General features: G+C 41.4%; 2 protein-coding genes across 3 annotated transcripts; both read right to left on the bottom strand.

Annotated features, from left to right (window-relative positions):
* Nucleotides 1–875: 875 nt before the first annotated feature.
* On the bottom strand, nucleotides 876–23,867 carry SCG5 (secretogranin V). Its single transcript, XM_028721939.2, has 6 exons — nucleotides 23,587–23,867; nucleotides 20,152–20,391; nucleotides 11,230–11,379; nucleotides 8,265–8,377; nucleotides 3,590–3,643; nucleotides 876–1,419 (listed from the first exon to the last, which is right to left on the bottom strand). The coding sequence occupies exons 2-6, from the start codon at nucleotides 20,363–20,365 to the stop codon at nucleotides 1,315–1,317; spliced, it is 636 nt and encodes a 211-aa protein (XP_028577772.1). The 5' UTR covers nucleotides 20,366–20,391; nucleotides 23,587–23,867; the 3' UTR covers nucleotides 876–1,314.
* A 2,162-nt stretch (nucleotides 23,868–26,029) lies between these two features.
* On the bottom strand, nucleotides 26,030–46,485 carry ARHGAP11A (Rho GTPase activating protein 11A). Of its 2 annotated transcripts, XM_028721916.2 has the most exons (12): nucleotides 46,118–46,485; nucleotides 43,664–43,734; nucleotides 42,488–42,584; nucleotides 41,971–42,224; nucleotides 40,332–40,492; nucleotides 39,946–40,095; nucleotides 34,200–34,274; nucleotides 33,366–33,533; nucleotides 32,752–32,887; nucleotides 32,016–32,121; nucleotides 30,512–30,659; nucleotides 26,030–28,572 (listed from the first exon to the last, which is right to left on the bottom strand). In XM_028721916.2, exons 1-12 carry the CDS (start codon nucleotides 46,253–46,255, stop codon nucleotides 27,068–27,070), a joined length of 3,009 nt encoding a protein of 1,002 aa, XP_028577749.2. In that variant the 5' UTR covers nucleotides 46,256–46,485; the 3' UTR covers nucleotides 26,030–27,067. The 2 variants fall into 2 exon arrangements, with proteins under 2 accessions (XP_028577749.2, XP_028577759.2); XM_028721926.2 differs by lacking the exon at nucleotides 34,200–34,274 and having other exon boundaries at nucleotides 46,118–46,456.
* Nucleotides 46,486–60,948: the final 14,463 nt, after the last annotated feature.

Raw genomic sequence — 60,948 nt, 5'->3', positions numbered from 1 at the left:
AATAATAATAATAATAATAATAATAATAATAATAATAATAATAATATCATTTGTAAACCCTGTTCTCATCTGACTGGGTTGCCCCAACCACTCTGGGCAGCTTCCAGCATATATAAAAACATAGTAAAACATTAAACCTTTAAAAGCTTCCCTATAAATCATTATTCCTGGATTTTTATGTTGCGATGATGGCAGAGAAATTAAATCATATTGTGGATAGGCAGGTAGGTATATTTGATTCAGGCCTAACATTAGTTAACCATTTGAGATTTGTAATCTCAAGGCAATGTTACTGTATGGGGCTTCCCTTGAAATTCAGCATGCGCAGAAAGGCAATACAGTGGTACCTCGGGTTACATACGCTTCAGGTTCCATACGCTTCAGGTTACAGACTCTGCTAACCCAGAAATATTACCTCGGGTTAAGAACTTTGCTTCAGGATGAGAACAGAAATCGTGTTCCGGCGGCGAGGCGGCAGCAGGAGGCCCCGTTAGCTAAAGTGGTGCTTCAGGTTAAGAACAGTTTCAGGTTAAGAACGGACCCTCAGGAACAAATTAAGTACTTAACCCGAGGTACCACTGAGTCTGAACCTCTAGTGTGGGATAAACCATCAGGATCACAGACTATTGCTCCATTATTAGCTGTGGCATCTCCTGGTTAAAAATGCACACTGTATAATGCACAGCTGTATAAAGAAAATAAATATTTCACCTTATCATTTGCGGTACCTAAGTTTCACCAGCAAGCAAGTGAAAATGCTTTACTGTGTAGATTCCATTCATAGCAAAGTTTATTTGTCTTCCAGTAAAATAAGGCAAGCCATTTCCTCAAAAATCATCCGAAACACGTTTATATATCCATGCAAATACTGAAGACTGCTTTCAGTGTTTATTAAAACAAACAGCAAGTATCTGACATTTATTGTGAATTAGGCGGTTATTTACAAACAAAACTTAATGAAATAATTGTTCCCAGAGAACAAACATCACATCATAAGTACAATAATAGGAAAATTTTGGGGAAATGGTCCTCTTCTTTACAAGCTGCTTCATAAAGCTGTTTAATTCACACCAGTTATTAAAATGATAATTTTTTTCAAAGCTTGCTCCAGGTCTAAAGTAAATCAAGAGCTTCCTAATACCGTAACTTAACAAAAAACACAACTGTGTTCATGTATCTAGGATAACAAATGCTACAAATCCAGCTGCTTTTCAGCAACAAATATATTAGTAATAAACATGCAACCACTATGAGGATTTGAATCACTGATTATGCAGTGATTATATAAGCCGTATTAGGGCTTTCCACAAAGCTTCATTCATTTTCTGCAGTCTCTTTCTCTTCATCTGAAAAATGTGGAACAGACTTCTTTGCCACAACATTGTCCAGCCTTTGTCCTTGAAGATATGGATTTACACTCTGGGGGAAAAAATATTTTTAATGCAATTAGAAATGGAAAAGAATTCAGGGAGATTTTAAGTGTGTTCAGTGGGGCTTACTCTTTAGTAAGTGTGTTTAGGACTGTAGCTGAATTTTTCTCCCTCAATCTCAATTCTGTAAAATGGGGGTAATGATGACAACTAAAATAAGTGTGATTAAACACTCTGTAAGCAAAAGCATCATTCAACCAATAGCGCTATAATTTAGTTTCCCAAGTATCTGATTGGTAAGAATGAGCAAATCTTTATACAACACAGTTTTTTTTCTAAGGCCTTAACCAAGTCACTTGGCTGAAGGAATTGAGCGTGTTTAGCCTGGAGAAGACTGTTGGCAGGAGGGACATAACAGCACTCTTCAAATAACTGAAGCTGCCACACAGAAGACAGCAGAACTAGATCTAATGGACTTAAATGACTGGAGGGTAGCTTTCAGTTGAACATCAGGTAGAAACTTGATGCAAGAGTAGTTCAACAATGAATCGCCCTGTGACCTTCAGATTACAGGTGGTAAGGTAAAGGTAAAGGGACCCCTGACCATTAGATCCAGTCGTGACCGACTCTGGGGTTGCAGTGCTCATCTCGCTTTACTGGCCGAGGGAGCCGGCGTACAGCTTCCGGGTCATGTGGCCAGCATGACTAAGCCGCTTCTGGCGAACCAGAGCAGCACACGGAAACGCTGTTTACCTTCCCGCCGGAGCGGTACCTATTTATCTACTTGCACTTTGACGTGCTTTTGAATTGCTAGGTTGGCAGGAGCAGGGACCGAGCAATGGGAGCTCACCCCGTCGCAGGGATTTGAACAGCCGACCTTCTGATTGGCAAGTCCTAGGCTCTGTGGTTTAACCCACAGCGCCACCCGTGTCCCTGGTGGTATACACATTTTATTATTATTAATAAATTGTAATCAATATGCAGATGACACACTACTCTGTTCCATCTGAATCCGGGAGATGCAGTTCAGGTGTGGCAGTGATGGTCTGGGTGTGGGCCAATAAACAGGCTGAATCCTGAAGACAGAGATGTGCCCCAAGTTCTCATGACTAGAAGGTGAGAAGATGGCTTGTTCTGAACAGGGTGGCACTCCCTTGGCAGGAGGACATCTGCAGCTTGGAGGTGCTCCTGGATTCAACAGGTGACCTCGGCGGCTAGGCATGTTTTTCCCCAGACCCAGCTGGTCTGCCAGTGATGGCCCCTTTTTGACAGAAGTGACTTGGCCACTGTACTCCATGCTCTGGTAACTTCCAGATTGTATTATTGCAGTGCGATCTTCATGGGGCCACCCATAAAGATGACTCAGAAACTTCAACTGGTCCAAAATGCAGCAGCCAGATTATTGGCTGGAGTTCTATTCAGATCTCACATATCCGCTATTTCAAAACACCTGCATTGTTTGCCAGTTCATTTCTGGGCCCAGTTTAAGGTGCTCATATTACTGCTTAAGACACTAAATGATACCTGAAAGGCTGTCTCCTTGCCTACAGACCTTCTCAGGTGTTGATATTAGCAAATTGGCCCTTCTGGTAATTCAGCCACCCTCAGTTCCTGCAGTTCCTGCAGCCACTCTGTACTACTCCCTCTTGACAGATGTGTGTCTGGCAACCTCACCATACAGTTTCGGTGAATGCTGAAGTGCACATCTTTACCCTGGACTTTGACACCTGAGATTTTTAGGGCCCACCCTATTTTTGTGGTTGTAAGTTGTTAAAATCTGTTTTTAATGTTGTATTTTAAATTGCCATGAGACCCTAGGGTAAGAAATAAATTTTATATTAATAATAATATGAAGCACACACAAAACACTGATAAGTTTAAAAAGACAGAGGGAGTTTTCAGCTGAGGGTGGTTCTTACTCTTCTTCACTTGGAAGCGCATCTCTGGGAGGAGGTGCAAGGTGAAGTATACTTCCAGTTTTAATTCAAAATCAAGGGTCTTGGTTAACAAAATATTGGGACGTGCTGGCTTAGACGGAAGAATTTTTTTGCAAAAGTTGTATTGCTTATCACAGATATTTACTGGAAGAAAGGACAAAGTCCAAGTTTTAATATAGATGTACTAATCATAGTATTTCAACAATCTTTTTTTACTTTGCATTTTTGCCTTTTTCTACACTAAGGCACTAAAATGAAAACAAGTTGCATTCTGAAAATTACCCTTTTCTTTCTTTTTGGTCCACCCTTCATTTTCTCAAAGAGTAAATTCTTATTCTGAAAGAAGAAGAAGAAGAGGGGGAAAACACAAAAGTATGGATCAAATTTTGTAGCTCTTCAAGCAAGACTTTGTGCCATCTAAATATTAGCATATGAATATTTTGGAAAGCAGTTCAGGAGAGAATGCCATGTTGTTGGAAAGATAAACCACAAGAAAACATTTGAATTACTGTAGCTATTAATAAAATATTTTGGTATTCTTCTGGGACACTTAGTGTCATCAACCATTATATGAATAGGAATATATGATGATTCTAAGCTGCATGATGGTTTTAATCTGAACTGTCTCGGAGAGTGGAAAAATCGCTGAGTAGTAGACCACATGCTTTGCATGTACAACATCCCAAGTTCAGTATCTGCATAAAAAAATACAAGGCACCAGTTAGGAAGGACCTCTGTGGGAAACCTGCCATCAGAGTACGAAATACTACACTAGATGCACCAATAGTCTTTTACTTGGTATAACAGGGATGGGGAACTTGGACTCCAACTCCCAACAGTCCCATCTAGTAAGGCCGGTGGTCAGGGATGATGGCAGCTGTAGGTCACCACCATCTGCAGGACCACAGGCTCCTAGTCCCTATAGTATACAAACTGCAAGGAAGAGCAGAGCCATCAGGTTATGGGCAGAACAGTATTGGTTTTTTATACAGCACTTGCTCCTGGTGGCTTCTGTGTGTAACACAATTTAATTCTTTTAAAGAATTCTTATCTCAACTGCTTCCCCCGCAGACTGTTAAGCACCCTCTGGGTAAAGAAATCCTAGTCACAATTCCTTCCTTCATTTAGGTAGCATCCTAATAAACTTCCTTCAAAAAAATAAAACCTGTTTGGTCTAGAACGTTTTTAATAGAGTGAACCTTTTAAAAACTGCCAGAGTTGTCTTGGCAGACAGAAAACTATTTAAAAAAATAAAAATTAAAAAGGCGATGACTATGACCACAGCCTGTACAAGTGTTTCCACATATTGCTATATTTCATAGATGTAGTGAGCTCAAATAAGGTCTGGAATGTCAGACACATGCTCAACAGATTTTTGTTTCAATTGGAATTATTCAGTGGTGCTGCACTAAAAAAAGGTTTAAGAGAAATTAAGAGAAAACCTCTGTGTGTGTGTGTGTCTGTCTCATATATATATATATATATATATATATAAAAAATCAGATTACTGCGTAATTGCTATGTAAGCAATTGACCCAACAGTCACAATAACAACAGATGTGGTGAGAGTTTCATAAAACCATCACTTCTGAAATTAAACCTTGATTTCTGAGAAACAAATGCTTTAGGACACGTCCTGTTCTTGAGAAAGCCCCTGCCTCCCCTGGGGTTCTAGGGTGTATCCGGAGCCTTGCAGTGCTGGTAGAATTCAAGATATTCTGCCCACCATGTGATGTATGCAGCAGCTGATTCATCGGCTGAGGTGGTTGAAATGGGATTGGAGACACAGGAACACAGCACCTAAAGAGCAACCTTATACAGTGGTGCCTTGGTTCTCAAACTTAATCAATTTCGGGAGTCTGTTCGACTCCCAAAAGCATTCGAAAACCAAGGCACAGCTTCCAATTGGCCGCAGGAAGCCGCATTGGACGTTTGGCTTCTGAAAAACGTTCGCAAACCGGAACACTTCTGGGTTTGCAGCATTCGGGAGCTGATTTGTTTGACAACTAAGCCATTAGGGAACCAAGGTACCACTATACTGTGTCAGGCCACTGGTTCCCCTAGCTCAGTAGTGCATACGTGGGTGGGATATATGAACCCCACACATATCTCCACCTGTTCCATCCATGTTGCCATGAAAGAGCACACCACCAGCAGTACAAAACCCAGGCACAGGAAGAATGCAAGTCAGACAATGGGTACCTCTTTCATACCACATGACGGGCAGGCAAAACATAAACATTTTCCTAGCATGGAGCTGAGGCTGTAAGGAACACATTACCTGCTACCATGCTGTGTGTCCAAAGTGCAGAAGCCCTACTGGAGTTAATGGCTGATAAACCCACACATGTTGCTATTTCTTAGGAGCTCCTTCGTTCTGGACACTGTTCGGTAAAGGCTCTGATTTTGCTACGTGTGTCTCTTCCTTTGTGGCTAGAGCACAGTGATCTGGATCCCAGTTCCCAAGCCTAGTCCCGGGTGCGGAGAACTTGATGGGCTCAAGAGGCAGCGGCTAACTATGGTCCCCTCATGGTTAGGTTACCAGATTTCTTTCAATGAAGTGGGGGACACTTTTCAACTTCCTACTAAATAGATGGATTTTGTCAGGGGACTGATTTGTAAATCCGGGGACTGTCCCTGGGAAATGGGGATGTCTGGTAACCTTACCTCATGGGCACAAGGGAAATGAGTGCTCCTGTGGGGGGGGGGGAATGAAGCAGTCAGGTGGGAGGAGGAGGAGGGGATGCTTCCCAAACCGGAAGTGGGAATGCACTGGATGCAGAGTAAACAGGAATGTGTACACAGCCTAAGTCACTGGGGCTGCCCGAGGGAGGTAGTGGGCCCAAAGGGTGGACTGGCCCAAGCAAAGCAGACTCTTGGTTGATGCAGCGCTCTTGCTGAATGGCTCAGATGTGTCTGGGTTGGCAGGTGAGTCTTCTTCACTTTCCAACTGAGGTTGTCCCCTGGATTCAAAGCAGGGACCCCCATAGTGTAGAATGAGAGACAGAATCATGGCTTGTCTTGCAGCCCCTTGGCTCCCGGCATCTGTGTGACTGGGTGTTGGAGCTAGGGGAGGAGGGGGCGATAAAGGCCCTGTGGAGCATCTGGCGCCATTCTGCGGCTGCGACTGAGTGGTTAGAGAGTGGCTGTGTGTGATTGCTTGTGGTGTTTGTTTCAGTCCCAGGAGCTCACTCGGCTTTGCTCTCAACGTGACATTTGTTTCTAGGGATGCCGGAGGTGCGTCTGCTGTTCTTATGCCATTTCTGTACTTCTTGCGTGTGTTTCCCCTTCTAGGTTAAGCATGCATTGGATTTGGTGGTCATTCTGGCATTACAGCAGCCTATCTTCAGATCTGGCACAATGTAAGTATAAGGTTACTTGGCCCAAGGGCTGGCGTCTTTTGTGCCAAACATTATCTGTTTAGTATTTCTCATGTTAATTTAAAACCCAAGTTCACAAGACATTGCTTTTTGCCTGGCCTCAACTATTTCATCAGAGCTGTGCCAAAGAGACAAGGAAACAGAGATGGAATTGGCCAAGAAGAGACATTCTTGGCTACAGTTAATTTCTGCAAACTCACTTGGGGGGAAAAATCAATTTAACATGTAAAACAACAACAACAGAACTGTACATTATTTCCTCATGGTATCAAGTGTACTTTCCCTTAACTTATTGTTCTACCTGAATCTTCTATAAATGTTTTCCTACAATTTCTTTTTTTTAAAAAAGCTGGACTGTAATTAAGGCAAAAAGTTGCACTGTGAAAGAAAAGACAGACTCGGCTCAACAAATATCATATTTTGTTTTGTCTGCCTGAGAATATTTTGAAACCATAACTAATGCTTAAATATAATAAGCAGCAGAGTGCAGATAAGGTTATGAAATCTGATATATAAGAACGACATTATCCCTGCAATAATGGTAAATTTGAAAATACAGTGCAAGTTTCCCCTAGTGGAGAGTTCAGACTTTTGATGAGACACTGAACATCTCTTGCTCCTCTTGGAACTGAACAAGAATTAAGAATATTTTACATCAGAGGATGTATGAAGCAGAAACTGTCATGCTTTATCTGCATCTCATTTGGATCTCAATTTTCTTATTTTGTTTTCAAAATCATATTATCATCATCATCATTATTATTTAAATTTATCTCCAACTTTTCATTATTATTATTTATATTTATCTCCAACCTGCTTTATAAGAGACATGGTAATGTATTTTGCAAAACATTTTAAGTGTGTAGTATATTTTTAAAAACATATTATTTGCATGAGATGGCCAAAATTAGGCAAGTTTAACCCACCAATGGGATAATTTATGGCTAGATCATGACTTATGTTTTAGGAATGCACCTTTCAACACAAAGTAGAGGTACAAAAATAAATAACTTACCAAAAAACCCTAAGTAGAACAGGTATAAATAGTTGAATTAACTATTGAACTTGAATTAACATCTGGTTTGTTTAATGTTACAATCTTTGGTAATCAAGCACAATGAAATAAGAATATCCAGCATGTGGTAATTTTCACATGACTGACTAAAAGTTTAGGAATCCTAAAGGTGATCAATGCTATAAATCTAAAATTGAGTCAGCTGTAATGGAGTAATAATTTTCTTCTGAACAAGCATTGCTAAACCAATGTATTTATCAACTGAGCATTGACAGCTTTTAGGCTGCGATGAACTAAACTGAAAGCTTTATAGCAACCTTGTAATGCAGGTTCCTTCATTCTAAAGTTCTAAATGTTTTGTTAGATTCTTCATACACAAAATATATAGATAGTGAACATAACAGGGTATAGCAGATTAATGTCCTTTTGTGACAATTGCAATCTAGCTCTAAAGGTGTGTTTGACAGTCTATAGTTTTCTTTTATAAAGCTTGTTACAAAAACCTTTTCTTAACTAATTCAGCATTATTTGGAGATTTCCAAAGTAAACAAGATTTACGCACCCATTTTCCCATGCTTGGATAGTCATGTTCTGGATCAAAAAGATGCTGGTGAAGTTGGTATTCTTTGCTGAACTGAGCTGTATCTGGTGTGTTTTCAAGGCATCCATCATCAACTGAAGAAGAAAAAATGGGGGGGGGGGGACCTGAGCTGCTTGACATCTTGTAAAATATATCAGCAAAACCACATCATGAACATGTGCAATGAATTTTATAATAAAAGGATAGAGGATTAGGAAACAGTACTTTTCCTCTTTGGAGGCAACACTCATTTCCACCATTCCTTGGAAGAGACACAAATTCATTTCTTTACTGATTTCTTGCCGGGTCATATGTTTAATGTGTAAGTCAAACGAATTGCTGTTCAAATATTAAATAAAAAAGGGCAGTACCAAAAATCAAAAGAAGAACCTCAAAACCTAGCTAAGAAATAGATCTTTATCAAATACAGTAAAATGCTAAGAACATAGATCAGGCCAGAAGTCCAACAAGCCAAGAACTCTGTTCTTACAGTGGCCAACCAGACGCCCATGCGAAGCCCACAAAGCTGAATCTGAGCATCACGCCACTGTCCTCACCTGAGATTCCCAGGAACTGGTACCCAGAAGCATACTGCCTCTGGCAGGGGAGACAGGGCATAGCAATCATAGCTAGAAGCCACTGCTAGCTTTATCCTCCATGAATTTGTCCAATTCTCTTTTAAAGCCATCCAAGATGGTAGCCAGTACTTGTAGCTTAACTATGCATTGTGTGAAGAAATGCTTTCTATTTGTTCTGCATCTTCCAACATTCAGCTTTATCAAATACCCCGAGTTTTTGAAATACAGTGGTACCTCGGGTTACATATGCTTGAGGTTACATACGCTTCAGGTTACAGACTCCGCTAACCCAGAAATAGTACCTCGGGTTAAGAACTTTGCTTCAGGATGAGAATAGAAATTGTGCGGCGGCGGCACGGCAGCAGCAGGAGGCCCCATTAGTTAAAGTGGTGCTTCAGGTTAAGAACAGACCTCTGGAATGAATTATGTACGTAACCAGAGGTACCACTGTATAAGAATTGTGGGCAGAGGGGAGGCCAAATAGTATATCTGTTGGAAGATGAGCTTCTTCCAGGGCATTTATTAGCAGAAAGATGCTTGGCCTGCTCAGTAAGTGCCCAATCTGGTGATAACAGAATAAATGATGCAAGGAGGAAACTGCAGCCCAAGATAGGAAAAGTGGTGGTAAGGGAAAACCTAGCCACTTTAAATGAATTCAAATCTCCAGGGCCTGATGAGCTACACCAAAGGGTACTACTAAAGGAGCTTGCAGGTGTAATTTCAGAGCAACCCTACAGAACAAAAAAGGCAATTGGCCAGTCCTGGAAATGGAAGCAAGCCATAATTTACCATCTCTTATGTTTACTACTTCAGGAAAGGGATGAGGCCACAGCAGAGCAGTAGGGGCCCTAATAGTGAAAGGTTTGGGTGCCAAGATGTTTAAATCTGGACAGAACATCTTACTGTGGAAACCACTAAGAGGGGCCCATCTTTCAATATGCCAGTCCACAAACCTCACTGAGGAAATTCTCTAATAAGTTTAACATGTAATATGTTTTTACAATCTTTACTTGGGCACAGACTGGAGTTTATATTTAAATCTCTGAAAACCGCTTTGCTTAAATGCAAGTAACATATGATTCACTAGCCAGAAAGTGTCCAAAAGAACAGTTTTACAATGACAGCAAGAGTTTCCAAGGAATGCTATCCATTTTCATATCTGGATGCATCTTAGTCAAACCAACAACATTTTGGCTGTAGTTTTAAAATTAAGGGGGGGGAAGGCCAGAAATCTATTTTTGATAGACATACTACGGAAGTTATTATTTCAATCTTGACATTTTAACCACTAACAGAGTCTATTGGGCTAAACAAGATAGGAAAAAAGGAGAAGAAGAAAGGAAAAATCTAGAGAGATAAACAGAAAAATAAGAATTGAGATGTTATTTCTGGAAAAAGAAATTACACAATAGTTTTCTATTCTCAAGCATGCCACAAGAGGTTTCTGAATGTGTTTCATCCCACATAAGTACTTAAGTCACCTGGAAGTATTCACTGAAAATGTCAATAACGTTGTTTCCTGTTTTCCTAGCTCTGCCTTAGACTCCGTTAGAAAGGGGAAGGAGACCAAGGCTACCATTCTATACACACAATACCTAGAAATAAGTCACATGGAACTCAGTGAGATGTACTTCTGAGTAGACATGCACAGGATTGTGCTACTGGACCACAACCCTTTGGATGCTTATCTCAGAACTGAATAAGCCTACATAGGATCAGGCAGCTTTGTTATAATGAACAATGGACACTGTTTTGTGGAAGGGTCGCTGTCCTAATCTTAAGCATTCCTTACTTTAGGCACCTTTATGGTGCTTAGGATTTTTTAAAGCATCCTGGAAAATGATTACGTGAATAACCCAAAATCCTGTATGACATATTTACATTATGGGGTTGCTACAATGGAATATATAATCTCATGGACTTTCCACCTTTCTGTGTGGTGTATCTGAAGAAAACACTGGCCAGTTATGCAAAAGCAGACCATGGTCAAGGCGTCAATCACCTGCATCATTCCTTTTCACTTCCCCCATTCCGGTTCCCATTACTAATTAGTCCCCAGTTGTTCATCCTACCTGTTGCCTCCATTGGCAAAAATGGCCAATATTTTCTAAATCTGCACCTTGGAAGCAGAACCAGTCGTGTAAATTAAATAGAATCTAAATCCCACAATTATGTTCATAATTCACTCTTAGTAGAAAAATGTGGATTAATGTAAAACAGGGATGGGGAATGTCAGCTCAGGGGCTGAATGCAGCCCTCCACATCTCTCTGCTTCACATCCTCCTTTGAGTCTTTTTGCTGGCTGCAATGCCTCTCACTTCTCTTGCAGAATTTAACACAAAACTCTGTAGTAAGTCCATGCAACTTACCTGTCTTTCCAATTGGGCAAGGATTTGGAGGATCTGGGTATCCCTGATCTTCACTGAAATCTTTAGGTATGTTGTCACCTGTCAACTCAGCTACAATATTTGGTATATTTCCATAAGGACCAAGGTGCTGAAGTCCTTCATGGGCACCACCTAATAAAGACAGAACCATACGCAGCATCTTTTTGATAACATGATGATTTCACTACATTAGAATTACTAAGAAACCAAAGTCAAGACCCTGGTTTACTTCTCTAACATCAAGAGGGCTACATTAATGGACTATATGACAGAACATGAAGCCTCCCTCTGTTCCCTTTCAATAACTTTCCACGTCCATTTCTTCTTGGACAACATCTGGATTTGAAACTGGATGTGCACTTGAGGATGTACATTAACACTAGCCTCAAATACTGCATGGATTCAGGAAGAAAGACCCCAAGGGTAGCAAACTCAGAAAAGGAAAAGCAGAACTCTTAAAATATGGGCATCTGAACTCTCAGTCATTGGCCTAAGGAGGCTTCCTGAAGATGGAGAAAGTGTTCATTCATCCTAGTCAAGATCCACAGCCAGCATTTTCCCATCTGTTTTAGGATCACACCCAATCCCAGGAGCCTTAGGTCAAATCCAACCATACATTTAAAACACATGGCTTCCCCCAAAGAATCCTGGGAACTGTAGTTTGTTGAGGGTGCTGGGTATTGTAGCCCTGTGAGAGATAAGCTACAGTTTCCAGAATTCTTTGGGGGAAGCTATGTGCTTTAAATGGATGGGGTGGATGTGACATTAGTGCCTCACAATTGCTTCACCATCACGATGTAGCATTTTGGTGATGTCATAAGCTAGCCAATAAGGAGGACAGGGTAGATCAGGCATGGCCAAACTTGGCCCTCCAGCTGCTTTGGGACTACAATTCCCATCATCCCTGACCACTGGCCCTGTTAGCTAGGGATGATGGGAGTTGTAGTCCCAAAACAGCTGGAGGGCCAAATTTGGCCATGCCTGGTGTAGATTAACCATACTAGGCCAACCATCTCCCCACCACCACTTTAGATCTGAAGCAGGGCCTTACTTGAAGCTATTATACTATGCAGAAAGCAGGTAGGATGGGAACAGCTTTCCCATGAATGGACTTCGGCCGCCATGGAGTGAACTATAATGGGAATAGCCTGCTAAAACCATTATTGTTCAGGCAAGCCTATCCTGACAAGCAGAGGCTGTCATATGTTTTAATCTGGTTCTAACTTATTGTTGCTTTTAAATATTTTTGAAGATTTTAAATACTAAGTTTTAACTGTTCTTTACTGATAATTTTATTGCTCTATTCTTTTTGTATACTGAGGTTTTATCACAATCAAGCAATGTATAAATGTGTGGGGGGGGGGGGTTACAATGAACCATAATGACAAGTTGCAGGCTGTCAGTGACTTGGCAGGAAGTCTTGGCTGTTTTATTTATTTATTAATCATGTAACAAACAGGATCATAAATAAGGATTTATATCTCCACGAGTAAAAACTGCTTTTTTCAAAATAGTTAAGAGATGATTAAGAACATGCAAGAATGAAGATTTTCCCTTGGAACATGGACAACACTTTGTCATGCTATAAATCTTCATGTAAATGACTCTGCAAAGCTGCAATCAAGTGCTGTGGGACAACAGCATAATGCAAGAAGACAAAGTTAAGCATATCATTTAAAATGCTATACAATGTGTAGCTTTGCAGAAATTATATATTTGGTTTAGAAATTACCTAAGTAACCATAGGAAAAGAGTCCAGATGTTTTGAGAAAAATGCTAATCATACGCAAAACATTGTTTCTGTGCATCTTTTATGTCTTTCACATGTGAACTAGTTAATGAAGGGTGTGAATAAGTATAGGCAACTCGCTAAGAAATTCCATACAAAAAAGTGCAAAGCAATATTAGTATCCTTAAAATCACAAATTTGGAATTCAGGATTCTGCACTTCCTTTCTGCACAGCCAATTTTAATTGGAGAATAGTGACTATTTGGAATTGGTTAACAGAAAACAATAGAAATATTTTGAAAATTAACTTTAGGTCTAGTTTTATTTTAATAAAAATTTACACACAAAGTACAGCAGGTTCAAGAATGCCTCAGATTTCTTTTGTCGTGTTTCTTTGACTTGCCTCTTAGCTTAGGTGATGAACAATGAATGGCAGTCCACAAAAAGCCACAAGCTGAATTAATTTGTTGGGTGTCTCATATAGCCTGTGGTCAGCTTACCTTTTTCCTGAGGTAAAGAGCTCACAGGCAGCACACACCTCAGAGTCCCTGATGCTGGGGACAAATAACTTTAGTCCATGTGTTGACATTGAAATCAAAGAAGCATCTGACTGATCACTGTTGAAAGCAGTGGTATACTGCACAGATCCTAATTTGGTCCAGCATGGCAGTTTTTTTCTGTTATGTTCAATTATCCAAAATTCCTACTCGTTGCATCTCTCTCTCCCACGTCAATATAGATTTCGTGAAAAGAACACATCTATTCATCTAAAAATAGTGGAGGTGGCCAGGTTGAAGTAATTCATGTCTTTTTGTCTTTGATGGGATAATGAGAAGCAGCCACTACTGGCACACCAGTAGTTTAATGGATCAAAGAGCAACAACAGATTATTTATTCTGGAATGGACAATCCAGCATTAACTGCCAAAGAGGGTACACTGGAGCACACAATTCAAATTTCTTCTTAGACCTGACTCCTTCTGCATCACATCACTTGCTACCTTGCAAATTCTTAATCTGGAGGGAATGAGCTTTCAAAACAGGCTTGTTAAAAAGTTAAAGTGTTCTCCAACATGTTAGTACCCGCCCGTGAGTCTTCTTTTCACTTCACTGTGAGAGTGGGAAAGCATGTATTCCTCATTTGCTTATCTGTTTCCGATTTGTTCAAATTCTGTCAAAATTACCAAAGCTCCCTTTATAGCTAAAAAGTAAAGACAGCCAAAGACAACCAGCCACACCCAACCTCTCTCACCACCAAGGAAGTACAACAAGTGAATAGTAAGAGAACCCACACAAGTAACGCTGACACAACCCCTCACACACACTCAGTAGAATAACAGAAGCATAACCACCCCACCCCACTCGCCACTCCCGCTCTTCCCTTCTTCTTTTTCTTCCTAATTGTTTAAATCAATTCATAAACTCATACATTGACCACTAAGAATGAAACACATGTTGTAGATATTCTTCCACATTTATTATGATGTTTTTTGTGATATACAAATGACATGAGAAAACTTGGTATACTTATTTGTATAACATTATTCTTGTTTATAAAACCTAATAATAATAATAATAATAATAATAATAATAATAATTTAAAGCTTCCTTCCTGTTCTGTAACTCAAACTGTAAAGGCCTCTCTGTGCCACAGACATAGAAAGGTTTAACAGTCATTACTTCTCACAGGAAACTCCACTTCTTTGAGGAAGGAAGGCTAGGGATCTCTAAGAGAAAACCTCAGAACGTTCCTCACACAACTCCCAATACAGTGGTACCTCAGGTTACATACGCTTCAGGTTACATACGCTTCAGGTTACATACGCTTCAGGTTACAGACTCCGCTAACCCAGAAATAGTGCTTCAGGTTAAGAACTTTGCTTCAGGATGAGAACAGAAATCGTGCTCTGGCGGCGCAGTGGCAGCGGGAGGCCCCACTAGCTAAAGTGGTGCTTCAGGTTAAGAACAGTTTCAGGTTAAGAATGGACCTCCGGAACGAATTAAGTACTTAACCTGAGGTACCACTGTATTCTTCAGGAAAACCCATGACCATTAAAACTGGTACAGTAAATCTAGTACATAGCTTTGCCAAGGGTCCTCTTTCATGCCAAACCTGTCCTCTTTCACTCTTAGTCCAGAATTGCGAGGTAGACTGTGGTTGGTTTTCCTCTTCTTCTCTACAACCTTTTTTTAAAAAGCTTAATTAACTGGCAAGCCAATAGCTTGCAGCTGCAGTGCATAATGAATCAAAGCATCAAGTGCTCTTTGGAAACGGCACAATATCCTTTTTCAGGGATATCGTATGGAGGAAGAAATGGCTGCCCCCATAGGCCCATCTCACTGAAAAAGGAAACGGGGGCATTTGAGGATTCAATCTGCAGTGAATAGCAGCTGTGAGCTGCTGGCTTGCCAATTAATTAAGGTTAATAAACAAGAACAAGACTGCCACCCTGCCTCATAGTAAAAATCACCATAACCCAAAAGAATTGGAATTAATTTCTTTAGTTGTCAATAGAGTGCAATTGTTTTGTATTTTCTATATATTTTCAGTTTCGTGTTCATGGTATATTATTGTGCTTTAGCACTTCCATATAGTATATTAAGGTTGCTAGCTGCCTTGAGCTTCTTTTGCACATCTTATTTATTTCTAATTACTATTTTTTATTTCTACTGTAGTTGTTTCGGTGGGAAATTAATTGGCTTCCCTTCTGTAAAACTAACTAAATTCCCGAAATTATTTCTAAATATGCATCGTGTGTGTGTGCAACTTTGTCTCCTCTTTTCTTGTGGTACATACCCTCTGTTCTAGTGATGGGTACATGGCAACCTCACCAATACAAGTTTTTAGTGTAGATATGTTATCAAGTGGAGCAGCGAGTCTACAGGAAATGATTCCCAGTATTATATCCTTTTGGTCATTGTGCTAACAAACAAGAGTTTTCGGCATCTGCAGCATCTCTACAATGCACAAAAACACAGGCTTTTCAAATGAATGTTAGATGCTTTGAAACCCCAAAGATGGAGATTTAATTGTTTTGTGTTACATTCCTCCAAGTGTTTAGATATTCTTGTTTACCATTTAGTTGCAGAACATCCTTCAGACACCATCAAGTCAACTTCCATACATTGTACAGACCTCTTGCACCAGAGTTCTGCCCACTACGAAAAAAAGCATCTCAGAGCCTCCAGATATAGTCTATTATTTATTGTGTGTACATAGTTAAAATGTCAAGTGCTTGCCAAAATTCGCCTGGACTACATACAAAGCAATTTTTATGCCAATACACATTATTGTTTCCTTCAGTTCCCTTCAGTTCAAAATTTCTCCCTAGCCTAGTTCCTTTGTTTTATCCCACAATTTTAATGCCTTATTTTTGCACTTTTGAGTGATTTTGTAAACCTTCATAAAGTGTTTACCTAGCAAAGGACCAGGGTGGCAGAAACAAAGTACTGACTGCTATATTGCAGACAGTAATTCAAACACGCCATTAATTCTAGCATTGTTCTTTCGATGTTAGGCTTACTAGAAGCACAGCTCAAAAATCAAAATAACACAGTATAAACACGCTGCCTTGTCAACCATGAAAGTTAATAGACCACCCTCTCAATGATGATGATAGCATCAAGGCCGCCCTCTTGATGAGACTGTTGCCTGGACAACAGTGCAAATTTATCACATAATACACACAATAGTCACCTGTGGAGGCAATACTCATACTGAGTAATCTTGCTTTACTCAATATTCTCCAGCCTCATAAGTCATGTTCATGTTATTCCTGAGCAGGTAATTCCAGCACAATAGCGGGGAGTGGGGTGTCACATGCTCCGCCTCATGTCCCTACATGTGCTGGCAGGGTGGGGTGGGAATAAATACTGCATGCTTTCAGTTTTGAATTTTATATTTTATTCAGGTCTATTCTTTATTTATTTGCTGTGCTGGGAAATTTTAAGTTCTTCTAGTGTTATTGTTAATTCTTGGATGTTTTTTGTTGGCAGTGCAGCAGCAGAGATCATTCATTTAATATTGAAGTCAACTAGCCAAGAGAGTTGATGGGTGGAGGTCTTACTGAGCAACCCAGCATAATAGCATGATGTTCACTGAGGCAGCATGTGCTCCGATTGGCTGTGTTGTTCTGCAAGAACTTTCCTCTGTAGGTTTGATTAAATGTCTCCCTGCTACGTACAAAGCCTGAACTAAGAAAGACAAAACTGCTCTGTTCCTTTCTCAACTCCCCCCACCACCACCCATAATTTCCTCAGTAAAGTGTTATCAATACTTTTCTCTCTGGACTCTGTGTTATTTAAGTGCTAGTAGTTTTATTTTATTTTACTGCAAACTGCCTTGTAAGGGTAATATGCCCTCAAAGGTTGGGTAGAAATGCACTAAGTAAATAGATTAGGTATAAGTGGCAAGTCTCATTGGCACTTTCCGAGGAAAGGCTACACAATTGCTCAGCGCCGACAAGCTGTCATGTGAAAGAAAGCCTATGGTGCACTGTCATAATGAGACAGTTCGATTTAGCATTCCTTGCTCATGGTCCTTGGAATACAGATTATAAGATATCTCTAAATCCCCCCTCCCCACCGGTTCACTCAGCCCTCTGAGGAACGTAAGGCTCCACCCACCATGAAATACTTGATGAAGATGAACTCAGGGCAGATTAAATCTTTTGTCTCCAAATTCTGGTTTATGATAGTCTATTAAAAAAGAACTGCTCTTCTGAATACATGCTTTCATACTCCCCCACTCCCTGCTCTTTAAATAATCCGTCTGTAGGTGGTTAAATTACACCAAGCAAGACTGCACAGCAATATGAGTAGAAAATTCAGGAAGGCTGCAGTTACTGCTATACTTAATTATTTTATTGTTCTTATAAGGAATTATAGCAGGTCTTCAAAGGAAACCCAGTCACCAGCAAATAAATTGTTGTTAAGATAAAGCTTTGATTTGTAACACTAACATCTTGGACATTATTCCATTACACACTTCCAAAATGCATTTGGCTGCTGCTTAGCTGTTAACATACAGTGCACCATCCACTGACTAAACTGTATAAATACAGTCTTAACTGGATTTCTAGAAATTACTTCCAGCACTCAACAGCCACCTAATGTCTAAGCAAGGAACAGCAAAGCATTTATCAAGGTAGCCCACTGAAACCTATTTTAATAACAACACGGTCCCTGACTGCATAATCAACAATGCAAGTCTCATGAACACATTTAGACATATTTCAGAGTCTCAGTGATAACTAGAAAGACAGAGTTGTACAGTGGTTGTACTTGTACATTACCTTAAGTAAATGTTTAAAATGTTCTAAAATGATCTTTCTTTTATGCTATGATGTGGCTAAAAAGTGGCATTTTATATGCTGATGAAATCTCAATAGAAAGAACTGCAAAGGTCAGGAAAGTTTTGAGCCTCCCCCCCTCTTTAACAGTTGAAGAGGCCTGTATAATTGAAGGAACGTCTCCACCTCCATGACACTGAGGGCAGTTCCGAGGGCAACTGTGCATGGAGAGGACCACAAGGAATGGGGGAGGAGTTAAACCCTTTCCCACTTCTGCTGTGCCCCTAACTAAAATCACCCTCCACCTGTCAAACTGCTATTTGCATCTGAAGAGAAACCTGTAAACAATTTGAGGAATTGTTGGGGGGGGGGGGAATTAAAGCACTGCAGTGTGTTTTATGCTGCTCACAGTTTAAAATTGGAGCACATCAGGTGTTCTGGAACCACAATGGTCAACATTTGTGCTGGTGCTTATGCATTTGACACAGATGTCATATACTGGCGATACAATGTCATGATCTGTAACATTTCAATGCCTTATTCTATTTCACTAACTTATATTGGTGTAGAATAAGGGCAGGGAACTTCAACTCCCATCGGCCCCAGCCAGAAGGTCAATAGGGATGACTTGCAGTACAACCTATGGAGGACCACAGGTCCCCCACCCCTGGTGCAGAAGTATACAAGCTGTTGGGCTTTCTTCCTTAAGGAGAATGGGATACAATTGTTAAAGCTCACATAGAAGCTGCAGGAAATGCTTCCAACATAGCAGCAGCTCAATATGGTAGTCATAAACAATGCAACCCATGGAGGACTCCAATGGCATGGAGAACTTCTATGCCAGTAGCTATCAGGAAATTTGCTTACTTTTTTTAATATATACTTTGCCTTTCAGCAACAAATCCCCAAATCGGCTTGCAACCATTTATTTATTCAATAGAATGTATATAATGCTTGGTTGTTAGAAAATAAAACCCTCCAAGTGGTTTACAAAAAGAATAAAACAACAAAACTATCAATAAAAGCAGTTAAAAACAGCTATTTAAACCATCCAAAAAATAATTAAAATCAACAATAAGCCAAAAACAAGTTAAAATGCATATAAACATTCTACATATCTGGGTAAGCTTGCCTAAACAAAAATGTTTTTTTCCAGGCACGAAAACAATTATATATAATACATTCACAGTCATAAAATACTGCTACTAACAGAAGTAAAAGAAGCAAAAGAAATATACAAGATTTTTTGGCTTAGTAAGATTTTGGAACACAGAAATAAAGCTGCACTTTAGAGCTACTCACAGAGCCAAACTTGATGGGACATTGTGTGAATGCAAATAGCAACTGTGCGTGGAGAGGACCACAAGGAATGGGGGAGGAGTTAAACAAGCCAAATGCCTGGCAAAATGTAAGGGGCATGCTGGCAAGGAGACTCTCTACACAACTGACAATCCATGTCTTTAGCAGCTTTAACCTGTTATGACAGCCACGTGGAGCTGTTACTGCAAAGAAGAATTTCCAGCTGCCTCCACAAGATGGAAGCAGTGCTTGAACTGGCCCATAGCCTCAACTAGAGAGAGAAAACAATTTTTCAGAGTGTTCCTAAGCATCGTTACTCAGAAGCACGTCCCAGAGTTTAGGGGAACTCATTCTCTAATGAATGTGCTTAGGACTCTACCATTAATCAGCAACACTTGCTTCACAAATTAAATAAACCCTCTAACACTAACCTGTAACTAACCTTATTTTCAGTGATAGGTTTTTTTCATTTGATATGAATCCAGAGCTAAGGAATCACATACAGAATGACAGTTAAGTATTGGTTTAAAAACTGAATGATTATAAAAGTTAACAGCAATAATAATTCAGAATGATGAATATTCACCTTCAATATTCTGTGGGCCTACAAGATTCATTGCTTGGTGCGCTGGGTATTCGACTCTGGGTCTAGCAATGCCCAGCTGCTCCATTACCCCATGCAGAAGTCTTTGGATATCAGCTTCAGAAACTCTGTCTGGGCTCCTGGGATTGTGACTAAAAGTCAAAGCCAGCCTAAAGGTCAGCAGAAGTATCATGCTGCAAAGCACAGTAGTAGCCATGGTGCCGTCAATCTGTATTTTGCAACCTGTGCCAAAGAAATAAATGAATGAAAATATAAAATAACACACCTCCTCCTTTTTCTTCTTTTTTTTTTAAAAGGAACTGGTCAGCTTCTGTAGGCAAAGAAATATACTAGTTTCCCAAAGGCAACGTTCCACAAACCAGCGGTGGGACCTTTTATACAAAGGTAGATTACATGTATATGGTACTGTGAGATCAGGGGTTTGAGCAGGGTAGATGGGGCCAAAATGACTGTAAATGTTCTTTCATAGGCCATGGACAGAGATATCCTTTGTTAGGAAAAATGTAGGTCATAACCAAGAAGGTAAGGAGATAATTATCATGACTGGAATGTAATGTAAATTAGTAAGATTTTGGAACGCAGAAATAAAGCAAATAATCAAGCCATCAATTCTAGCACGTGGGGGGGCCACTTTATCTAAATTATATAATTTGGTATTCGAACGATTGGCGTTAATAATTGTACTATAAATTGGTATTGTTATAATGAGGCTATTATTGGATTATAATTGAAAACTAATAAAAATTATTATTAAAAACAAGAAGGTAAGGAGATGGTTGGAGAAGATGATCCACTCTGATTCCCTCCCCTCTAGCTAGGGGAAGGGGGCAACCTAACTGTGAGTGGACCACAAGAGACTTTTTTTTTAAAAAAAGCAAAACCAAAACTAAGAAGAGAAACCCAAGCTTGAACTCTATAAACCACCCAAGGTAGCCAATGTGGTACCCCACCTTCAGAATCTTGTGGGCTGCAATTCCCATTAGCCTCGGTCAGCATGGCCACAATATCTGGATGGCATCACTTTGACTACAATGCACTGTTAGTGGGCAGTTCCCTAAACTGGATGGATGGGAGGCTGCCTGCTCTTGATGGTACTACTCTCCCTCTGAAGGAGTAGGTATGCAGCTTGGGGGTACTTCTCAATCCATTGCTGTCTCTTGAGGCTCAAATGGCCTCTGCTGCCTATGCTCTGATAACCTCTAGTTTAGATTACTGCAACACATTATTGTTGAATGGTCTCTTTAAATTTGAAGGTTCATTATTGTTCCACAAGATGTGTATTTCTTTAAAGGCCAGAGCAAATAACATGACCTAGTTTTATAGCTGTGAAGCAGTATAGCAGGTGCTATTAAGTTATGTTAATTAAGCCGTTGGGTATGGTATATAAAGAGCAGCATGTAGAAGTACCCTGGTGGATGGGTTATGCTTATTGATATATTGTAAAAGGAGTTTTTGTTATTAAAACCTAGCAAAAGTTACTTTTGCGTTCCTTGTAATGTGTGGTCTCCCCAGCACGCCTTCTACAGCGCAACTAATCTGCAAATAGCCAACAATTATACATGGGGCTGAAGTTTGGAAACTTCAGCTGCTACAGACTTCAAGTCAGGTTGCTTACCAGGCATATAACGCCAATCCTGGCCTGACTGCATTGGCTGCCAATTAGTTTCTGGGCCCAATTCAAAGTGCTGGTTTTGACCTATAAAGCCTTAAATGGCTCCAGACCACAATACCTCAAGGACTGCCTCTCTTACTATGGACCAAACCAGACCCTTTGAACATCTTCGGAGGCCCTTCTTTGTCTGCTTCCTCCACGAGAGGTCCAGAGGACAGCAACATAAGAATGGGCCTTTTCTGTAGCAGCTCCACAAGGAGGCCCACCTGGTGGCTTTGTTACATATCTTTAGGCACCAGGCAAAACCATTATTCTTCTCCCAGCCCTTTAGCTAATTAAACAATCTATGGCCTTTTAAAATGGCAGTGGTAGGGGTATTGTTTTTGTTTGTTAGTATGTTATATATTTTTGTGTTTTCATATTGTAAACCAACCTCTGATCCTTGGATAAAGGGTAGTATAGAAAATTTAATAAATAATAGTAATAATAGTGGTATTAGTAATTCTGCAATAAAGAACTGGAATTTGGCTCCAGAGTCTTTATATTCAACTCTGCACTGCCAATTGAACAATTGCGACTAAATAATGCAAATAACTTACTGTTGAGTATTAAACGATTTTTCAAGCTGTATGTTTCAAGCTGTATTTATCTTTCTATCTTTTTGTTATTATTTCAATTTGGGTCCAGAATCTATTAGCTTTGATTTGAAATCAAGCCTCAGTTCCTTTACAATTAAATTGTACAATGCTGTGCTGCACTGCCTAGTCAAGGATTTCTATTTGGAAAAGGCAAAATGGTCATGGGCTGCCAGCCTTGATTTAGAAATCAGAACATTTTCTGTAACTGATGCATTGTTTATTTTACTCAAGAAACTTGTGACCTGTCATGCTCCTACATGTAAGATGTTCCCCAAATGTCCCCCTCTCCCCTTTCATCCTGTTTATTCGAATTAGATAGGATTCTCCAAAAGGTGGAAGAGATTAAACAGACAGAACACACCAAATCACATCACCTTACCATCTTGTTTACCTTTGTAAAATATCCCAGCCACATCCTAGGCTAGGCATGTTTTGTTTCCTGTTTAATGAAATTTGCGGCATCTGTCTACTCAGAAATAAACCCCATCAAACTCAGTGGGGGGGGTCACTCCCAGATACATGGGAACACAAGAGGATTTTGTAGCTTTACACTGCCAAGTGGACACAAAACTGAAGCCTTTATTTCATTTCTTCACGTTCACGGTGCATGCTGGGAAAGCTTATTTCATACCCGGCTCAGCACATGCGGCATTATTATTACTATTATTATTATTATTATTATGCCAACACGGGAGGCCTACCTAAGCGGGAAAACAAGAGGAGTGGCCCACGAATGCCTTTCAAAGGCTATTCGTTTTGTATGCCCCCCCCCCCTGCGTTTTTAAAAATATCCTAGTTAAGGGATTTCGAGACGGATTTTTCCTCATTTCAATATTCTCTCTCCCCCGTCCCCCGCTACCAGAAAACAAGGGCTGGGTGGCCGCACCCTTTGCGACCCAAATTCTCCCTATTTTAGAGGGAGGAGTAGGAAGCCCGAGCCTCCACCCGAGAGCGACGCTTCCCATTCTTGGCCCCCCACCACCTCAGCAAAGACCTCCCCGCTCCTTGGGGAGAAAGAAAGCGGGAAAACCTCCCTGCCACCCCCCTCGACCCCGTGCCCCATGCAGCCTCAGTTCTCCCGGGTCGCCGCTGCTCAGCGCTCCTGGGTATTCCCGGTCCCCCTCCGCCGCCATTCCGGTTCCCAAGGGAAGGAGGCGACGCACTCACCACTTTGGACCAGGAGATGCCCGAGGGCCGCGCGCTCTCTCTCTCTCTTCCCCTCTCGCTTCTGCGCCTCGCCGGCTGCTTCGAGCGTCACCTGCTCGGCCAGGCGCAGAGCGAGGCTGCCCGCGTAGACGCACAGCGCGATGAACTATGAATCATTCAATGGGGGGGGGGGAGGCTCTGTCCTCCTCCGCCGCCGCATCCTTCTCCTCTCCCCTCGCAGGTGCAGCAGCAGGAACGGTTGCCAGGATTCCCTGAGGGAGACGCGAGCCCCGGCAGATGGCCTTTTTTTTGGGGGGGGGGGGCCTCCCATTTACACACGCTGCAGATAAGAGGCCTGACGCTCAAGGCTGGGAGGGCGCAGATGGTTTTGTTTGCTTTTTGGCCACTGAATCTCTCCCCCTCCCCGCCCTGCAGCGAGTCCTCTCCTGGTGTTTTGATACGGGGATAACTGGGAAACACTGGCCTGCGAGCTCTGCAGTTGGAGAACAGCCTTTACCAAAGGTGCCATGGGCGTTGAAGACACTCGAACTCAGGACTAAAGGGAGAAAGGCGCTAAGAGGAAGGCACGCTTGGCAAATCCACACTGTGATCAACTCCCACCCACTGTATAATAATAATAATAATAATAATAATAATAATAATAATAATAATAATAATAATAATAATAATTTATTATTCATTATTTATACCCCATCCATCTGGCTGGGTTTCCCCAGCCACTCTTGGCGGCTTTCAACAGAACATTAAAATACAATAACCTATTAGACATTAAAAGCTTTCCTAAACAGGGCTGCCTTCAGATGTCTTCTAAAAGTTTGGTAGTTATTTTTCTCTGTGACATCTGGTGGGAGGGCGTTCCACAGGGCAGGTGCCGCTACCGAGAAGGCCCTCCAGAATTGGCCTCCACAGTCACAGACTCACTATTAAAACCATGTTAATGGAAGACAATCTTGCTTGGCTACAGCTTATCACCAAAGAAGAAATAGGAGCTTCCCAATAGTCTGCCGCAGCCTCCCCCAACTCTTCCAGAGTTCTGGGATTAAAACTCACACTAGGCACTTCCAACCCACACCCACAATGCAAGAGCCCTGTGGAATTGAGCCAAAGGCCCATCGAGCCCAGCATCACTGTGCTCATGGTAGCCAAGTTCCCATGGGAAAGCTCATGAGCACAGCAAGCACTCTCCCCATTTTGTGACTCCCAGGAACTGATCATCAGACCTTTATTGCCACCTCTATTAGAGGTCGTACATAGCCAGCACAGCTGGTAGCCACTGACTACCTTATACTCCATGAAAAATTGAGAAAATAACCACAATTTGCAAACCTGGGTCAGGTGAAAACCAATGTTTTGGTTCCAGGAGGAATTGATGGCTGGGAAACCTATTCTGGTTCAGTGATCTTTAGAGGTTACAAGACAGCCACCCAGTCTACCTTGTCTTACAGTTCCTTCCTTGAAAGCTGTTGAATTAATTCACTATAGCTAAGCCTAACCCCGGATTAATTTTACCAGCTAAATGTCATTGTACTAGTTTGGTACAGGGGAAGGGGGAGTCATTGCTTGGATGGAAAAGGCTGTGAGATTTTCTGAAGGTGGGGTTATGCAGCCAGGAAGAAAACTACTGCCATATTTGCTCTTCCAGGCCACAAAGGGATGAGAAGCAACTAGGAGAGAAATCAGGAGTTTCCACAGCCAACCCCTCATCTCAGGATTTTGATTACTTCACCCATCCTATGGTCTGTATAAGACTCACACAACCATGTTTTACTCATCACCATGTAGGGTCACTATATGTCCGGAATTCCCCATACAAAAACCCCACAAAATGTATGGCAGCTCGTGGCAGCAGTGCAGTTTTTTGCCAATTAATTTTTTGTGATTCTGCCAAAAAAACTCAACAACTTTTCTGTCTGGATTTTCACTGTTTGGAATCTTCTTCTTTGGCAATCACTCGTAGCCAAGTAAGATTGTCTTCCTAAACACAGTTTTAACAATGAGTCCGTAAGTGACTGTGGAGGCCTGTAAGTTGCAGGACCTCTCTTCGTAGTTAATAAACTGTAGCAAATCCAGTGCTTTTTTCTGGGGGTACGCATACCCCTAAAGATTTTGTGAATCTTTGTACTTTTGTCCATTTGCTGTATTTATTTTTCCTGATCTGTACTATAAAATGGTGATTTTCTTTAATCAAAATGAGAGTACCCCTAAACTTTTTTAAAGAAAAAAAAGCACTGAACAAACCTAATTGTAGTTGTAAGCAGTACTATATAAGAATGGAGATACTTTATAAAGTGATACTGTATTACTAAATCTAAGTGGTATTATAAAGATGGATATTTTCCTAGTTAACTTGGGTGGCCTGGAAAAGCAGCAGCTAATATTATACATCAAAACGCACAAGCACAGCAAATTAAGAATGGGCCACGAATCAAGAACCACACACACATTAAAGAGAAAAAAATAAGTTTTTTTATTTTGGAAAAAATAAATTTAGCACTATCACAAATCAAATTACATAGAAAAGCTAAATAAAAATCAACTTCAAGTTTAAATAATTTATGTACTATAAACAGAACTGAACAGTTTCAATATTACAGCAGACAGAGCAAAATATCTGTGCAAATGAACAGTATGGCTCTATACAGTTTTATTGTGGTGACATAATAGGCATATTTCATTATTTTTAATCATGTGGTTTGCTGTACCACATTACTTTAAGAAAAGAAATTAAGACCTGCAAGTTCTTTTGCGCATACCCCTACCCCCAATTTGCAGTTAGAAAATAATGTGCATCCAGCAGCATTGGAATATTTACCGTAAATTGTGCTAGCATCCTCTGTGTGCATCCACCTACAATTACATAGTTGCTTAACTTGCCAATGTTTTTATTTGGTGGCTATTTGTTTGAGTCAACAAAAAAATGCACCTCCGATCAGTAGACAAGCTGTGAGCTTCTTAACAGCTGCTTTTACCTGAGCACCAGTACCCGATATCAACCTTACAGACACTTAAAATGTTGTAAGAACTAACTATATTGTGAGACTCATGACTGTGAACCAAGACTTGCAAACACAGTGTTATACTTTGCAAGTGAGGAATGCACTTCCTTACAAATGCAATTTTAAACTTCTCACACTACAAGATCAACTAAAAACAGATTCTTCGTAACTGAATTAACCGTAACCAGCAGCATTTTCAAGCTTCCCCACCCGCTCTAAAATCCAGTCAAAATATGAAAGGCAAATACTTATTAGAAGCCACAAGGTAAACACTACCCAACAGAACTTATTCAAGTTTCAGTTGCAGCTTACATTTCCTCTCAATTCAAGAAAGAATCCTATTTAAAAACAAAAATGACAGATATTTTTTAAAAAATAAAGAAGCAGATTGATAGTTTAAGATAAACAAGAGACTTTGGCTACAATCCTAAATACAAAGACCACTGAAGTCTATAGGAAACATGCCAGGAATTGGGTTGTTTAACCTATAAGTCAAGAGGTTTAACAACTGGAAGGAGTTTGGTTGTAGCTATTGGGTTCTTTGGAGACCCTCTATAGCGAACCTTCTTTTCTGACAATTTTCTCCTGAAATCACATTTGTCAGGTGTAGCAACCAGAATATTTACGTTTGTGTTCGTTTTTACAACAGCTTTTGGTGCTTCGTGATTGGTTAGGTCCTCAAGGACTGACTTGGATTGATGACTGGTAGTCAGTGTCTCTTTGCAGGTTGTACCAGGCCTGCTGGCTTGCTGTAATGGATGTATTTGTTGTGGGCAGGATTTGGAAGGCAGAGAATACCGATTGCAAGTAGACTCTTGCTTGCAGGTTGATTCAGAAGAAAGCAGAGAAGCTGTAGATGTACTAGAGGTATTTTCCACGTAGGACGGCAATGCGGTTTCAAAACTCACTGATTTAACAAGAGAAGGACAGTCATTGCCAGCTTTTATTAATCCACAAGCAACTGACGGCTTGCTAGCCTCCAAGAGGGAGTTCATTCTCCGTACTGACTGACGGACAGGCGTACGTTGAAACTTGAGTGGTGATTTGGCTTTGGTTGCAGAACATGGCTCATTTAATGAAAGTTTGTTGAACCAATGTATATGGTCAGCAACCTTTCCTGGAGGGGAAAATGTAGATTTCTCAATAGTTTCCATGTGTAGATAACATGTATTGTTTCTGTTGCCATCTTCTGGCAACTGAGAAAGAAGCTCCCCTTTTTCAAGACATTCTTTAATTTCTGAGTAACAGTATCTAAATTCTTCATCGGTTTTTTCATCCGATTCCAATGTCTCATTTTTCAGGGTGTTTGTGCTATTTAAATGCATCCCTGGAGATGTCATTATGGTCAAGTGCTCCTTGTTTATTGATCCCTCACTTTTGCTAAGATCATGGACTGGAAGATTAGTCTCTGTATTATTTGGGAAGAGGGAACTGTCTACAGCTTTGACTTGATCCATATTTGGCAGACGTTTGTCGGAGACGTTTGATTTATTCGCAGAACCTACAAATGGAGTCTTCTGTTCTACATTTGTCAGTTTCTGAGCTTGGGCTTTAGAGAGCTCTTCCTCTAGATTGAGTTCTGAAAAGCATGCTGTACCTTGTGTTAAATTTAATTTTGAAGGCTCAGTTTCAAATAAATTATGAAGGTTGCTTCCCGATTCAGAAAATGCTGTCTTAATTTTCAATAAAGTGTCTGCAGTCAAATCATTTTCATCCTCACAAAAAGAAGTTTGTTGTTTTTTGCTTTCCTGTTCAGAACTTGCATCAGTGGGTCTTGACTTAACAGGAATGATTGGTGGTATTCTAGTTGTAAGAAGAGGCTCAGAAAAAGAGGTTTCTGCTTCACGACATGCCATTAAAGCAGCAGCCCTATTGCTAGTCTTCTCAGATCCTGCAGTACTGGGGCCGGTCCAGGACATTCGGTAGGTTGTTTCATTATGTTGGTTTTCAATTTGCAAGTTTTCCTCTGACTTGCTGATGTTTTTGGAATCTTAAAAAAACAAAACAAAAAAAAAAACCACACACAGTAAGTATATCAGAAAGTTATAATCTTGCTGATTAAATTTACACTGAAACCACTTGGGATCGCAAATGTGATACTTGTTGTTGCAGTAGTGCCATTAAGGACTTTGGCACCTGCTCACTGCACTCTTAATCATGAGGTAAAATGGGGGTTGCCTTTTTTTCTCCCTTGAAAAGTACATGGAGTTGAAGGCAGAAGTGATGCTCTTTCCCACTTCCTCTTTCAGCTATACCTGCTTTTCAAGGCTGAAATCAGGATCTGACCAGCAGCTAAACAGAAAGCAAAGTAATCATTGAGGTAGTACGGAAATAAGAATAATAATTATTATTTATACCCCGCCCATCTGGCTGGGCTTCCCCAGCCACTCTAGGGAAAGGGAAGCAATCTGAGAGGCTTGAGGAAAGGAAAATGGAGTGGCCAGTAGGTAAAAAGTGCAATGTCACAAGTGTCAGGAGATAGCTCATGTGCATGTGTGCACACAGTAAAACACATCCTTTTAAAATTCCAGTTTATTCTTGGGTTCCCCACATCCCATAAAAAAATAATCCAAAACCCCTGTATCTTTTTCAATTGATTGAACCACGAAAACCCATTGCTTTCCAGTGTTGCCATAGCACAAAAACATGGATATGTGGTACAAATGCTTATCATCTGCACACTCTTTAGAAGGGATCTGTTCAAAACCACCATCAACTAATAGGTAATCTCTGGGTCCACATATATATTCCATGATTTGTGTGAGAGTTACATAGGAAGACCACAAAACTCATGAGAATCTGTGCCTTGGATCAATGTTCTTCTGGTGCTGGCAAGAACTGGATCTGCAATTTTTCTGTGCAGTCCACCATCCTAAGCTTTTATTTGACAATTGAATTTGGGGACGGGACTTGTGTAAAATGATAAAAATTCAAGATCTGCTGCAATTCTATTTGGTTCGACTTTTTACCCAGACCCATTGGAAAAGCAAAAAAAATGTTGTGTTTTTCTTTTTTGTCTGGAGTGGGGAGAGAAGTAATCAGAGAGGTGGTACCTGCAGCACTCTCAGAAAATTCCAGATGTGTCATTTGCCTGTTTGCCTGTATAAAGTAAAACTTTCTACCATACGATCACGGGTGACACCACCTCCAAGAAAAAATGCAGAAGGAATAGACATACCACCCTTATGTTTTTTTCTAACCTTGGGAACACAACAATGGGTATTAAACTGGTGGTTGCTACCTCAATCTCTGGTGCCATTTCAGGTTTCAGGAAGGAAGGGGGAACAAGATTCATTTAGGCACCAAGAATGACCATATGATTTGTTATGGTTACTTCTTTTATACCAAATACGAGATATGATGCTCCAGAAAAATAATCACTTGTGCTCATAAATATGTGTGTTCATTTTGGTCTGTGGAATGCCCTACTCCACCTTATAGATGTTACTATCAGCTTCTCTTTAGGAAAACAGAAAGTGCATGCACACCATGCTACTGTCTTGATCCACACTAATACTGCTCTCAGCATTCTTTCAGAACATGTGTGCCCAAGATCAGCTTAGTTCATCTCAGCTCCTTCTCTAAAGATCAAACAGCCAATAAAAATCTGTGACCTTAGCATTCAGCCCGAATAGTATCTACCTGTTTGAAGATCAGAAAGCAAGAGTCCCTATAAGAGTGGCCAACCAGTTTACTGCTCCAAGGAATTAGGTGTCATCAGCAAACTAGGACACTTCATATCATTTGAAGTCAGGGCTGAGCAGTGAACAAGCAATAAAGCACCAGACCCAACTAGGGCTGGGCAATATCTCAAATTGTCTGAAACTGGTATCATGATTGGAATGCCATACCTGTTTCAGACATGCTTGGTAATTTTATTTATAATATAGAAAGCAACATTTGACACTTAGAGGGTAAACCAAATTTACCTTTTTTTGTTATATATTCACCAAGACATGGGCTTAAAAATGCAGCTGTCTTTCCATGATTCATCCCACTTTCAACATTTTGTTGACTTGCAAGTCGACGACCAACATTTTCAGATCTGTTGCTAGGCAGATGTTCCACTGCAGTATTCTTTTTAGGATAAAAAAAAGTTTATTTTATGTAGACAGCACAAATGCTTTATTGCGTTTACAATTTAAGGAAAGAATCAGAATTTAAAGATGCTGCTGTACTATATATTTAAACAAGGAATGCAATGAAAAGCTTGCAATGTTAAGTCTGTCATGTGAATGGAAAAAAGTAGTGTGTTGCATTGGGAATTCATGGTAGCACCACAATCCGAAGTCTATAGGAATAACTGGCTACAACTGCGAAAAAGCTGCAAATGGCAAGAGACAGACACCAAGGGGCTGTAGAAGAGGAACATAAACAGGGATCAGCTATTTGGAGCTAGCTGAGTAGGTGAACAAGGGACAGAGAAATGGCAGTAGTACAGACCTTCATGGACTTCAGCATGCAGTATTTAGACTTTGTGACATTTGCCAAACATTCTCCATCATATGGATTAACCTTTCAGCCCCTTATTTATTTATTTATTTATTTATTTACTCACTTATTAAAAACAACCTAAAACATAAATACTGTAGCCTGGAAAAGGCTTTTGGAAACTACAGATTACAATTGGAACAAGATCACAAGTCATCAAGAGAGATGGGCTCCCTGCTTCAGTTCCAATGCATATATGCACAGAGAATGCAGTTTGTTTACTTAAAATCATTTATAAATACTGTATTTTTCGCACCATAGGACGCACTTTTTCCCCTCCTAAAAAGCAAGGGAAAATGTGTGTGCGTCCTATGGAGCGAATGCAGGGGGGAGGCAGGCGGGAATAGCCCCCAAGAGCCGCACACGCTTCTGTGGGCTTTTGGGAGAGGTGAGGGAATCCCCCCCACCTCCCAGGAAAGCCCTGCACAGCGTCTCCCGGCAAGGAGAGGCTGCACGGGGCTAAAGAGGAAGCCAAAACAGCGAGCGGGATCCATCCTGCTCGCTGCCTTGGCTTGTGCCATAGCCGCGCGCAACCCCTCCGGCAGGGAGAGGTTGTGCGCAGCCTGTACGCTACTCTTTGGGGCTGGGGGGGCGGAGATTTTTTTTCTTGATCCCCCCCCTAAAAACTGGGTGCGCCCTATGGTCCGGTGCGCCCTATGATGCGAAAAATACGGCACTTAATATTTTTTAAAATCTCAAAGTGCTGCACAATATCACTAAGACAAAAACTCAACAGAAAACCAGTAAGTAATATAAAAACGCATACAAACGGCCTGAATTTATGGGTCATGGAAATATTTGATTACTTTAAAAGCATTTAAAAATCGGTTAATGTTAAAAAAATTCTCTACAGTTGCAACAATTAACTGAAAGCTCCGCAAGACTGAAAGTAATCACTTCTCTTAAGAGTCTAATACAATAACAAGAGATGTTAAATAGTACCTCTTTGCTGCTCCTTCCCAGAATGAACTTTAATCGCAATGACCTGCGCACCATTTCTTTCCGACTAACCTTAGGAGAAAAGCAACCCATTTTTCCAGACTCAACCCTGAAAAGAATCAGAAATAAGCTGAGTACACATTGTCCTGAACTCAAATACCCTAGGTTTTAAGTCTAATAATGTACATAATTTGGCTTGGATCCAGACTTTGCTTCTGCCAGTGGGAGCTTCCCAAGTAGAGTTTCACTCAAGGGGTACTGCTACTGGCAAAAAAGGTTGCAGGAAGCAGCTTTTGCAAGTTCCCTTTGTGCTCTTCAAAAATCTGCTCTGGAGAGTTGAGAGACCCCAGTGAATAATGTGGTGGATAAAAGCCTTATGTTGATAGAAGGTCCTTCCATTTACAGATTAAGTTTGGCTCCAACACAGTAACCACCCCTTAAGCATAAAACAGGCCATTTATACCTAAATTGTGGGAGACGGTGTGAAAGACTGTACAAAGTTCTACCCCATTAAATGATTTGAAAATACATTTGATGATGCACTGAGAGGATGGGAGCCAAAATATAAACTCCAGTTTTTAAAAGAACCAAGGTCACAGAATTCAGTTAACTCATTTCACTTAGAAATTGAATTTAATCTAGAAAATTTAGAGTTCTATATAGACTTCTTTAAACATCATGAAACATAGGCAGCATTTCCCCTTCTGTTCCTGTAATGCCAATCTTCTGACAAACTTACCTATGTACTTTTTTGCTGGCAATTCTTTTGCTTCTTCGACTTCCTACACTAGGCAGGTGCTTTTCACTACTGACTGAGATAGACGCAGAACTCTGAGGTGCGTCAAGAGACACATTAGGGCTTGTTTCAAAATGAGCTGTGAATAGGTTAGAGAGAAGTGTTTAAATGATCTATTGTTAAAGTAACTACAAAATTATTTCCCCTTTTAAAAACCTATGATCTGGGTCTCCATTTTTCACTGAAAATTTGTAAGTTCTCATTAAAGTTGTTCAAGAAATTGTGTATTTAACTGTTTTCAAATCAGTTATTGAAGATAGAACGTCTCTCTTGGGACTTAACCCATCCACTCTCCTTTATATGCTTTTTCATACATATGTTAGGGAAGCTGATTTGTCTCTCATGGGCACCAATCCATAACTTAGCCCAATGCATGAGAGGGCTCATAATGCAAGTACAATTAGGAACATAAACAATAAATGCAAAACAGTCATCTTTATGTAGCCATGTTTGACTGCAGTAACTCTACAGTTTTGTAAGGCAAAGAGGGTTACCATGAGGGACAGAATTCTGAACTGATTAGGTTGGAGAAAATATTTAAATAATCATTACTTTACCTGAACCCGGTGTTGATCCAACGCTAAAAAGGCTACTTGGTAGCAATTCAAGAGCCAAGTTATGCCTGATAGATCGCCTTTTCTTGTTAGAGAAACCTTGAGAGGAATCAGCTGGACATTTACGTTTAAAATTTGGAGTAAGTATCACTGGAGTCACTGATGAAAAGACTGTAAAGAAAACAACAGATGAAATAAAAGCTTTAAAATGGCAGACAGCAACAAGATAAAACTGCTGTACAGTTGAAACAGTGGAACTTGGTATTTGCACTAGTAGCTAGAGCAGGTCTGGCACTCACATTTTTTATAGGTGAAATAATAGGTTAATAGAAAATACAGATAGGGAACATTTTTAAGTGGTTGCTTACTTCCTCCTGCAGTTAGTAAATTCCTGCCTTTTAAAAAAACCCACAAATTTTATTTCCATAACTTCTAGAAAGTCTCATCTCCCCTTGCAGATGACAAACATTTAAAGCCATGCACTCTTTGCAATGTTAGACAAGGATATCTTATTGGCAAAATTTATTTAGGAGAAAAGCAATGTTTCTGAAGGAAAATGTACCCAAGTTAAGAGAGATTCTTTAGTAATTTGCATTGATGGATAGCATATCAATGGGACCTAAGCCCCAGTATGCAGTAGCAAAAAGCAGCCCAGTTTCTAACTCTGAAACTCAGACCATTACAATCAGTGCAAGTGCAACGGCAAGGGCAAGCAAGCCAGTATTACAGACTTGTTATAGTAATCTGCAGCGCCCTATCCGAGCACAGTCTTGTTATAAAATGCACAAGTCTTGAGGACAAGGTATGAAGTGCTCCATGCAAATGCACTATACCTACCATGCCTGTCTTTCTGTGGTGTAGTGGAGGGGGTTCTGTTAGATTTAAGTTTATTCAGAGCTCCACTAACAATATCTGAAATTGAAGACACACCAAGCAATCAAGCTTTTACTAGGAATTTTATATTGCTCAATTTCTAAATATAAAGTGATTTTTGTTATTAAAAAAGAGAAAGGATAGCTTCTTAATGATGCATCAATTTTTGTACTTCTGTTTAAGCTGAAACCCAATTTGTCAAAATTGTTATGTGCCGTTACCAAGCTGATCCTTAAAAAAATTACTGTTTCAGGACAATGAATCCCAGTCGTGCTGACGAAGATGCATACAACTGTTGAAATAAGTACTTGTTTCGCTCTAAGGTCCTACCTCTTAGGTTAGCACATTTATGCCAGCCCCATGAAATGGAAAATGGTATTCAGAAACACTTCACTAGAACCTTTAAAAGTATTCAGTTACAAGATTTGGGTTCCTTACCATAAAGGTTCATGTTTTGCCTGTGGAGACAGTGACTATGTAAGCTGTATCTCTTTCATTCAGCCAAGGCAGGGACTTGTGACTAGGCAATTTGATTATCCTCTCCCTCCCCTTCTGGCTCCTCCTCCAGTTCGGCACCATGTCCAAGCAGAAGGGATCTCGTAAGAAACATTAGGTTTAGATAAGAAAAGTGGGTGGGTGGGGGCAGCCATATAGTAGCAGGAAAAGGAAAAAGCCTGCCACAAACAAACTTCGATTGGGAGTTTTCATGCATGCAAGCAAACAGCTACTTGAATAAAATAATGCCACAACTTGAGTGTGGCAATGGATATCTCTACGTTGCCAAACAAGAAGGAATATTCAAGGAAAGAAACTGATGTTCCATTCTCAGTGTGGCATGGGAGGAATCCATTTTGAGAGACATAGAAAAGCTATAGATAGACAAAGAGCGGGCAGAAATAAAGGTGGCTGCCTAGTCAGGAAGTAGTAGGTTCTGGAGAACTCTTCTTGCATGTATAGACCTATCTTAACAGTGGCTCATTAAAATGGAGATATCAGTAATGCACAATGGAGTGGGTAAGCACTGGGATTCATAGGCCAATGTTATGTGGGCCTTGATTCAGTGTGCTACAGTGAAGCCAGTCACTTCTCATCCCCTCCTATGACCAGGGTCACAGAATAAAAAGGAACAGCTGATAAGATTATCTAAAGGCCCCTGCTCTTTAAATGAGTAACTCAAGGGTCTGCCTAATGTCTAGGTTATGCCAATGATGCTCCTGAGAATGACTAGAATTGGGACAAAAGAGGGGGAAATTAACTCTTGGGGTATGTGGAACATGTTGTCAACCTTCAGATGAAGACTGATCAGTTCTCAGGATAACTCTAGCCTTACGGAAGATTCAGAGGTTCTTGTTAACTGATAAGGAACTGGGCTCAGATGAATCTTGCTTATGGTGATGAAGGTGGCTTTGAGCAAGGTTAGATGGACTGGAACTGCCTTAAGGAGTTCAAACAGAAGGTGAGATAAAGCATAAAAGTTCATGTTTAATTGCCAGGAAGGAAACTGGTGGGCAGGCAGATGAAGCCCCTCTGATGAATCTCTTTGGATGAGGATATGAACCCAAAGGTTTGGCGCTGAAATAAGAGAAGCACTTAGGCTTCTTGCTTGAGGCCATTTTGCCCAAGACCTTGTTGCATGCCTGCTTAGGTAAAAGCAAGAATTCTGATTGTTTCGCTATGGATCTTCAAAGTGGAGAGAGATCACTTGCCAGATTCTGAGAATCTTCACTGGTGAGAGGGATAAGAGACGCCAGAACATACAGGTGATCACCCCAGATGAACTATCCTATGGGATGGTTAAAGATAGCCATTGAGGAAATTTGAGAAAAAAACATATTTGTACAAATGTTCTAGAGGTCCTGCATGGCCCTGATGAGCTAACCTGATGAGGTCAGGTACTTGAGGCTCAGTAGGAAGCACAAAGATTAGAATCACTTTTCTGGGGTAACAAGTTCCTTTGCCTCTTTCTCCAGTAAGTGGGTGATGCCTGCTTTTATCATTCAACATTTCTGAATGGACATGGAGGTTGGGGATGGGCAGACACTGTCCCAAGACAGTCAAACAAGTTCTATCATGTATTGTGCATTACAAAATATAGAATGGAGCCACTCCCCACTGGGATCTAGATGTCAGAATGGTGCTTGTCTGGCTTGGTTTAAGTTGTGAAGTTCTGGTTTCTGAGGAATGACAGTGCCAAAAAGGTTTGCTGCTCCTGAAGTCTTGACAAAAGGAAGAGGACTCTTTGATTGCAGCCTGCCTTCTTCTAGAAACAGACAGTAAATCCTTGTGTCTCTGCTAAAACCTCCTTCAGTGCTTCCTCTCCAAGGAGGCCAGCTTCTTTAAAGGGGACTAAAGCTAGATTACTTTGGGATGCCAATTCTACATTCCAGTGTTTTAGCCATGTTGACATTCTAGTTACAACACCAACCACAATGGCTCTGGTGAAAAATTAACACATCCATTGTGGCATCAATCTAGATAATTATGGGGTGGTCCCTGTGTAGCTTATCTAGTCAAAGTCTGGAACTGGAGTTAAGTGCTTGAACTACAAATGGCTGGCTCTTGCTATGAGGATAGAAGCTGCCCTTATGGGAAAAGCCAGGGCCTCATAACCCTCTTTAAGGTCAAATCAAATTTCTTTTTTTGCCCCTTCCTGGAAGGGGGCATCACAATTCCATTCCAACCCTGACAGCAGGGCTATTATGCGGCTTGTTGCTCTAATGTACAGATGGCCAATGTGGTGCCCTCCAGATGTCACTGGATGCCAACTCCCATCATTCCTGGCCACTGGTCATTCTGGCTGAAGCTGATGAGATTTGCAGCCCAACAACATCTGAAGGGAATGTTAGGCTATCCATGCTGTAATTGTGCGCACTGTTAAATTTATTGCTGCCTAAATGTATGGTCCACTTTGACTCAAGTATCTAAAACCTATAGGGGAAATCCTCTAAGGAAATTTTGTTGCTGGCAGAAGAGAAGCTTCTTTGGAAGTGCCATGTGCTGGATCCTGCTCAAAAGAATGCAAATCTAAGGCAGAAATCATTGTTGTCTATAAAGTAAATACTGTAATCAAAACCATTAAGCCATCTTATAGCTCCAAGAGTCCTCTGTCCCTTCACTGTCCCTCTTTTCTCTCTGAAGAGATGGTGGCAGGAGATATCCTGGCTGAGGTAATATTCTGGGTTTTGACCCATATAGCAGGGGAGGTTGGATTTGGGTAGATTTTTCCTTTTGGATGTGGTATGTGGATCAGGAGACTGGTGTTCAGAAATGCTCATGTGAAACTTTAGCTTGACTAGATTTAGGGTCAGCACTGACAACTTCTCCTTCCTTGGAATAGTGATGGACTGAGATGTGAAGAAAATCAGATGAAGTTGAGGAAAAGCAGCTTGAACACTTGTAGGAGGGTTGGACACTCAGAACTAAACTCCTTAATATCAGCTGTGAGAGAATCTTTGAAACTTTGAATGAATTCTTTTTCTAATAAAAAAGGAGAACTTTTAAATGGATAAACTGTCCCTTTTTGAAGGTACAGTGGTACCTTGGTAGTCAAACGGCTTGGCTCTTGAAGAAATCGGCTCCCGAAAGCCACAAACCCAGAAGCGAGTATTCCAGTTTGTGAACTTTTTTGGGATGCTGAATGTCCCAACGCGGCTTCCGATTGAGTGCAGGAAGCTCCTGCAGCCAACTGGAAGCCGTGCCTTGGTTTTTGAATGGTTTCGGGAGTTGAACGGACTCCCAGAACAGATTAAGTTCGAGAACCAAAGTACCACTGTATAGGAGTTTCTTGAGTGGTGTCACAGGCCCAAGCAGGAGGTGAAGGTTGCAGTAAGGGACAAAAGGAAAGGAAAGCATTTCCCCACATGCTACTTAAGGGAGAAGTACACACTGCAGGGGGAAATTTAGTGCAGGAGAACTGGGGACGGGAGAGGAAGAAGAATTAAGGAAAAGTACATAGGCCTGAGCTCTAAAGTAGAGGAGGAACTCTGCTTTGGGCAAAGGCAGGGACGAAAACAGAAGCAGAGGACAAATAAAGCAGCCTAGTTACATGATCCTGCCTTGGACAAATGAGAGTTCCACTCTGTGGGTTGTATGTTGCCCATGCCAAACTATGAAGCACAATGTTGTTAGGCCCCGCCACCCTTCAATAAACTTTTTTAAAGTTTTTTTTCCCCTGAAGGTTAGCTGGAAGACCCAGGATAATTTTCTTCCACTTGGATTCCCTCCCTTTAATCTGCCCAGCAAGGCTGGAAAGTAAGCTCCCTGCAAAGAAATGGGTTAAAATGACCAAAGTGTTAAATAATCCTTCCATAACAATTTGAGATCCCAGCAAAATGAGACACAGAATTTTCTTTGCACAGTTAATACTTTTCAAAAATAATAAATTAAACAGAATGAACATAGGGAAAAGCAAATATAAAAAAATTCACAAACTCAAAACACAGGTCCAGTTTGTACATAATTTGCATGCAATTGTTTCAAACTGTTTTTAATATTTTATCTTTAAATTTGCTGAGACCTGCCCTAGGACCATGTGGTGGGAAATAAATAAAGACTTAAATACTGCTGCTACTACTGCTACTACTACTAATAATAAGCCAATCTATGGCTTAGTGCAAACTAGCAGGTTACTGGAACAAAAATCATGACTCCTGTGCTCTACCCTGGCTGCTGCCAGCACACTATCCAAGGCTAAGCCATGGTTTACCCTGTTACTTCCAAACCTGGGCTTGTCTTCCTAAGATTAACCACAAATGGTAAACAAAAAACAAACCTTGGTTGCAGCTCATGGTTTGCTTGGAGTGTGACAACCACAAGCCTGGGTACAGACGTTATGCTAAGTTAAGCCATGCTTAGCTACAGCAGCTAGTCATTATCTTTGATCCAAGAACCTTTATTTTTGTTTATTCACAGTATGCCATAGTTTAGCTTAGCATTGTGTGAATCAGGCCATAGTAAGCAATCATGTGCTAAAGATCAATATTACATCAGCGTATATCTAAAACTCAGATGTGGAAATAGCACTATTGCTAGTGCAACTGCTCACTAGTGCTAAAGGTTTGCCCATATATACGTAAAATAAGAAATAGTGAAGATCTTACATCATATTTACCATGTTCACTGATAAATCTGCAATCTGTTACATATGTAGATTGCAATCTCAAGGTCAAGTGCCCTTAGGTCACTAAGGGCAACACAGTTAAGGTTTCAAGAGCAGCTAGCTTTTCTATTATCTATAGCCAAATAATCAAATTTCCCTTGCCACCTGATAGAGGACACAGAAATATGAGTGTACAAATCAATACTGATAAATAGATGCAAAAGTGTGCTCCTTAAAAAACAAAAAAACAAAAACAAAAACAACAGCACGCTACTTATTGGCCAAGGACAATTTAAATGCTCTATTCCTGTCCAACTATTTCCTACTAATTCAAATTGCTCATAAGGTAGTCTAGAAACCACTTTTGGACAAAAACACCAAAGCAGTACACATATTGATTTATAGGTGTGTGGTCTAAATATATATCCCTAGATCAATTGTTAAGCAACCTGCTCCCAGAATCAAAATACATTCCACATACACGGCTCATTGAAATTAAGCATTCTTATCATTAAATGTAAGTGTACTTTCCCCTTTAGTTTAGCAATCTGAAGGTTCTCGTATAGCTACTTTCCCCTTGTTACAGGTAAGTGCAAAGGGAAGCACACTCACCTCCTATGCTCCTCCTCCTCCTCCTCCTTGTGGGTTCACCTGGAGTTTCACCTTCACTTTCTTCATATTCTTGCCGCGAAGGAGTGGAGACAGGATCATCAATGCCAAGCATAGTAGGTATCTTTTCCAGGATGAACTTTGGTACATGCCCTGAATTAGGGAACAATTGTTATGCATGTTATGCGGGGATTCCATTCCATAAGCCCACTCCATCCCAGTCCCTTTTCACGATGTCTTTATGACTTTGGGGGCGCTACTTCTGGGTCCAGTGCCATGCGCATGTTCGCAATTGCGCATCATTCAGATGCGCCCAACCCAGGAGCTGCCCATGCAAGGAATATCACAACTGCTAAAAATTTCTATGTCACACAAAATTATCACCGTACCTATTTTTTCTGCATGATCAATAAGCGTCTGCAGAACTGCCGCCTGCAAACGAAGCTTTCTCTCTGTATGAGCCGACATCTTGTCAGCTTCATTTGATTGCAAGAGGTTTGGAACAAAGATAACTGCCAGGTTGCTACTGCTCATTTTGTTCTCAGCAGATCTGGAAAAGAAAACCAAAAAGAGAATGGCATCAGAAGTTTCATACTAGTACAGTGGTACCTTTGGTTGCAAACGGGATCCGTTCCGGAGGCCTGTTTGCAACATGAAAAGCCCGCAACCTGAAGTGCCGTATCTGCACAGCACGATTTGGTGCTTCTGTGCATGCGCGAGCGGTGAAACCCGGAAGTAACCCTTTCCAGTACTTCCGGGTCGCCGCGGGATGCAACCTGAAAAAACGTTAACATGAAGCAAACATAACATGAGGTATGACTGTATACAATTTCTGATTTTAAGACTGCAGGCAATAATTATTTCCCCTGCACAAACGTCTAGTCAGCACTGCACTTGAAGAGCTCTTGAGCATTGGCTCGTTAATACAGCTATTTTCTAGACCTTCTGCAACTAGCTTATCCTAAGCAGCACAAGATTCTGATTCCTCAAGCTTGCAGCCATCTTGGGCAAGGAGAAAAACGTAAAAAAGCACTTGAAGTCGTGTGGGAGCTACTTTGGAACCTACGCCATGCTTTCCCAAGTTTAACTATTGCTGTTAATTATCTCATATTGGCACAGGATTAAGAAGGGACCATTTTCAACATTCCCTATTGGATTTGGGGAAGTACTGGGGTAGGGAGGAAGAGACACACAGGGAAATTCAGAGTAAGCAGCATGACCAAGGGAAAAGAAATGGGTGGGGCATTTGAGTATACTGTTCTGATGGAACACTCTGATGGAGTGATACAGCCATTCAGCAATTGTTACTTAACTCAAGAGCTGGTTCCTGCATTGGTAAGGGGGAAGAAGCAAGGTTCATTTGGTTAAAATTAGATATTATTCCTTCGTAGACAAGGCAAGACACCTAAGCTCTGTGAGCACTCGAGAGAAATGAAATAAAAGTAATTCATGAAATCAAAGCATACAGGTTGCAGAATAGTTTTATAGAAAGATCAAGTTTTTTGGGGGGGGGGGAATATTCCCATCTGCTAACAGTTCGTCTAATAATTTCAGTGCAGTTTTTTATTCCTCACTTTGTTTTTTTGGGAGTAGTGCATGTATGAGAATGCTTTAAGTTAGTACTTTTATATTTGATATATCTTTCTTTTCTAAACTACAGGTTATGACCCAAAGGGCAAGTGAATGTTTAGCCTTAAATTAGTGTAGTTGTTTAGAAATTGGGTTGATATTAGGAAGGAACTCCTCTACATGGCAATCATTGGTATGGGAACAGATGATTGGGGTGGAGATTATACTGCTTCATATATCTACATATTTATTTTTGATTGTGGAAGACTGAGATTTGTTTTTATTCTTTAGAAATAGCACATGCACACGTGTGTGTGTTTTTCTAGCTACCTGTTCAGTGGCAAGAAAAGATATCCTACTAAATTAAATAAAAGGCAAGGAGCAAAAACTGCACTCCCATGATGTGAAACATTTTAGTGCTATTCCAAGCACAGAGGGCCAATAGTAAGCACAACTTACCTTAGAGACACTTTTTTGAGAAACATGAAAAAATATCTGAGTATATTGATTATTCTGTCATTCATAAGACAGGAGAGCAGCAGTGTGGCAGAATTCTTCTCCTCGCTGCCCAATTGTTGGGCTTTGATGAGAGCTTCTTGCAGGTCACTTGGGAGAATGGGCTCAGGCAGTTCTCTGAAAAACTGCTTCAGAAGCCCTGCAACATCACAGGGCTGAGCAGTTGACAGGCAGTTTTCACCTTGATCCAGTTTACCCTAAAAATAAAATAAATAAGTTTTAAAACTGACATTGCCATAGTGAAAAAGCACAGAACTGGGTGGACGACCATACAGCCATTTGTAAAAAATGTTGAGATATTTGAAGGCATATTGGCACAGATAGTGTTAACCATTTACTTTAAGTGGTTATGGAAGTGTAGGCAGAACCTGCCTTATTTTTAATTTTGTACAGTGCATAGCTGGTATTGTTAGGCACTTTACTTAGAAAGACAGACTGAGAAAGACAGCTGTTACTGTACCTTTAATGCTTTTATGCGAACAACTGATCCGGATATTCTGAAGAGCCCTTCAGTGCTAATGTGTTCTTCCAAATATTTACATGCCTCAACTAAGAAGCTAAAGGGAAAACCGAAAAACAATCAGTATGTTTGGCATTAAGAATTCAATCTTTGCAAACAAAGAAATATTAAATTATGTCCATACTGATATATATCAGAAAGTAACATCATTTTGCACGCGGGGGAAAGGGAAGGGGCTTGAGTCCGCTCACGGCTCCAACACACTCTATTGACAAAACCACACACTGTCACCAGAAGCAAATGATCTTCCAATTTGACGTAAAAGCCAAACAAAGCTTTATATAAAAAAATTAGGTTTAAATTGACTAATTTGGCGAAAAGGAAGCCAAAAAGGAAGTCAGTTTCTGATTTCTGCAGACAGGTTCGGCAAGGGACGTTTTTGTGAATGGGAGACAAATAGGCATTACAGCCATGGAGATTTAGTAACAATTTGACATGGACCTTGGAGACTGTTTCCTTCTTTTGGATATATATTTGAAACAGTTGTGTCAAGTTGCCTTTTTTTGGGGGGGGGAAGAAGGATACAAATTGACAGCTGGAGAGAATTTGACAGACTGATAATTCTGGCAGAGTAAGAAGCAAAAAGGTTGGGGGGGGGGGAGAAAGGCTGTGGAAACACAAGCACTAAGCCCAGACCCTGGAACTTGGAGGCACAAAAGTGGGGCTAAGCAGGGCAGTTCCAGATTTAATCAGTTCAGCTGTCCTGCATCTTCCTTGTGCTCCTGACCAATAGCTTGTAAATGAAAAAATAGTTTTTCTCCCCAAACGTTACCTATTGCAATTGCTTTTCACCACCTCCAGTTACACAATTTCAAACAGCACTGTTTCACAATGCTCTACTAGAAAAGCGTACAATCTCCCTTCTATCAGGACAAAAGGTCATTGTACGCCTGATGGTGTGATCATGGGAATGTTGCAATTTCCTTTCTCCTCATCAATATGAAGAACTTTCCTTCCTTGGCACAAACCATTTGTGGGGTGGGGGACAGAAACAAATTTCAGGAGTTGATCGCATGAATTATTCTCTCCCCAGATTTACTTTTATATTTGTACCAGAATAAACTGCATGAAGGCCTAATTATGCCTTATGTCTGCTATATTATAGGTTTTGCTTACCAAGGTATACGATCATATTCAGGCACATCTTGATGAGGTAATTCATGAAGAGCTATTCCAAATATTTTGCCCTAAGAAACAAAACAAAACAACTTTTTTCAACAAGTAGCAGAACACAGAGGTAGTGCACAAAGGACACTAGAACTACTGATTCTTATGAATTAAACACCCTTTTAATCTTGTCAGTATCTTTTGAAGTGCATGCACAGCACTTTCATCAGGGAATTAACTTGCACTTACTCTGTACTGGATGCAAAAGGACTCGCTAATGCCAACAGACCTGTCTAAAAGAGCTTTTTGTGATGTAAACACTTCTGAAATTATTGTGCACAACTGCAAGCACAAATCATTGCTTCCATTCTACCCTATGATAGTGATTTACATAGTTTAATATTTTAAAGTGGCAAATCAAGAGAAAAGAAATTCAACAAGGTATGCCTTCTATAGTGGTTCAGTGAATACTGATTTAGTACAATCCAACCTTTGTATCTTACACCTTGTTTCATCGGATGAAGGAACTACTCGTTTTTCAGCCTAAGACTGGACCACAAATAGTATTCTTATCTACCGTATTTTTCACACCATAGGACACACTTTTTCCCTCCTAAAAAGCAAGGGAAAATGTGTGTGCGTCCTATGGAGCGAATGCAGGGGGGAGGCAGGCAGCAAAAGCCCCCAAGAGCCGCACACAAGCTCCGTGCGCTCTTGCGGGCTTTTCCAGTAGTAAGGTGGGGTGGGATGATTTATTAAAGAGAGAAGTATACACAATAGCACAAAATAGGGGGGGAAATCTCCGTTTTTTACTCTGTGCTGTAACTTCAGAGTTGAAAGAAAGCCTTTACTTGTGTCTATGTGCTCATGGGGAACCTAAAGGCATATCCTTATGATACTTTCCATAGGAGTAGCTAAATTGCAGCAAACACATAATGAATGCTGTGGCACCTTAAAAACTAACAACAACAACAACAACAACAACAACAACTTATCACAGGCTTGAGCTTATTTCATCAGATGAAAGGATTTTATCCTGGGTTGGTAGGAAATGGGAGCAGAGAAGTGGGGTGGAATCTATGAGATCAGAGCTCAATGAAAAACACCAAACACTGATAATTACATTAAAGCTGAAAGTTGCGTAAACTAATTAAGGAGCCCACTCAAATGTACTTTTGATGCTGCATAATAAGATCAAGGTAACTGTGTTGCAAGAAATACAGTGATAACTGCATTGAAGTATAAATGTATATAACTAATTACAGTGACCACTCACAAATTATTTATTACATTTATATACTGCCCTTCATCCAAAGAACACAGGGCAGTTTAAATCAATACAAAGCAGTATTGATTCCTCACCGAATCAACAAATCCTCTATTTCTGAAGTTTGAGAAAAGGGAACATTATCTCCCTCGGCCTATGCAAGAAAATAAAGAAAGCACACATTGCAGCACAATCCAAAGCATGGCTACTCAGAAGCAACTCCCACTGGCTTTAACGGGACATACTTCACAATTGACCCTATTGAACACAGCTGGCTTTACTTTTGAGTAAAAATGCATAGGATCTGACTGCACACCTCATGCAACCCATCATTTTTAATAAGGCCACAGCAAGTCCCTGGGATCTCCCGGAAGGGCTGGGAAAGAATCCTGCCTGGAAATCAAGAGCCCCTGTCAGTCAGATGTTTGATGTCAACTGGTGGTATGCTCTCACCTGCAGCCTGATCTACAGTAATCACAACCAGAATTGCGAAGTTACATGGTTTAAATAAATAAAAAATGAAGTCCCTCCCCACAAATACCCGTTTGGGTTTAAATACGGATCTTGGATCCTAAACTCTTGAAGAGTCAATACTAAAAGACTAGGGAGTCCAATAATTCAGTATGAAGAAGCTTCCTACGTTTTCAAAAAGATGAGTCTGACATGACTGGCTAGTTTCTCCTTATTCAAAGGACAGGCAGCCTGAGTAAGGACCTGGAAGTCTGCACAGCAAATCTAGCTTTTTTTTTAAAGAAGGCGCCCCCCAAGAAGTCAAGCGGGTCGCCTTCTAAGAGCGCCTTCTCAACCCAGTGCTTTTGTTTTTGAATGACTTTAGCGCACCTTTGCACAGAGTGGCTGGATGGGCGGGGTATAAGTATTATTATTATTATTATTATTATTATTATTATTATTATTATTATTATTATTATTAGAAGGGTGGACGTGGTGGCACAAGGCTCAGCTATCTGGTCAGACCCCCCCCCAGCCTTTTTTCTCGCCTCCCGCGCAGCAGGCGGGCAGCGGAAAAGCTGCGAAGGGCCCCGAGTCGCCTGAACCCGGTGCAAACCGGGCGGCGAAGGGGAGCTCCAAGCCCCGGGCTTCCCTGCTCCGAGTCCTCCAGGGCTCCCCGGCTGGCGTGAGGGCGGCGCCCTTCTCTGCCTCTGCCGCCTCGCCCCCTTTCCCCCGACTCCACTCACCTTCCCCTCCCCGGCAGCGGCGGGCAAGGGCTTCCCTTTCGCCGGCCGGTTCTTCACCTTGATCCCATAGGCGACTCGGAGCTGCTGCTGCACCGCCAGCTTCGCCAACCCTCTTCCGCGGCTTTCCAAGGCCTCCATCCCAGTCGCCGTCGCCGCTGCTCTTCGCCGTGGCCTCCGTCGGCCGCGTCTCGCCTCAAACTGAGCGCCTCCCGGCCCCTCCTCCTCTCCGATTGGCTCATTTCCCTGTTCGAAATCACAAGACCCCAACGGCTGGCGCCGAAGGACGTGCCTCGGCAAACGCCCGGTATGGTTGCTGGCAGCCTTCGCTCGAGGCCACGGCGACTAGAATATTGGCGGTTGCAGTGGGAAGCGGGGGGAGTAGCAATGTGTCGCTTACGAGCGTCGGCTTCTCTTTCCGAAGTTTTCCTATTCAGGATTCGTGAAATTCAGGCGTTTCGCGTGGTCAGCTAAAGGGTCCTCGCACTTCAAAAATAAAGCAAACATAGACACAAGAACGGGGGGGAGCAGAACTTTAATTATAGCTGTGATTTATTTATTTTTTGTAACGAAGTTTTATTCATGTGCATCTTTTAACTGTTTAACATGGTTTGGTTGATTATGTATCTTTGTTTACTTTAGAGCACATGACACACAACAAATACATAAAAATAAAAAAAAGCAATAAACATTCAAATAAACTTTTTCTGAATGTATCCAAGTGTATATGCCAAAATTGTGACAGATAAGAAATTGTGTATAGTAGTTATGTGTATTGCTTATTTTGTATCAGTAACAGAATTTATAGGAAGGGGGAGGGAGGGGAGAAGAAGGGGGAAATAAACTGAAATATATACTTCATGCATGCCAAATTGTGCCGTAAACTATGGGTACTGTTCTACCATGTGCCTCATTATTTGCATAATCAATAAAGTAACACCAGACTGCATAATAATAGCTGTGATTTAGTAACATTGTGTCATCATTCCTTCCTTCCTCCCTTCCTCCCAAACTACAAAGAAGCAGCAAGGGCAAATGTTCATGTTCTTTTCACGCGCAGCTTTCATTATATTAAAACATTGATTTAGGGACATTTTTTTTAGATGACCCAAGCCATGTTTTCTGCTCTAGCAGCAGGAGAAACAAACTGCTGAATATTATTTTTGCCATATTGCCTTTGGAGGAAGGAAGCAGAGTGAGAAAGTTATCCTCATATTGAAGTGTTTCTCCTTCTCATAACACTAAAGCCTGGAGTCATCCAGGGCAGGCCTAAAATATTTTGCTGCCTGAAGGGAAACGGCTTATTGCACACACTCTCAAGTCAAGGTGCATAGTAACCAAGGCCAGTCAGCAGTGCAGTTTAGAAATTAGAACCTGGACTTACTGGCCTTATGAGGGAGGTGACAACTAACACATATCTTTTCCCCTCACCCTCACCATTCCCTGTTTTACAACTATTTCTGTGCCAGACCATGCAGGAGTTTTACTTTCTGAACTCAGCTATGCAACTATATAATGGACACAAAAACATCACCTTATGTAGGAAACTGATTGCTAATGTACAGTACATACTTACAGGTATACAGCTTCAGCGTAGAACACACCAGAAAATCAACCGTCTGCAGGCAGACTGACTTATTTTTTGGGGGGTGGGAATTGTTTGTGTGCACAAGTTAGTTGCGCAGGAGTTCTAAATCAACTTTAACTGTCCAACCTGAATTTGCTGGTATGTGATTGAATCCCACCCCAAAATAGTGACAGGTTGAAAGTGTAAGTGACCTCAAAGTCAAAGGAACTTCAAAGGGAGACTTCAACATTAAACCACTGATTTAAAATATGTCAGGAGACTCAGTGCTATCCTTTGAACTGAATTTCGACAAAGGGTTTTTATCACACCACGTGCTAATTGTTGCTACAATCATTTATATCCCACCTTTCAGAATAAAAATCCTTTCAAGGCAGTTTGCAACTAAATAACGTAATTTAGAAACACAACAAACAAAGTTGTTACCAAGGCAAGGATGTATATGTTATTGAGAAAGTTCAACATCAGAATGAACACAGTGAATTGCGTAATTATTACTTTCTGGACATCTATTCATTTTATTTCCCCATCCTCATAGTTTACAATCCACACTCTCAAACAAGGTGCCACAAGACCATTTGGGTGGGACCCACTAAGCAGGGGTCAGCAAACTTTTTCAGCAGGGGGCTGGTCCACTTTCCCTCAGTCCTTGCGTGGGCCGGACTATATTTTGGAAAAAAAATAATGAACGGATTCCTATGCCCCACAAATAATCCAGAGATGCATTTTAAATAAAAGCACACATTATGTAAAAACACCAGGCAGGCCCCACAAATAATCCAGAGATGCATTTTAAATAAAAGGACACATTCTACTGATATAAATACATGCTGATTCCCGGACCGTCCACGGGCCGGATTTAGAAAGCGATAGAGCTGCATCCGTTATTCCATTGATTTCAACAGTTGTATTCCTTGTCCCTTTGTTTGATTGTTTTTTAAATATGCTTGTTACTCTACATATTCCTATCTCTAGGGGAAGAAGAGTACGGTGGCCGATAGGAACCAGAGTTTGGTTGGCTCGAGTAATCTTGCTCACATAGGATAAAAGGGAGCAAATTTTCCTTGTCTGGTGCAATGCCAACCAAACCATGCTTGTGCTGCACTTTCACTGAACTGCAGGAGGTTTCCTAACATGGAACACTGTATATCACCCCACCACTCAAGAATGAGGCTTAACACAAAAAAAATTTTATATTTAGGCCATTAAAAAAAAAAAAGGTTGTGGTTTGTATGTCTCGAATCAGGGCTTGTTGCAAGCAGGGCACAAATGTTGTTAGCATCTGCACAAGGCTATTGCTTGTCACCAAGGAAGTAATTAGTCTCAGCCTGGAACCTCCATGTAGGGATGTGTGACTGCCAGCACAACCATTCAGATCCAGATTAATGCATACAGTTAAAGGAGCAAATGACTGTCCTAGGAGCCAACTTCTAGGGTCCAAGGTCCCTTCGCCCCCCAAAAAAATATTTGAGGGGCCCTGGGCCTCTCAAAAGTTGATAGGCATTGCCATTCAAATGGTGTTCCTGTGCCGCAATTTGTGATTGGTTATGCAAGACCTGCCCCTCCATATTTTATTTAAGTTTGCACCCCTGGTATGTATAAACATAACGAGCAGAATGGAAAGTGAACTGACCATTTGATTTAAGGCTCCCGTTATTAGGGATAGGGAGCAAGCCCCATAGAACACAGGCATAGTAAACACACATAGGATTGTACTCCCAAATGGGAAACATGCCTGTGTAGGTGGCCAGAAAAAAGTCCAGAAAAAAGACACCACTATGTCATGTGAGACGGAAACACGGGATGAGTGGTGTTTAGATCTGCCTTGATGGTTCTAAAAGAGCAGAACAGCCTCGTATGCTATACCATGGTCAATATGTCTCTGTTTATTGTAAAGTGGCCTATATAACACAAGGGGGAGCTCTGGCCTGAAATATCGAAACTCTTTTTCCCTTTATTGGCAACGCTGGTCATTATTTAATAACCTATTTTGCCTGGTAAATAAACAGTTTTCTGCCTCAAAGTACCATGTACACTGCAATACTCATCTGTAAAGGATCATCACAGCCTTTCTGTAGTTAGCTCACTGTGGAGTCAAGTCTGAGGCTACTTCCAGACCCTTGCTAATTGGAATGGGATTCAATAATATACCATCAATTTCAGGTTGTGCAATTATAGTTAATTGGGAGGTCCTGTGCAACAAACCTGCTTCCCCAAAAGATCAGTCTTTTCCCAATAAGGAAAGCAGAGGGAAAATGCACTGGAAAGTGTGAAGTTACAGTTGTGATGTAATGTCATCTAACCTCCCCACAAAACAATCAGAATGAATACTTAATAAATACATCTGAAAGCACCCTACATTAGGATGCCTGATGCTGATCTCCAGTCTATTCTTTGAAATTATAGTCTGTATCTGAATGCTGCTGTTCACAGTCATCTCTAGTCATATTTTCATTTTTGTCTCCCTGCGTCAGAGACAGATATCTTCAAAGACTGGATTCTCTCAGTCAGCGTGGGAAGTGGATATGGGAAAGTGAGTTGTGCGTTTAAAATTATGGCGAGAAGAAAAGCATGCAGTGAGAACCATTATGCTACAAAATTGCTCTTCAGCTAGGAGTTGTCAATGAAAACCATTAAGATTCCAAGCTCTTTTCTTAAGACGATGACATTTAAAACTTTCAAGACAAAAAGCAAGTCTTGATAGAATGTTAACCCATGTGATGTAGAGTCCATGGAGCCTTAGCGCTACAATTCTATATCCAATTACCTGTTATTAAGCCTTAATGAACTCTGAGGACTTACTTCTGAGAAGACATGTATAGGAATGCACTGTTTAACAGTAGTAGTGAATCAATAAACTATTTCAAAAGAAGCAACGTTCTGATTATAAAGAGTATCATTTACATCAGCGGGTGGCTCTGCAAATTGTAGAACATGGACTGAACAGATTTCTTATTTATCTGTGGCATCAGAGAAGGCAGCCCTGTATTGGGAAGTTTTTAATGTTTGATGTTTTACTATGCTTTATATATGTTGTAAGCCAGCCAGATGGGCAGGGTATAAATGAAATAACAAAGAAAACAACAATTAATAATACTAGTTATAATTCATAAATAAAAGCTGGCAGGGACGCGGACTTATAAAAAATATTGGGGGGGCCCGGGAAAGCTCATGAATAATAAATAAGCTCATGAATATGCAAATAAAGTGGCGCCGCCTCCTCGTGAGCGAATAGGGGAGAGCGTGCTGCGCCTATTAATCAGCTCCAAAGGAAATTGGGTGGAGCTTTTGCTCGGGAGGGAGGGCAGGAGGCATGCAGCCCGCCCCTCCCTGTGCATTTTGGGCTGGGAGAGGGGCGGCGATGGCGCTCTGCTGGAGGGGCGCCGGAGATTATTGGGGGGGCGGAGCCCCCCCAAATGAATTTTTGAGGGGGCTCGGGCCCCCTCAAGCCCCATGGAGTCGGCGCCTATGAAAGCTGGTTGAAAGGGAAATAATGTCTTCATGCACCTAAGTCTTCTGGTACTGAAAGCCCTTTAACTTCATTGAGGCTTATGCATGAGCAAAAATATGAGCTCCAAGTAGTTTGGAAGTACTACTGTACTGATAAAAGGTTTGCTCAACAAATGTGTTGTTTAGAATTAGACTGTCAGATTTCAAGAGAGGATTATCTCTACTATCAGCTACTGAATCTTTCACAACCTGTACTGTTCCCCACCTTCACCCCAGTCTCATTTTCTCATAATTTTGTTGGAGCAACACAGCAACCACACCCTTAATTTTAAGTCTCTTGTCAGGCACACTTTTCACTTGCCACCTCAGAGAGCTTCCAGGCTGTCACCATTTTGCAGGTGGGGTTCAAGTGCATACTGAGAAATTCAAGTTGCACAATTAAAATGGATTTGGCAATCTCACACAACAGTCTGCTTCCAAAAAAAGGACTTTTTTTTGTAAGGAAAGTGATGAGAAAATGCACTGGAAGGTGGGGGTTGCTTGACTGAAGTTATATTACTTCCCTGGCAAACAATGCTCAATAAACAAGTCATCTGGAAGCTGGTCTAAACCACTGAGCCTCTTGGTCTTGCCGATCGGAAGGCCAGTGGTTCAAATCCCCACAATGGGGTGAGTTCCCGCTGCTCTGTCCCAGCTCCTGTTAACCTAGCAGTTTTAAAGCACACCACTGCAAGTAGATAAATAGGTACCACTGCGGCAGGAAGGTAAACAGAGTTTCTGTGCACTCTGGTTTCTGTCACAGTGTTCCGTCGTGCCAGAAGCGGTTTAGTCATGCTGGCCACATGACCCAGAAAGCTGTCTGTGGACAAACACTGGCTCCAGTGGCGGAGGAACCCTCTCCAGCACCCGGGGTGGGACGCTGAGGGGAGGGTCAAACTGCCAGGTGGCACACATACGACTTCCATATGGACCGCGCATGTGCGGCATTCCATATGGTGTGCACACACCCGGCAGCCTGTATAGTCGCTGCGCGAGAGGCAACCCGTATGGACGCTGCCCGAGCGGCACCCATACTGACTGTGCACCCCCTCGGCCGCTCTACAGCTGGGGAGATGCAGAGGCCATCTTGTCACCCCCCCCCCAGAGTGGCATCCGGGGTGACCCGCCCCCCCCCGCCCCACCCCCCCACTTCGTATCCCATGGCCAGCTCCCTCAGCCTGAAAGTGAGATGAGCGTCGCAACCCTATAGCTGCCTTTGACTGGACTTAACTGTCCAGGGGTCCTTTACTTTTTTACCTTAAGTTAAAAACACACAGAGAGAGACTCTCACACCCAAGATCTGCTCCAGTCATATAGGACCACCCCAGGAGATGGGTTCACTGTATACACTTGGGATTCACCGCTCAAACAGTTTTGAAGTCAGAGTGACACTGGCTTTGGAGGAACCGTATCAAAATGCAGTATTGCAGAAGAAACCATAGGATTTCATAGGATGGGGAAAGTTTGAGCAAAAGCATCTGTAAAAAAACATCTTTTTACTGAATTCTTACACCATTTTTCAAATGCCTATCTACTCAGAAGTGAATCCTATTGCGATCAAAGGTTTAACTTCCAGGTACATGTGCATAGTACTGCAGTCTTAATCTCTCTCCCAGAAGTCCATTTTAACCATAAGGTGTATCTTACTTCAGAAGCTGGATGTGTGTGTGTATGAAGCCCACCACCACAAATATCTCTATAGTTACTATGACTGTGATAAGAGTTTCTACAAAGAGGTGAAAGAATGTGCATATAGGGATATAAAAAGAACCCTTAATTTTATTGTCTTTAAAAGATAAAGCAGTGTGCCATGTGAAACATTGCAGAAAAACACGGATTTTGTAGGTTGTGTTTTTCATTGAGCTGCCATCATGTTTCTTTTCGTTTCTCCATCCATTGCATCTGGCCGTGTACAGCTGGTGAGAGCGCAGCAAAACTGATCTTTGAAGATGCACAAAGAGCCATTTAGAGTTTACAGTAGCTACACAACCTGTTCAGGAAGGTGGTTTTCTGCTGCTTGACATAATGAATACAGGCCTAGATATTAGCTCTGTCAAGCTGAAGAAAACCACCAAACATGAGGTTGGCTTCCTGTTTAAAAACCATGAGCTAACCGAAGAGCAAAGACTGGTGAGGTTTTTAACAGGTTATGTTACTGTAATATCTAAGGTAACAAACCTTTTGCAGGATTTTAAACCCATTCCGTGGGGGGGAGGTAGTCTGTTTCCTGTTGGGGGCATTGCTGCTGTCTCCTAGTGCTTTATTGGCACAAACTGTTTGACCAGAAATGAGAGTAAGCCAGCCTAGTTTCCCTTTAAAAAAAAAAAAAAGTTTGTATTTAGAACATTGACAGAAACAATTGAATGAATGAACAAGTAGTCAGAGCACTTCAGTCCTATAAACCAGTGAGTTATCATTAAGCGCTTTCTGTTCAAAAACATTGCAGAGCCTGGTGCAGTTATACATTCTCCCATCAGCAGTTCTGGAGGGGGAATTAAAAAAACACCCCTAAACCTTATTGTCACCGTAAATGATCCCATGAATCTGGAGCAGCAGAATCGATAACTCATATTCTAATGTATTGCTCCTTTCCTTGTGACATGCATAAGATTTTAATTGAACCCTGTTTGCAGAAATTCCCGGGACAATTGGATGCGTTCTATGCTTTTTATTCTTTTCAGATCAGAACACAGCCGCCTCTTTCCAGAGGGGCCAAATATGGTGCTGCCACATGTAAATCCCCCTTGTTTTTGCAAATTTATAATTTTATTCTCTATGCCTTTTATAGTACGATACAGTTACTAGTTATCTTATTGTTATGGTTCTGTTTTGTTTTGTTCAGTATTATTTTTTAATTTGTACAAAGCTTGTTTTTTGAATACTGGTCCTTGGCCATAATAAAGAGATTGACTGGACGCATGACACCCAGCACTGTAGCCCAACCAATTACTATTCAATATAAGGGGAAAGAGATAGAACTGCAGGGGATGAGGAAGGGAAGAGAGCAGTTTCTAGGTGCTTAGAGGACTCAGGGCACAGCCCATGATACAAATTTGCTTATGGGCAGATTAAGCTGCTGAGTGTTCATGTTTGAGTGGAACTGGAAAAAAGCTTATAAAAAATTATGGGATGAATTGTTGTTTTTTATGGGTTCTGGGGCCAGGTGCAAAATACGCAGGGCTCAACCGTTTCGCTCACAATGATTCTGGATATATATGAAATTTAAACAGATGGGGAAGAGGAAAAAGGGGTGAAAGGGATAAGTTAAAATCCCTCCATCCTTACTATTGACTGTGTCGAGAATTATTGCTGGGGTGGGGGAATTGAGGAATGAATTCCAGATAAAGTGAGGTATTTATTTATTGCATTTTTATTTCATTTTCTCCAAGGAGCTCAAGGTGGCTTACATAGTTTCCCCCCTCCTCATTTAAACCCAACCCTGTTGGGACAAAAACCCTGTGAGGTAGGTTAGGGTGAGAAAGACAGTGACTGGCCCAAGTTAGCCCAATGAGCTTCATGGCTGATTGAGGATTTGAACCGCGGTCTCCTAGGTTCTAGTCTGACACCCCAACCACTATACCACACTGGCTCCAAATGTAGCTTCATCATCTATTTGCAGTGGTACCTCAGGTTACATACACTTCAGGTTACATATGCTTCAGGTTACAGACTCCGCTAACCCAGAAATATTACCTCAGGTTAAGAACTTTGCTTCAGGATGAGAACAGAAATTGTGCTCCGGTAGCACTGCCTGCCAACCTAGCAGTTCGAAAGCACCCCCGGGTGCAAGTAGATAAATAGGGGCCGCTTACTAGCGGGAAGGTAAACGGCGTTCCGTGTGCTGCGCTGGCTCGCCAGATGCAGCTTGTCACGCTGGCCACGTGACCCGGAAGTGTCTGCGGACAGTGCTGGCTCCCAGCCTATAGAGTGAGATGAGCGCACAACCCTAGAGTCTGGCAAGACTGGCCCATACAGGCAGGGGTACCTTTACCTAGCACGGCGGCAGCGGGAGGCCCCATTAGCTAAAGTGGTGCTTCAAGTTAAGAACAGTTTCAGGTTAAACACAGACCTCCATAACAGATTAAGTACTTAACCCGAGGTACCACTGTATCAAGAAAGAGTACATGTACTTGAATATTACCTGCATCTTTTTGTCCCTGTTCTTTCCCATTCCATTACCAACTCCACCCCCGTTCTATGTTCCATTTTCTTTTTTAGATTATGAGCACAAGCAGGGAATTGTTTTATGCTAAAGCTCTTCTGCAGAACCTTAGGCACTGAACAAATGAACATATAATAACCTACCTGGCATGAAAACATAAGAACAAAGCTTCATAAAGGCTCTGTGCAGAGGATTATTTCCCTGGAACAACAGGAGTAACTTCCTTGTTACAATTTCCATAGGTGTAGCAGTGTTAGTGTATTGCAGGAAGAACAGCACAGAGTCTTGTAGCACCTGAAAGAGTAAGAAATAAAATTGTTATGGTGCCACAAGACTCTTTTGGGACTCCCAGGCTGTCACTATTTTCAAATGGAATTCAGTCGCATATTGGAAAATTCAGGCTACACAATTGAAGCTGAATTGTGGCTCCTGAGCAACAAATTCATTTCTCCAAAAGAAGCTTTTTGTGATACTGGAAGTGATGGGGAAATGCCCTGGGTAGTGTGGGATAACACTGGCTTTGTTGCAAATTCTCTAGCCTCCCCTCAGATCAGAGGTGGAATCTACACACATATAAAAAAAACGCTGTGAAAATGCTTTTTAAAAAAAGTTTTGAAAAATACATTGAATTTTGCATAGCTCACTGTCGCCATCTAGTGTCTGATTTGTATATTGCACTTTACAACACATTTAAAACGTTTTATTTGCAGCTGTATAGCTGTGTCCAGAGTCAATGCTCATTAAATAACCAACACCATCTGTCTGCAAACAAATCGGGATGAATGTTCAATAAATGGTTGTTTTTCCTCTTTAGTGTTATTTATTGTGGCACTAGCCCTCATCCAGCTTTTGTGTAGTTTGATAATTATTAGAATGTAATGGGGGGAAGGGGGACGCGGGTGGCGCTGTGGGTAAAAGCCTCAGCGCCTAGGACTTGCCGATCGCATGGTCGGCGGTTCGAATCCCTGCGGCGGGGTGCGCTCCCGTCGTTCGGTCCCAGCGCCTGCCAACCTAGCAGTTTGAAAGCACCCCTGGGTGCAAGTAGATAAATAGGTACCGCTTTATAGCGGGAAGGTAAACAGCGTTTCCGTGTGCTGCCATTCGGAAAGGGATGCGGGTGGCGCTGTGGGTTAAAGCCTCAGTGCCTAGGACTTGCCGATCAAAAGGTTGGCGGTTCGAATCCCCGTGGTGGGGTGCGCTCCTGCCGCTCGGTCCCAGCGCCTGCCAACCTAGCAGTTCGAAAGCACCCCTGGGTGCAAGTAGATAAATAGGTACCGCTTTATAGCGGGAAGGTAAACAGCGTTTCCGTGTGCTGCTCTGGTGCCGGTTCGCTTCGTCACGCTGGCCATGTGACCCGGAAGTGTCTGCGGACAGCGCTGGCTATAGAGTGAGATGAGCGCACAACCCTAGAGTCTGGCAAGACTGGCCCGAATGGGCAGGGGTACCTTTACCTTTAATGGGGGGAAGGAGCCAGTCAAGATTTACCAGAGTGCAACAGGAAAAACTACCTGATATCAAAGAAGCCCACCTCCTGTTTCTGGGAAGAATTAAATGTCACCCTCTTCCAATCATCCTGTCAGTGCAAATATTTCTGGTTGCCAGGCAAAATATCCATCCCTTTCATCCTTGCATGCCCTTGTGTTAGCTTCCTCTAGCACACAGGGTTAGTTGAATCCAGCTCCCAATGCTAGGCTGCAAGCCTAACCCCACTTACCTGGGAGTAAGCCCCACTGAGTTCAGTTTTGCCTGTTATATGATATCCATGTTTATCCAGCAATAAGCCCCCCCAAACTGAATAGGAGTTCAGTAGGCCAACTTCTAAACAGACATGCTTCAGGTTAGTCACTGCCTCTGGTCTTGCCTTCTTGCCATATTTATAAGTTTCTCACACATACTGTTGGCAGAAGAAATGATGTTTTTCAAAGAAATAAATGTGATACAAAACCAAATAATCTTCCAGTTCCTATTTCATATGCCTTTTTAAAAACAACTTCGAAAAACAAACAAACCCCTCGATAACATTATTTAGAGTGTTGCTGAGGGGATATCAATAATAATCTATTTAACATCCATGCTGAAATTTGTAAGTATAAGGCTGTAATTCTATACACGTTTGGAAGAGAGTAAGTTCTATTCAGTTTGGGGGGGCTTATTGCTGGATAAACATGGATATCATATAACAGGCAAAAGTTCTAACTGGAAGATCTTTGGGTGATCTGCAGTAGATCTGTAGGGATTTCTGACTCAATTGTTTAACAATTGTAACAACAACATGACTTTTCCCACCTAAATTAGGCTGCTGCAATTATGGAAGCTGACCAGGGTTGGGTTTTTGTGTGAAAGTTCAGTTCAGTTCAGTTCTGGCAGTGAAAACTCCCAAGGCTTAGAACGTGTTCAGAGGCCCTCTATTCTGTAATTCTACCTCATATGCTTTTTGCACCTAGCACTGCTTGGTCGATTTTGCGTTTCTAGTAACAAAACAAGATAAGGCCAACAAGTCTGAAGTCTGATGTAACATGCCAATTAAGATACCGTGCTTTGTCTGAAGGATCTACAAAGTTAGCACACAATCCAGGCAGCTGATTTCTGAATGGCAAGCATTCAGCAAAGGTTTTTCTTTCTGCTTTTTTGTCTGGTGGCAACGTGCCCCAAGGTCAGAACACACGTGAAGCAGCAAGTTGTTTCCGCCACTGGGCTACACTACATGACTTTGTGTTACCGTAGTTCTTCCCTCTTTTATTAGAAAAAAAAAATACCTTGTATATGAAGGCAACATCAGCTGGATCCAGAGCTGGTCCCTTCTGCAAACGGAAAAGCTCCTTTCATTCACAGAAATGAGTGAGAACCATCAAAGAAGGGGAGGAGGCAGTTTTTGCAGGTTTTCTCTACAGCCTCCCCAGTGCTACCTCCCACACTGTTACATGGTTCCCAAACATTCCAGAGCTGTTTTAGGAGGAAGGAGGAATCCATGATGATGATGGTGGTGATGATATATTATTTATACCCTGCCCATCTGGCTAGGTTTCCCCAGCCACTCAGGGCAGCTTCCAACAAAATATTAAAAATACAATAAAACATCAAACATTAAAAACTTCCCTAAACAGGGCTGCCTTCAGATGTCTTCTAAAGGTCAGATAGTTGTTTATTTCCTTGACATCTGATGGGAGGGTGTTCCACAGGGCAGGCGCCACTACCGAGAAGGCCCTCTGCCTGGTTCCCTGTAGCTTCACTTCTTGCAGTGAGGGAACTGTCAGAAGGCCCTCGGAGCTGGACCTCAGCGTCCGGGCAGAACGATGGGGGTGGAGACACTCCTTCAGGTATACTGGGCCGAGGCCATTTAGGGCTTTAAAGGTCAGCACCAACACTTTGAATTGTGCTCGGAAACGTACTGGGAGCCAATGTAGGTCTTTCAGGACCAGTGTTATGTGGTCTCAGCAGCCACTTCCAGTCACCAGTCTAGCTGCCGCATTCTGGATTAGTTGTAAAATCACTTTCCTTCCTTCTGACGGTAGGGTCTTCCTGTGAATAGCATTCTGTTTACAGGAAGTCTGGCTCCAACTTTTTATGTCTAAAGTCACAATAAATGAAATCAAGGGTGTGCTGGATGATGGATATGGGAGCAACATGTACACCTGTAGAGTCTCTTGAGTAGAGACATAAAACTCTCCCACATTAGTTGCACTATTTTACACAATGATTGGCAAATTAGTCCTACTGAGCTCAGTGGGACTTCCAGGGAAATGTGCACAGGATTGCAGCCTAGAGCCAAAACTAGGCACATTAATCGCATGAATGCAATTAACACACATATTCAAAAACCCATAAATAGCAGCTGTAGAATCATTATTTTCTCCCCACTGCACTTCTAAGTTAGGAAGAGAGTTTGAGGGGATCCATCCTGCTCAAATGTGTGTGTTTCTGCCTGTTCTGCTCTGTGGCGAGGCCTAGGCAGGATGTAAGGTAAACTGAGGTTCAGGCTGGATACAGGGCAAGCTGAGTCAAGACAACCGAAAATTGTAGAGGTCACTGTCAGTAAAGCTACATGATTCAGATGCAGCCTTATGCTGCTTTCCCCAGAGGTTTGGCAAAATTATAGAGCAGGCTATGCAAGTACCTCTACCCTTTGTCCTCAGCATCTCTCAATCAGACCTACATGGGAGGTTCCAGGTAGCTATAATAGCTAAAATTGCATGATGCTGGCTACTTCTTAGCTCTAATTTTAGCAGCTCTTACAACAAAAGAGCTCCTGTGAGCAAAATCTGGCACTGATAAATTGATGGAAGCTTTAGTCAACGCTTTCACATAGATCCGGAGCTACATTTAGATGAAAACATTTTTAGATGCTTATCAGACTTAGATGTGCTAGGTAACATAAAGATGAGTGTTGCAAGAAAACACATTGTCTCCTTGGCATGCCATTGGGGTGAGGAAGTTTGTACAGGACCTATAATCATCACTGATGTATTGTGCAAGCTTATAATCCAGTGTTGGTGCATAAGCGCTCACTGTTAAAACCGTGTTTATGGAACACAATCTTACTCGGCTACAAGTGATCGTCAAAGAAGAAAGAAGAAGATTGCGCAACACAACCCTATTTATTCAGAAGTCAGTCCTGCTGAGTTATCTGGGGCGTACTCCCAAGTAAGTACAGTGGTACCTCGGGTTACAGACGCTTCAGGTTACAGATGCTTCAGGTTACAGACTCCGCTAACCCAGAAATAGTACCTCAGGTTAAGAACTTTGCTTCAGGATGAGAACAGAAATCGTGCTCCGGTGGTAGCGGGAGGCCCCATTAGCTAAAGTGGTGCTTCAGGTTAAGAACAGTTTCAGGTTAAAAACGGAACTCCGGAACGAATTAAGTTCTTAACCTGAGGTACCACTGTATGCTTAGAATTGCTGCAATTGTGGTTTAGCTGTATGGAAGAAGAGAGAGATTTAGATCAAACTTAGAGTTGCCTTCTGAGCTATTTTTTTAAAGAGATAGGCAAGGTAAGACATTGCACGTAATTCTATGTGATTCCAATATAAAATGACCTAAGTTTCCAGTGAAAAAACATTCTGATATGACTCATTAATGCTGATTGAACACTCTTTTGTTTCCAGAGTGGGTTCATTGTTTGCTGTTGGGTAAAACAATATCTGGTAAAGAATTATTCTAAAAGCACTCTAGGAGGTTACTGTGTTCCAGTTCAAATTGTGTTAAGCTAATTGACCTGAAAGGAGCTTACAACTGATATACATTCTTTGTCTGCCTACAACAACGTGACATGATTACTGTATTCTGTGCGTGAATAGTTAATGTTTTTTTTTATATGCATCTTTTAAAAATTAATTTTCACATACTAATTACAACTCACATTATTACAATGTGAGAGGAGGAAACAAAAGCCATGGTACAAAGATATGGTACAAAAACTATATTCCTCCATCAAACAATGATACTTTTTAGGCTGTACTCCTATACTGTACACACTTACCCAGGAGGAAACCTGCTCCTGAATGCAACAGGACTGATTTCGAGAGCCAGTGTGGTGTAGTGGTTAAGAGTGGTGGATTCGTAATCTGGTGAACTGAGTTCGCGTCTCCACGCCTCCACAT

This window comes from Podarcis muralis, chromosome 1, assembly GCF_964188315.1.
Source record: "Podarcis muralis chromosome 1, rPodMur119.hap1.1, whole genome shotgun sequence".
NCBI classification, from domain to species: domain Eukaryota; kingdom Metazoa; phylum Chordata; class Lepidosauria; order Squamata; family Lacertidae; genus Podarcis; species Podarcis muralis.
The sequence above is the reverse complement of the archived record's forward strand: the minus strand, read 5'-3'. Positions and strand labels throughout refer to the sequence as shown.

Coding starts and splice junctions, on each gene's coding strand:
- SCG5 (XM_028721939.2), bottom strand. CDS start 20,365: ATGGCTACTACTGTGCTTTGCAGCATGATACTTCTGCTGACCTTTAGG. Junction 8,378..11,229: donor TTGCCCAATTGGAAAGACAG/GTAAGTTGCATG, acceptor TTTCTTCTTCAG/TTGATGATGGATGCCTTGAA. Junction 1,420..3,589: donor GACCAAAAAGAAAGAAAAGG/GTAATTTTCAGA, acceptor TTTTTCCCCCAG/AGTGTAAATCCATATCTTCA.
- ARHGAP11A (XM_028721916.2), bottom strand. CDS start 46,255: ATGGAGGCCTTGGAAAGCCGCGGAAGAGGGTTGGCGAAGCTGGCGGTG. Junction 33,534..34,199: donor ACCACAGAAAGACAGGCATG/GTAGGTATAGTG, acceptor TTTTCTTTACAG/TCTTTTCATCAGTGACTCCA. Junction 28,573..30,511: donor TGAATATATAACAAAAAAAG/GTAAATTTGGTT, acceptor TGTTTTTTTAAG/ATTCCAAAAACATCAGCAAG.